The sequence below is a fragment of the Cupressus sempervirens genome, chromosome 1 (genome assembly GCF_028749045.1).
Source record: "Cupressus sempervirens isolate cs-2001-9-10 chromosome 1, ASM2874904v1, whole genome shotgun sequence".
Taxonomy (NCBI): domain Eukaryota; kingdom Viridiplantae; phylum Streptophyta; class Pinopsida; order Cupressales; family Cupressaceae; genus Cupressus; species Cupressus sempervirens.
In genome coordinates this window covers 269,441,024-269,513,112 of record NC_143118.1, presented here as the reverse complement: position 1 = coordinate 269,513,112, position 72,089 = coordinate 269,441,024, and the positions used below count along the sequence as shown (strand labels likewise).

General features: G+C 34.9%; 1 pseudogene; it reads left to right on the top strand.

Annotated features, from left to right (window-relative positions):
- Positions 1 to 23,639: 23,639 nt before the first annotated feature.
- LOC149577155 (alpha pinene synthase, chloroplastic-like) lies at positions 23,640 to 40,842 on the top strand (annotated as a pseudogene).
- The last annotated feature ends 31,247 nt before the right edge of the window (positions 40,843 to 72,089 follow it).

Here is a 72,089-nt window from a genome sequence, read left to right as displayed (position 1 = left end):
ATGCATAAAAGCATCAAATCTCCATGAGCAATATCCATAGAAAATCATGACCACAACAATTCTCTATTGGCAACTGAAGGCATCACTGATAATCATAAGTATCCATTGGTTCTCAACAAGCAACCAAGAATATCTCAAAATCATACTGATCGAAGACTCCAAAATGGTTGAGTCAAACATGTCACAACATGACATCATCAAGAATAAATCCACATTTCAGTCCCATCATGGCGACTAGAAAATAAATCAAGGATAACTGATCGATGACTCAAAAATGATTAGCTCAGGTGTCTCATACACATACATCTCAGCTTCGCACATGAATATTGATGAACAAATACAAACATTTCATAGAGCATACGATGACATAACCATGGTTGGGATTATAAAGATCGAAACCAAATAAGATCAACATGCCATCACATCTCATAACCCCCGAGCCTCTGGTAACAACCTAGGACTGGCCAACACTACTCAACCCAAAACCCAAAACAAGAAACATATAGAATACACGATGCAGACACATGTTTTGGTTTTGCTATTATCTCATAATTGAATAATGTGTAGAGTTTCATTTTTCTATTTTCATGTGTAGAAGTTTTAGTTTCCATTTTCAAGTATACTTCAAATGTCTAAGTTTCATCATTTGACCTACAAGTCAACCCATTTGTTCCCCGATAACATTATCCTTCCATTATTAAGAATTACATTCTATGAATAACTTAAGAATGACTATTTACTCATTAAACTGATCATCATTGACCTTTGATTAACTTGTTCTCTTTATTTGACCAAGATCCATATTATTAATTGAATAACTCTCCTATAATGTTACTACAAATTTTGAGATAATCAGATGATCATTATTCATTTATAAAAGAACCAATTATCAATCTTCGAATAAGAAGATTATAACTCTATTAAAATAATCAATTAAATCAATCAATTCACATAAGTGCACAATCCATGACTTTTTATCATTCTAATAGTTTAAAACTCAATTAAATATCTCTAACACTTAAGTCTCTTAATTATAATCATTTTAATAATTAAATCGTTATTAATAACCGTTAAAATATCTAAGTCGTTATTCAAGTCATTAGAATAAGACTTATCAACTTCAATATGGATAATTTACAATCTCGTCAAAAGATTTATATCAATTAAATCTCCAAAACATAATTTAATTATTAATTAAATCTAATTAACTCTCATTAATTGATTAAATTAATAATTACACAATCATTCCATCAACCTAATGAATATTAGTTAACTAACATTAGTTTGTACAAAAAGGTCATTCTAATATTAATATTTTGATAATAATACTAATAATGACCACTTTCGATTCTCTTCAAAGAATACTCTTTTACAAGTTGCAATATCGATAATCATTTAGATCACTATATTACTATTACAAGTAAACCATATTGCATAATTTCTTTATTGATTAGATTTAATTTAATTTTACAATTAGTTAAATTAACTGATATTTACATGACTATATTCACAATACAATTATTATTTAACCATAGTTTCTTAACCTATATATCAAAAAATATAAGGATAACTATCTCCCAATTCACATTAACATAATAATCAAGACTGATTAATCCTTTTAAGTAAATTTGATATATCAATCCTTGATCATGCTATTAATGGTAATTATCACTTAGTATAATTTTTTCCCCCCCCTAAATCAATCTCACTAAATTCCAATTATAAAGATAACTCAATTAAAACTTGATTAACTATTAATTAGTTTATCAATAATAATGATTCTTTAACCATGATATAATTTACTACCAATTATACCCCTTCATTTAATGACATATAATATAAATATCCACACTATACTTTGAATAATCCAAAGCTTAATCATTACAACCATTATCATAAAACTTATTAATTTATTATCAAATAATAAATTTACTTCAACTTAAATCGTATCACCTCAAATCATAAAATTTAAACTTATAAATATAACCACCCATGATTTACATGGAGCCGTGCACCGATGGCTCATTAAGAGGTCGTGTGGCAGTTGAATAAAGACCACGTAGTACCATAGTACCATGGCTGGTACGTGGCAACATCATAATAAATCTCTGCAAACTTCGCAGACTGGACGCTGTCGAGAATAGGTTAAGAGGGAATACGGGGGGGTGCATTTGAAGTTAAAGGTTGTGCGATGGATAAAGGGTCAGCTGAGGTCTGTGAAATTGGTGTGGCGTGGCTTATTTTAAACTCGCCCCCACACATCGCAGTAGATACAGTCATATGTGAGCTCAATAATCCACCGCTATGGAAAGATGGTGAGTATGGGGTGGGGTAACTCGCCCCCCCCAAATTGTCATAAAATGGGTTTTCGCACAGGTACCCTGCGATGCGCAGGTACCTTGCGCTAAAATAAACTTTGACATATTGCAGTGGGGAGGCGGAGCATTAAAATAAACTTTGACATATTGCAGTGGGGAGGCGTGAGGACATGCTCCGCCCCCATTTAATATATATATATATATATATATTTTTATAACATTCCTTAAATAACGTTTCACAATTCGCATTTTAAATGCGATTTCAGATTTAATAAAAGATCATTCAGACAATTACGTATATATATATGTGTGTGTGTGTGTGTGTGTATATATATATATATCAGTACTACTATTTAATTATATGTATGTAGATTTGAATTTATATGGATTTTTTTAGAGGAAACATATTTATAATAAAAAAAAGATTTCTAATTCTTTTAAATAAGAATTTCTCTTAAAATAATGGTCTCTAAATTACTCATAGTATTCATTCCTCAGATTTACCTATTAATTTGTCTAATAGGTTTGTTCATAGAATTAATCTTACAAACTCTTGTTTAATCCAATCTTTGAATCCAATACAATTCGAACCCAAACCCGATATAAATCTAAATTCTTTAATTGGATCTAGGGTTTTCTAATCTTTTCTACTCAACCAATAACATATCTAGATTTCAATTCCAAATTTCAAATTTATTCATGAAATATAATCTGACACATATAACAACATGATGAAGACAGGAAGAGATATGGTGCAAAGAGAATATGCGATTATCACAAGTGCACCTGGACACTGATGCTAATTTTGCCATGCCTCAGAAGTCCATAGAAAATCCTTTTCCTTCTCCATCATTCGCAATCCTTCCAAGATCCAAGCTAACCGAGAATTCCCCAAGTGACTAAAAATGCTAGAAGAAGCATGGAAGCATATAGAAGCATATGAGCATGAAGAAGAATATGAGCTTGTAGCTTGTAGCTTCCATTAAGCTTCTACTTTAGCTTGTCCAAACACACTAGGAGAGCCTCAATTTAAAGGCCTTTAAGATGCATCTAGAGTGTCTCTAGAGACAAATAGAAGATAAGCATGACAACCAAGCATGAGCCTTCTCCAACCTTCTAGATAAGTCTTAAGGTTGTAGACACCATGTGCCCAAATAAAATGCTAACTTCTAAGTGTAGACAACTTGTGCAAACTTAGAGTGCAAACTCCAGTGTTGTCTACATGACAACTCCCGAGAATTTACAAACTCCTATGTGAGCAATATTAAAAATAATACACATTAATTAAATATAATATTTAACTTACTCTTCCCAATTTAATTAATTAATTTATTAAATCTCATGCACTAACTTTAATAACTCCACTTTGCAATCTTAATATATTTATATTTTAATCATATGAGATTTAGAATCTTTTATTAATTTAAAATATATTTTCCACTTTTAAATTTCATTTTCCAAAACATAATTACTAAAATATTTATTAGCTTTAATAATATTATTATTTAGTCATTTATTTAAAAATGAGCTCCAAATATATTATTATTAAAATAAATATTGTCACATTCCAACTTTAAACTTTAAACTTTTATTTCACATTTAATTATTTTATTTAATTAATTTCCCAATTAATTAAATAAAATAAATATTAAAATATCATATTAATTTTCCATTTAAATTAAACCATTAATTAAATCTTTTAATTAGGCTTAATTAATAGAAAATACATCAAAGACTTTCAAAGTAAAAATATGACAACCCATCATAGCCAAAATACATACAAAATCAAACCAAGGGTTTATATCACGAATTATGTCATCCGACATATTCAGAGGGTACTCAACTCAAATACTTGTCCTAATTTTCCAATTAGAACAAATGGCTTAAAGGGTTGGGATTTGGACTTGAGAATTTATCTCCCCTCTCTTATCATTGAGATAGTGTGATAGGGTACGCTCATCCTAGCAATTCAGGGAAGTCGATATCCGGTACCTGCAACCTGCATAAAAACCATGCATGTACAAGCACAATATACACTAAACTAAATAGGAAATGGCAGGAAGTGGTGCATCTTGTAGATCCCGACTAGCAGGTGACTACGACTCCCTTTCTTAACCACATCAGACATGCCATACAAAAGCAAACACGCACACCATACACATGCAAGTATGGGGTAAGTATCCATAATAAAACACATATGATAATAAACCATCTTACTAATCATCATTAATAACTGGAAGCAATGTAATGATCATCATCAATAATTGTGAACACTAAAAATAATCATCATACATACATGAAATGTAGAGTCTAAGTAATCTCATCACATAATAAACTGAACCCGTAGCACCATATCTGATAATCTCAAAACAATGCTGCTAACCATCAACATGAAACTAGCTCTTAAAAGAGTTCAGCAATGATAACAAAATGCATAAATGATAACATGAAACTAGTGCACAAATTCTTGGAGTGCCTAATCTTATAGGTGATTTTATGGTTTGCATAGATGCTTTGTCAGAAGAGGTGGGTGCGGTGTTGATGTAGGATGGTCGCGTGATTGTGTATGAGTCTAGAAAACTCAAGGACCATGAGCTTAACTACCTCACTCATGATTTGAAATCTATGGCCATGGTGCATGCTCTTGTTCATTGGAGGCATTTCCTTTTGGGACATAGGTTTGAGTTTCATAGAGATCATAGAAGCTTGTAGTATATCTTTACTCAACCAAACCCAAATGCATGACATCATCATTGGATGTAGTTCCTCTATGAATATGACTCTGATGTTCATTACATTAAAGGGAAAGAGAATGTCTTCTCGGATTCCATGAGTAGGAGGTCAAATGAGATATCAGTATTGTCATTGGTAGTGGATTTGCAAGGCCATATCTTGGAGGATTTTCCTAGTGATAATTGGTATTAGGAGGTGAGGGTGGAGATCAAGTCTAGACGTACCCTTGAGGGGAGCTTTTTAGGTTATTTTCTTGAGTCTAATGGACTACTGCAGCACTTGGGGTGTATCTATATACTCGTGTCTGGTGATCTTCATACCTTGGTTTTTTTGGAAGTACATTGTGGACCATATTTAGCACATCCTAGTGTTAAGAAGATGCATGCCAATTTTAAACAATTATACTTTTGGGCAGGGATGAGGTGCAATGTTGCTGATTTTGTTGTTCAATGTCTTGAGTGCTAGAGAGTGAAGGTAGAGCATTTTCATCTAGTGGGTCTTTTTTAGTCGCATTACATTTAGAAGTGGAAATGAAATATGATATCTATAGATTTTATCATAGTTGACATGATTGTATTATGGTGATAGTGGACAATTTGTCTAAGGTAGCACATTTTTCACCCATGAGAACATCTTAAACATCTTCTTTTGTAGTGCATGTTTTCTTGGACAATATTGTTCATTTTCATGGGATTCCTTGTAGAATTATTTTGGATAGAGATCTAGTGTTTACTTTAGCACTGTGGACATCTCTCCAGCATGCGTTGGGTGTGCAGCTCAATTTTAGTTCAGCTTGTCACCCAAAAATTGATGGTCAGATTAAGAGAGTGAACTAAATTCTAGAAGATATGCTTCACATGTATGTTATGGATAACTAGGTGAAGTGGGAGGATTATTTATACCTTTTTGAGTTTTTATACAACAATGGGTATCATAGTTCTCTTGGCATGTCACCTTTTCAAGCCTTGTATGGTAGACCATGTCATACCCTTTAAGTGGGATTACTTAAAGGACCAAGTTCTTCTAGGTTTGAACATGCTTCAAGATATGGAGTAGCAAATTGTTCATATTAGAGAGCATTTGGTTAATGCTCAGGATAGGCAGAAGAAGCATGCAGATGCCCATAGGTTGGATCATCACTTTTTTGTTAGTGATAGGGTATTTTTGAGAGTACATTCGAGGTAGAGCCCCATGCATTACAAGAAAGGCTCTAATTTGGTGCCACATTTTGTCAAACCATTAGAGATCCTTGAGAGGATTAGTTATGTTTCTTATTGACTAGGGTTGCCACCTAGCCTATCATGCATCCATGATGTTTTCCATATTTTTTTTGACACAGTATATTCTTGATGTGACCCATGTTCTTGATTGGGATGCTATGTAGGTGGAGGATGGGAAGCTTTCTTTGGATCCCATTCATATCCTTTAGCATTAGAGATTAACTTTGAGAGGTCAAGACATAAAGTAGGTAAGGGTCTTGTGTCATCTGAGTGATAAGACCTCTGCTACTTGGGAAGATACTACATGATTGAGAGGATTGTACCCCTATCTTTTTGTCAACTTCAAGGAGTAAGCCTATTCCTAGTGGGGGAGGATGTAGTGCCTCTCATGTTTGTAGATTGTATCTTGTTCATTTTGATCTCAGAGATACTTGTACTCATGGTATTAGTTTTGCATTTGAGATGACCTAAGGGTTGAATGTTATACTTTGATTTCAATATCATAGATGTTATACTACTATGTTGTGCAATTCATCATATTTACATGTTGATGCCATTTTGAGATGATAGTATGTTTGATGATGATATCTAGTTATCCGATATTTGGACATATCACTGATTATGTTATACATGTTGGATTTAATGCTATGGTTATTTACTTCATTCTTGATTTGATTATGCTTTATGCAAATGTGAGTGATGCAAATGGATTATTTCCATAGAATTGAATAAATGGTTAAATTAGGTGATTTAGTGTGTTTATTTCTTTGACTATGTCATTATATGAAATTGCACTTGATCATGTGTTTTAGTGTGCTAGATTAATATCCGTGGCAGTGGCACATGGAGTTAGTCATTCAGATGTTCATATTTTACCAATTTTGTCCCTATATGGTCGATGTATCTTATTTAAATGTTAAATTAAACCTTTTGGTGATTTGATAAATCCATACTCATTTGCATTCTTTGATTAGACCAATGAACGTGTTTGTGCATTTAGAGTTTTGCATTGTGGAAAAGTTGTTAAGGGTTTATGTGATTTTAGTTTATGGGTTTTTAGGCTTTATTTAATTGATTTTTAAATATCTAGTAGATTTTCCATAGATTTATTCCAATTACATGGAATAAGCTATTTTTGTTTGGGTAGATTCGAGGTCTAACTAGTTAACTAGTTATTTATTCCAATTGATTATTCACTCAAAAAGTGAATAAGTATTGAAAGAGGAAATTATCCTCACTTCTCACTTTTGGAAATTGAAAAATTGAGAGGTTTTTTTTCCCCAAAATCCTCTTCTATAGGATTGTGTTTCTATTCATTGTGAGAGCTACGAGAATGGGATCTTTGTGAGATCAGTCTCATTAGATCCATCTCAAGGAGACCTTGTTTTGCTATGATTTTTGGTAGCTTTTGCAAGTTATTTATTTTATTGTGCTGTTTCTTATTTCTTCCTTATTGGTTGTCAGGTAGGGTTCTCCCATTTTCATGTTTTAGCTTTATTTCTACTTCTATTTTTGGTAGCTATTTATTAGGAGGTTGAGAACTAATCTTCACCTTCATTTCTATTTCTAGTTCTACTAGGTTGGTTGGGTATGAACATTTTCCTAGTTTTTGGGATGAGAGTCTGGGGTTTCACACCATTATGTTGGTTATTTTTGCATATGAAAAATAACTCCCTACTTATACTAAACAAAATAGCTTACAAAAATTTCTAGATCTGCATTAGAGAAATAAATGATCAAATATAGGTCCATATGCTTCACAATGGTTGAACCTATTATTAAAATAAACCCCTTGGTGAGACTAAGAGAAATCCAACACTGAGCAACAAAATAAGTTAGTGTAGGATGGACATAGAATAGTAGGGGCTGAAACACGGTCGTGTGCATTCACACATGAAGCGACTATGATTCTGAACCTTTAAATTTTATTGGATTCTTTTGGTTTTTGTGCCCTAAGAGCAAATGGGTTTTATTTTCAAAGTTTTTTAGTTTTGGGTTTTTTTACCTCGATTTGTGTTCTACCTAGTTTTCTCTGCTTTTCTTTGTATGATGTTGATCATCGACTTAGATCATCTGTTGGGATGCCAGTTGGATCATTGTTGAACTTTTATGTTGCATCCGTCCTCCCCAACTTATTTTTTATCGAGTGATATTTTTCTTGTATTCTTATCTATTCCTTGTGTTATGATCATCATGATGGTGGTGTGCCACACTTGAGCATGTGAGCATGCATTTTTTGAGTGACCTACGAGGCCCAATCTCCCAGTGGTAATGCAGTTGAGTTATCATCATTTGGAATTGATTTGGGAATGCCCATGCCTACGAGAACTCATCATTGGATGAGCATGGGTAGGGTAGGGTAGCATTCGTGGAGGGGGCTTCCATCTCCACAGCCTAATTTCTATGCCCAATATGTTTGCATGCAAAAATTTTAATCAAGTGATAACTAAATTAAATACTGGGTGGTAATAAAACTTAAGATAATAAAATGTGTGAGCACCCGATTAAGTTTGAGGACATAGTGTGTGAGTCATCCATTGGGAAGTTGAGTCCACATGATCCAAGCTTGGGCTATTTGATGCCAAGTGACTCTCCATGTTTTCAGACCCTACATAGTTACCCATTGAGTGTTTGACCATGACCTATAGCATTTGCATTATCTCATGTTCTTGGTTTTAGTCATCATTATTGTTTGGTGCGAGTGATAGCCATGGACGTTTGTTTTGCATGTGTTCGTGGTTGGATCATTATCTCCATTAGTATGGTGGGAGCGGACCTATAGGTTTCACATTGTTGGAAGGCATAGCTACCTATACCATTATTGGGAACTAGTGTACAAAGATAGTTTGTTATCCTAGTGTGTATGTTTTGTTGGATGTTTTCACTTGGTACTTTAATTTTTGAAATATGCCTTCCTGTGATTTATTTTTTCATTGGAATGCTTAGATATCATGTTTAGATGATGTTATCTTATTTGACACATTCCCTTATTATGCTTGGATATATGATTAGATGATGTGATTTTCTTAGTTGGAATATCTTTTGCTTATTGGAATAGCATGTTAAATTTCCCATTCTTATGATGTTATTACGCTTTAGTATTGATGTCCTCATAAGAAAACTTTGACTATCTAGTTGGAAGTTTGAGATGTTATGTATGGGGGATGGCTAGGACCCTCGAGGTGTCATGATGCTATTACAGTTGGAAACAACTGCTCATGAGATTAGTTATGTTCATTTTTGTACATCATGATGTTATCTTCAATATGTTTTCTTATACTGCCATGGTTTAGATGGTTAGATGTGTTTCCATCTTCTGCTTTTGCATTTGATTATCCAAGCCTTAACTTGTAAATCTAGTACTCTCCGGTGTGAAGGTTCTAGCTCTTTTTGTGCTTTTTTGATTGTTCATTGGAGTGTTTTTGCATTTCCTAGGCGGTAGTGTGCCAGCACTAGGCCATATTTATAAATTATCACATGCACATAGAAGAAGTATTGTGGGATGTTGGAAAGTATCACATGCCTAAAGGAAGATTATCATGCAATACTTGAAAGTATTGTAGGCACTTTGAGAAACTATTGTATGATATTTATAAAGTATCACACAACCTTTGGAGAATTGTCACCCAGACCCTAAAAATATCGCACGGCCTCTTGAGAAAGGTCGTATGATACTAGAAAGTATCGCATAGTGTTCTATGGAAGTGTCACCAAGGTCTTTGGGAAAACCTGTTTAGGCTGAAAAAGGACACTTTTTAGTTTGTCTAGAAGTTTTTGAGAGGTGATTTGACTACCCTCTATGGTATTCTTGAATCCCTTGGAATTGGATTTCGAATTCGAAATGTTTCGGATTCAAAATCATTTGTATTTTTTCATGGGTTGTTTATTTTAGTCAATAGTGGCATTTGGAGATCTATTGGTGTTTGGAATTTTTTTAGTCTTCCATTGTGATCTTTGTGACCCTTCTATGTTGATTGTCATGTGCATCTATGCTTGTTTAAAATTTTTTTATCTTGGCTTATATTTATCCTTGTTCCAAGGATCTCCAGGCGGGCCATTAAAAATTCTCTTAGAGGTGGATGATATTCGTAGAAGGCCAATTTTAACCTTCAAAGACAAGGAAATTTTTTATGTCCATTGGGAGGAAGTGGAAAGAAACATCTACTATCTCCTGAGATGGCTTCATATGGTACAATATGAGGATGCAAGATGTCTGGATGATTACTTTTAGGCTAAAGGATATGTATTAATTCATGGTTCCTTTCTAAATGCAGTACTAGGAAAACTCAAAATTATCATTGTAATCATTATGAAGAAGATTTTGGTTCAAGACAGTCCCAATTCAAAAAAAACAAAGGAAAGGCCAAAGTGCAAACTAAAGAATTTGATAAATAAATATAATTAGATGAGAATGAAATGATTATCAAAATCAAGAAATACTTTGGATTGATCACTTATCTTCCTTTCCTCACCTCATAATGTAGCTCCCTTAGGTGTTACTACTATATAGTTTTTATTTAAAGAAATGTATTTAGTATGACTAGCTTCATAAGGAATTTTTTGGTATATACCCTATATGGCTATTTTTAGAAATTGTAGATTCATAGAAAGAATTGGTGCTTTTAAAAACTATGATTAAATAGATTTATATGGTAGATACAATCTTTGGTATCAATTAATGTGTAATATTCTCATATATATAGATTAAAAAAATTAAGATATCTCATGGTTATATCTCTTATACCTTTTTTATAAATGCATGTTGTCTAGGTGATACTTTTTACAATTCATGTTATATCTTTATTAAAAAATAGCAAAAAATTATGAAGAATATGTAAGGGCCTATTTGGCTGTTGGAATTGAACTCAAATAGGAATCAACAAATTCCCAAATTTTTAAATCCTCAAATTGGGTGCACAAAATCAAAATTGGTAATAGGAATTTGTAATCCCATTTTGGCCCCAAAATGATGTTAGAGTAATTAGATATTTTCTAATTAACTCTATTCTACTTAAGCTAAACTTTAGGCATCTAATAATTAATTATGTTATTAATTATTATGATGCAACCTAGGTTAGACATTTTTTAAGGTTTTGATCTTGACGATCTCTCATTGTAAACATTCATTGAGATTAATTCATTGTTGATAATAACAATCCATCTTTTTTCTCATCAAGAATGTCTCATTTATGGATTTGGCAATTCCTGCGTCCATAGCTTTTTGCTTCTCTCTTCTGTAACAGGTGTTTGCATGTAGGTGATTCTTGGGAGTTGTGGAGTTGATCTTCTATCAATCCAACATGGTATTAGAGCTCTAGATATTCATGCCCTTGTTATGTTCTTGAGAAATGTGGCATCAGTGTTCAAATTTGTTGCTTTCAGAGATTTTTTGAATTGGCTCTTGGGGGACCTCTTTTTCAAAGCACTTTGAGCCTAAATGGACATCATCATTGAAACCTGACACAAATTTTGTTTACATCAAGCTCATTTTGATTTTGGCACACAAATCAAGGTGATCTTTGTTCTTTTTTGTTTTTCTTTTTAAAAATAAAATATTTTTAGAGGCATATGGGAGGAGGCATTTTTTTTCTTTCATTAAAAAAAGCCAAAGAGGACTCTTTGTGGGCAACGTCTATATACCCACAAAAATGTGGGGGTATGGTACCTTGAGTCACTGTCAATAGAGAGCAACTTTTCCTTGGGGCCCAAAAGTTCTTGGGTCTCTCGCAGGTATGGCGCATCGAAACATCTTAGAAGTTGAGCATGCCCCCTTCTTGTCCTTTGTGGTTCATGCCTTAGGCTCTCTTGCATTAGATTTTTTCATTTTGAAGAGCGATATTTCATCGATGGTCCTCCTCCAACTACGCGCCCCATGCGATTTGATCCAACCTTTGGTTTTTGCATGTGTGTAGGTGATGGGTTTTATGAGGCCTTTGCTTCGATGTTTCATGCCTTTTTCTAGGTGGATTTTATCAGTTGCCAAATTTGGAGGCATTATTTGTGGGCTTCATGCATCTTGCAAGCCTTGTACCTCCCACCTCCTCTTCAAGCTACATGGACATTTTTTACCCACCTTTGACCAAATTTGCAAAGGGCTGATCTCTAATTTATGAAGAAGTGCACACTCGTGGTTTAGACTCACTATGTAATTTATTGGAGTCCCATGCCTCGAAATCTTCTTATGGACCCCATTTTTGTTAGAAAACTTAATGCAATGTTGATGTTTGCCCCTTGAGCCAAATGCTCACCTACCACCCTAACATCCAAAATAGACAGAAAAGTTAATACAAGTAGGTGAGGTTTTCAAATTTTGAAAAGAGGGGGAAACTGGAATGTGACAAAAGGAATGTTTATTCATTCATTCAGAGAGTTTTTTGCAGATCAAGAAGATTAGAGAGAAGTTGCAAAGCTGAGCAGAGAAGGAAGAAGGAAAGAAGTCTGTGTTTGTAGTTTCACATGCTTCCCTTGTTCACTCTGTAAGTTTGTCATTGTTAGATTCGTCCTATTGAAGCAGTGATTGCTTCGAGCACCATTGTATGCAGCCATTAGAGCTGCAAGTTTAAGGTTTGAAGTTTGAAGTTTTAACTTTTTAGGGTTTTTCTGGTTGAAGCTGAATGCTCCTAGATTTTGTAATAGTTTAAATCTCAGTTGGATAGAAAAGCAAGCAAGCATACTTGAATCTATTGATCTTCCCTTGTATGTTGCATTTGAGTAATTTGTTTGAAAGCTTAAAGCTTTGGCTCTCTAGTTTCAATGGTGAAAGCATTCACATTGAAATGTTTTAATTTATAATTTCTTAGTTGGAGCCGAGCTCACTTGGCATCTATTATTGCTGAGCATTTCTTTTGGAGCCGAGCATACTCAGCATCTACATCTATTTCCTTTGTGTGCCGAGCTCACTCAGCACCTATTCCCTGTCACTCAGAACCTTCAAGTGTCGAGCAAGTGTCAAGTGTAACTGGCACTTGGTACCATCAAGTGCCGAGTAAAATTGGCACTCGACACCTTATGTGCCGAGCACTTTTGTAAGTGCCGAGCAGATTTTTAGGTTTAAAGTTGTGAGTTTAAGTTTGTTTTTTAATATAATTTCTCACAATTTTTGGTTGGCCTTTGCTTTTTTTTGTTTGGAGTAGCATTTTTTATGGTGCCTTGGCTGACCTTGAGCATGCAATCAGGCATGAATTATTTGATTAGAGGGTGTGATTGTTCTTGGGATCACACACACTCATTTTAGGGCTAAGTTCCTATACTCACACAGAACCTTGGTCTTCGTGCTCTCTCCTTACTAAAGGTTGTGCCCTTTGAATGGGTAAATAATATTACTTTAATGTTTCTTGCATTAAGTGGTGGTTTCATGGTATTTCTAATAGTTTTGGGGGTCATGCAAATTTGTATGGTTCAATGATGGATTTTGGGGGCCTTACATGGAGTTCTCCTAGCCATTTGGGCTTTTGAAGATGTTCATTTTTGGATGCATCCAACCTTTTTGTGAATACAATATGCCTTGGATTGTGTGCTCCACCATGTTTGTTCAATGCATAGGTTCCTTTTTTGGCGGTACCTCGAAGAAGCTTTGAGTTTGTGTTGATTGTTGGATTCATGGAAACTCCTTGTTGTCACTGATGTGATCACCTTGGTATAGTCCTTTGGAGGCCACATGCAAGAGTTTTTGGTGGAGTTTGCATCTTTTTTGGTCCACGCAACTCTTCTTCCCTCTTTTTATATTAGGCTTGGTTCATTCTATCCTTTATGAGTTTGGCTTTGGAGAGGAAATAATCAATCCTATTGTAGGCATTCTACTCCTATGTGTCATTCTTATAGGAGTGGGCCTAGGCTAATGGGGGAATTTTAGGTGTTCAATGGGATCTCCCCATACATGAAGTTCTCGCATTACACGTTGAATTAGGCCATCATAGAGGCATTTGAGGGTGAGCCAAGGGTGCACATTATTGGCTTGGATTAGCATGGCAACTTTGGGATTCAATCCTCTGAAATGAAAATTTTGATTTTTCAAATTGTTTCAACATTTTATGTGGATCATTTTGGGAACCATCAGTGGCTCTCTATTTCTATGAATGTTAGGTGGGTATGATTTTTGGTATTTTCAGGTTGTTTGTATGTTCTCATGCACTTTGATGATTGGAAAGCCTAAACTTTTTATTGTGTGGGATGTTATTGGTAGATTTTACATGCTACAGACCTACACTACCCATAGCCAATGGAGACTATTCATCCATTGTTGACCACTGATATGGGTTTTCCCGTGGCTATACAGCCATGAAAATGCACTTCTTTTATGTTTCTTTTTCTAACTTTAAAAAAAATTAACTAAGTCCTCTCCTTCGTATGGAAGTTCATTTTCGTGGTTGTATAGACGTTGCCTATGGGTTTGGCCTCTCTCAGTGTTTGTGTAGGCCAAGTGTAGCTCACCCTACGCATTGGTGTTTGGCATTTTTTAACATACTGAGGAATATTTATTTCCATCTATTGATGTTCCTTTCCCCAATGAAGGTGGTCCTTTTGCATTGGATTTATTGCCTTCGATGGTGGTTGTTTTAGCATTTTTTTTGCCATAGACATGATTTGCAATTTCTTGATTAAAAGTTTATTTTCTCCCAGCCTATCTACTTCCACCATGTGACAATTGTTGAAATGACCTGGCCACCATACTTTTATTCTGACATTGGCTCTTTTATTTGTGATAGATTTCTCTTTTCTATTTTGTTTTTGAGAATCAGTATTTTTTCCATTAGGGGTCATTTTTAGGAATTTTTTTGCCTCGATGGTTGTTTGACCATCAAATTTGGGCTCGTCACTTGCTGACATCAGCACCATGCCAACACTACATCAGCATCGCTATCACCTCCTCAGGTTCTATTTGGACCTACCTCGGTATTTTTTCTAATATCTTAGGCATATGGACTCCATTTTCTAAAAATGAGATGTCACCGAAAAGTTGGTTCCAAGCCTATCACAATTGTATAGTTAGTTTTCAATTTTGATGCTTGTTTGATGGTTTTTTCTACTATCAAAGTTAGGGGTACAGTTTTGCACTCTGGGAGACATATCTTGAGCATCCAATCTTTGATTTGGGAATTCTTTATATCATTTGGAAGCTCTTTCTAAGCTCTTTCCAGTGAAGCTAGTTGTTTTCTTAGTTTCTGCTCCAAAAACATTCTATTCAGTCTTTTGCATTTTTGCATTCTGGTAGATATCTTGCTTGTTTCATGTTCAGGGATCAATTTTGTTGCTTTAGATGATTCATGATGACTTGTATTATCTATTGTATTAGTCTTATGTCTCTTCTATAATAGACATCTTTGTATGAATTATTGCAAACACACTGAAATAAAGTGCCATGTTGCATCTATATTTTTGTTTTAGTAGTTTTTCCTTATTTTTCCTTTTGATTTGAGTAGTTTCATCTAAGGAAACTCATACAGATTATTGTTTTAATGGGATTTTCCATATCTTGTGTCTTAGTGTACATGCAATACTCATGATTAAAGTGCCATGGGGGGTTGAAGTTTTTCCTTTGTTTTCCATCTTTCTTTGTTTATAGAGTGTCCCTTTTGTGACATTAACCTCATGATGTGTCTAAAATTGACCACCTTAGTACACACATATGTACTCTTTTGTGTATCTTGATCATGGTTCCTTGACATGCAGTTCTTTTGGCCCACTTTTGTAGTTGCCTGTCACCTCACTCTTGTTTGCATTAGGGGGGAGTTCTTCTATTGTTTATCATGCTTCCTTGGTTCAATTGGTCATCTCTTCAAGCTTTGGTTTTTCATGTCATCTATATCTTTGAGTTTAGTTGTTTGCCTTTGTGTGCCTCCTGATTCAATGTGGATTATAGTCTTCTCTACCTGGTTAGTTTCTATTTCAGTGGAGGTTTTTCATATTAGCAATTACTTTTTATAGAGCTTTGTAGCTACTACATGCTTCAGTGATGTTCTTCATGATCATTTGTTCCTATCTTCTAGCATATTCCCTAGTTTGGAGGTTTCTTTAGTCCTTCACTAGTTTCTTTTCAATATTATTTCCATCTCTTTTCAGAGTAGCATTTTTCCCATGTGGTTTTCTCTATTTTTTCTCTTTTCAAAGATTTGGTTGTGCTTAGGTACCTCATCAAGCCTTGTTGTTGGGACCCAAATCTACTTTCAATAGAAGTTTCTAGGTTTTTAACTACTCCCTAAGTTTATCTTAAGGGGGGTGTTAAGAGTACTTAGATATATTCTAATTAACTCTTGTCTACTTAAGCTGAACTTAAGGCATCTAGTAATTAATTCTTTTATCAATTATTATGATGCAACCTAGGTTACACCATTTTAAATATTTGTATCTCCTTTATAAGGAAGATCTCTCATTGTAAACATTCATTGAGATTAATTCGTTGTTGGTAATAAAAATCCATCTTTTTGCTCATCAAGAATGTCTCATCTATAGATCTGGCAATTCCTACCTCCATATCTTTTTGCTTCTATCTTTTGTAATAGTTGTTTGCATGTAGGTGATTCTTTAGAGTTGTGGGGTTGATCTTTCATCAACTCCAACAAATGAGAATTTTCTATTCTACCTAAATATGTGGACTATCAAATTCCCATTCCAACTCATATTTGACTTTTTTTTTTTTTTTTTTTTGATATAAGTTTCAAATCTGCTATCCTAAATACATGATTAACAATAGAGTAACACATTGACTATATTCCTTCCAATATCCACATTTATTATCCTCTCAGCTCTCATAATTCTTGAAGCTGATGGAAAGATAACAATCTAAATCTTACTATTGCCCTTCAAAGGTTTCATTTTGATTTCTCTGATGTGAACCCAAAATAGAAGGGCAAATAAACTAAAACTTAAAAAATAGAAAATTAATTAATTTTTCCAATTGAGAATTTCAAAATGATTATCACCAATTGCCAAAAGTTTTTGATGACAAAAAAACTTAGGTAAATTTCCTATTCTTACAATTTTGAAGATTTTCATGTTGAATTCAAAAAGGAAGCTATAGCAGTCAATGTACTCGAAACTGGAGTAGTTTGTTACAATTGACTACAATGAGCATTTTTGGATTTAATTTCAATTCAAATTCTAGTTTTCATTTTGTAGAATCAAATCAGTCTGGAAAAACAAATCCAAAATAACAAAATTCTAGAATAACAAATCTAGAACAAAAAATTCCAATTCCCAATTCCAATTCCAGTCTCCATTACAGATTATAGTAAAGTCAAAGAATAGTAGGAAAGTTTTAAAGATTGGCATTATAGATAATAGTAAGCCTCTAAACTAATTTTCTACATGGCTATGAATATAAATTATGTCTTCAAATTAAATGGAAGAATTGTGAAACTATGTAGTATTAGAATTAGCTAAAAATAAGATTCATCTGCCTCATACATTTGTCACAACAAAGACAATATTGAACTCTAAGGGATCAAATTTGTAACTAACAAGCTTGATAAATAATTTATTTCTATCAAATTATAAGCATTATAATATAAAAGATATACTAGGAAAATCTTATTCCACTTCCTATTGCAACCTTGGTAATCTCTTATCATAAATCCAACATGTAAATTATGTAGTTGTAAATTATGTATTATTAAGGCCACAATGCCATAGAGAAAATGGGTCTCTATATGCTGATAAATTAATTTTAAATTTGTGCTAGATTTTCTTAATATAAGTCTATTATCCTTCATGAATATCTTTTATTTAAGATTTTCAGAATATGGTGATTCCACTCCAGATGAAGAAATGTTGTGATTTATGATATAAATCAGAGATAAAATCTTTTTAAAATCTCAAGTATCTTCCTAGATAATATTAACAACTAATATTAATCTTAGTTATCAATATTATAAAGTATTAAAATAACTCTTAGCATACTATATGCTCTATTTTATCTTAATTACGATATTTGTCACTTAAAACTTCTTTTTTTGAATTATACATTCTATTTGGAGATTATATTGAAAGTTATATATCATTCTAAAATATAGAGCTAGCTTTAACATAGTTAAGTCAATTTCACTGATCCTTTTAAATTCAAGTTTAATATCATGTTTCCAAAGAACATTATAAATATTTATTCAAAGCTTCTAACAAAGATCTTAGCCAAATGATGAGTTATTATATGACACAAAAAATAAGAGTGGCTGGCAAGCATAAGAAATACTACTCCAAATGAATGGAAAATATTGTAAAGTTATGTATTGTATTTCTCCATATTGTAAAGATGGAATTCTTTCTAAAACCCTCAACATAAGAGGGATATGCAAATTTCACTACTAAATTAAATGTAACCCTTTAAAGAGGATTACAATTGATGTACAAAGAGGGTATACCTTCTCAAGATTCCCCAAACAAGTTGTACTTAATAGGAAGCAATGTCCTAGGCTACACCATGCATTTTCTTCCGTACTCTTTTTCCTCTAGTGCAAGTGCACTTTGATCAAGGTAAGGAATATAAAACTAAAATTCAATATTAATAAAATATAGGAAAAGTACCTTTTATTGAGCAATATATACACATATACATATATATGTATACATACATATATGTATATGTATATATACATATAGATAAATGTATATGTATATTTATAAATACATATACATATATACATAAATATATGTATATGTCTATATATATACATATATATATACATACATACACACACACACACACACATACACACAAATATTTTTGTGTGTGTGTGTTCCCAAGAAGCCCCAAAATAAGTGATATGGAGTGTGATCATCAAATCCTAAAATCTTTATTATGAGTAATAGATAAAATCTTTGAGAGTGCATATATATATAGGAAAAATCTAAGTAGTGAGGTAACCATTTCCATTTTCAAGATCATGGATGAAAGATGTTGAATAGAGTTTTTCTAAGGTGTCGAAGCTATTCATTCCAAAATGTTCGATATGTGGCCAATTTTTAATAACTCCATGTTGGTCTAGTTCTATTGTTTTGTTTATGATTGAGTATAGGAAATTTTATGTAAGGTTTATTTTTAGATTTCTTTCTAAGAATTTCTTAATTTTCTTTAAAAATAGAAGATGATGTGATCATTGTATTTTAAAGCTTAAAACATTCGCCAATTTCATTTTTTCCTCTTTATTTCCAATGTAATTTTCTTGTAATAAGAGGGTGGGGGTATAATGGGAAGATAGTAGGACTATATGATGAGGATACTATGAGTGATGACACACATTCTAAACTAAAATGTTGACCAATAAAATTAAAGGAAAATTAATAGGTTTCATTTTTCCAATCAAGATGGATATTATCTCCTTAGCTCCCAAACATTTATTTATAAAATAGGTTGTCTATTAGATAAGTGAATGTCTTCCATGTAATAATAGTATGTGATAGCAGATAAGTGGTTTCAAAATATGGGTAAAAGGCATGCTCATAAGCTAAAAGTGAACATATGGAGGAGTTGCATTTTTATTTTCACCCACTAAGGAACAAGTGAATTTTTAAATTAAAAAAATTGTACAATTTATCTTTTAAAAATTTACAATCTTATGAAATATCTAAGCTAAAATGTTTTGCTGTATAACAATTTAGATAACTAAATACAATTTAAGAAAATTACTGAGTAGCTTATTATATAAGGTCTTAAATTATTTAAAATAGGATGATAAGTTATATTTTCAATATCATACATTACATTGAATAGGTTCTAATAGGATTAGAGTGACTAGATCTTTTATATCTTTATTAGAATTGGTGAAACCATCTCTCTACTTGTAAAGGAGTTGGAAACTTCTTTCAATATTATAAGCATGGTCCTTGCTAATAGTTGGAACATTGTCGGGCTTCAAATACTCCTGATCTAATTCTTTGAGTCTTTTTTGGATGATATCTCTAATGTAATCCAATACTTCTTCTTCATTAGATCTAGGATGGTCTTTTATGTAACATGATATGCCTAAAACTAATTCTCCATGATTTGCCTTGGCCTTCAAAACCAATCATTAGAATTAGAATTAAATTTATTTAGACATATAATTTATTTATTTTATTTTACATGTACGTTCTTTTTAGAATGCATACACATTTAATATTGTGAATATAAAAACATTACATACATAAAGGTTCGTATGTCTCCTTTTAGTCTAAGGGATAAACATAAAAGTTCATTAAACCTTGATGGGTAATCCATTTTTGGAAGGATGTTATATAGAAGGACATCTAATATTAATGGAGGTTGCAACATGGTTACATGATACCCTAAACTTGGTGCACCAGTTTCTAAATATTCTTCTAAACTTGGTATGTACCCATTAGAAAGCCACTTTGTTTCCATTGTGAGGCCAATCAAATAATGTTCCTAGTGCACAAGAAACAACAAGTTCAATTAAATTCAAGTGATCTTCTCTATGTAAATATTATATGTATGAGTTAAATCATAAAAAATATATTAAAACAATCAAATTAAAATGTAAAATAAATTATGAATTTACAAAAACTCTTTTCATAAAATATTGTATGTCTGTCTATTTATCCATATCTATATATATCATATTCATTTTACAATAAATCTAAAAAACTTAAAAGAAAATTAGAAGCTTCTTTCCAAGTTGTAATACCACTATAATATGAACTCTAATTATAATAAAATTAAATTAAGAAAATAACTTACCATTGGTTCAACCAACCAAATATATCAACATTTATGTTTGTACTACTAAATGTAAGAATCTATGTTCTTGTATATCTAGAGATACCAGGAAGGAGGGGGGTGAGAAAGAGACATGTGGGGACTTATACTATAATTTTAATTCAAACATGTGTTCAATAGAGAGAGGAGGGAGGAGAGGGTATAGAGAAATAAGGATATGATGGTGAGAGAGAGAGAGAGAGAGAGAGAGAGAGAGAGAGAGAGAGAGAGAGAGAGAGAGAGAGAGAGAGAGAGAGAGAGAGAGAGAGAGAGAGGGAGGGATAAAGGAGCATATCTAGAAAGAAAAATATTTATAAATCTAACCATAATTCTAGTTATAACTTTAAACTATAACCTAATTCGTAACACTATCCCTAACCCTAATCTCAACCTTAAACTCTAATTGTAAACTTTATCCTAACCTTCCCTATAACCCTAACTTTATTCATGTACTCTAATATGAACCCAAAAAGATATTTTTTCAAGAGAGAGAGATGTTATAATTGGGGGTAGAGAGAGAGGGATATGATGGTGATACATGAGAGAGGAAAAAGAGTGTGAGAAAGAGAGAATGGTGAGATGAGAGAGGAGAGAGAGTGAGAGAGAGGATGATTAGGGAGAATATTTAGAGAGAGCAAGAAGGGATAAGGATGGGGAGAGAGAATTCTAAGCTTGTCATAATTCTAATCATAACACTATTTGTTTTACTTTAAGAAAAAGAATTAATCTAAGAGTAATTCTAATCCAAACCATAATGCTGACTATAACCATATCCATTTAACCATAACTATAAGACTAACAATGATCTTGACTATAACCCCATCCATAGCCCTAACCATATCTATCTAACCGTAATTGTAAGCCTAACATTGATCCTTACTATAACCCCATCCCTAACCCTAACCATATTCCTATTGCTAAGTCTAACTATAACCTTACTTTTAACCCTAAACCAAAACCTAACCCTAAATATAAATCCAACTACCATCATAATAATTATCTTATCGTATGCATCACTTTATCCCTATTGCTCAACCTAAGTCTATCTATAACCCTAATCATATCTCTGATGCAACTAAAACACAATATAATTTGGTACTAACCTTAAAATATATATAACTAATAATTGTAATTCAAACCCTAAACCTAACAACAACCATATCTATAACAGAGTTTAAAAAAAATTAAATTCAATTATTATCATTTATATTTCTTCAACAATGTTTTCCTTGGTGCATAATGAGTGCTACTAGCTTATATATAATATGCCAAGAGTAATCCTTCTCAAGACACCTATTTTTATCAAATCCCAAGGTTTATTTTTGTGTGTTAGGATTATATGAAAATAGGTGGTTTGAGAGGAATTACTCTTTACATGCACCCCCCACACACACAAACACATGTATATAAACATATGTATATACATGCGCGCGCGCGCGCGCACACACACACACACACACACACACACACAACTTAGAAAAAATATTATTTCAAAACATAGAATTATTATTCTTTTCCAAAATGATAGAAATGACTATGATGTGATGTTCCACCATAACTTAGTATTTTTTTTGAGTTATAAATAAACTAGATTTCTAAAATCTTTTCCAAAGTGACTAAAATAGCAATGAAGTGAAGCTCGACTATAGTGGACTACTACTACAAAGAAATTACTCTAATTAATTTTATTATTATAAAAGATGTAGAAAAAGAGTGGAGTTATAAAAAATGAAGGATATGAATGATAAGAATGCTTGATAAGTTGATAGCCATTAGTAGTTATTGTTAGTGTTACTCACAACATCCTATATCTATGTTTTTCAAATAGATTTGGAGAAATATAACAATTTAGAAAAATTGGAGTAAACATGTGATTAGAAAACCTCTGAAGAAGACCCTATCTGTATTGCTTCATTTCTCACCATAGTTTTTATACGTATAATAAAATCAACCACTTTAGTATAATATAATCATAGATTCCTTTCATGTGCATTTTTTCTATGAAATAATCACAATATGATAATGTGTCTAGACAAGATTCTTCAAATAGCACAAGATTTTGCATAGTTAAGCGTTCAAGCTGGAGTACTACTAGGATGGGTGACCTCCCTAAAAGTTCTTGTGCTTCACCTTGTGAGCATCACCTAGATCCACTGAGTGCTAAGTGTTCCATTTATTCTCATGAGAGATGGATTCATGTTGAATCACTACTCATGAAACATGGTCATTGAGTTTGACTCAAAATCACACTGTTAAATCCTGATAGCAATATCACAGATTTTGCACATGTTTTGTTAATATATCTTTGGGTACTCAATTAATAATTTCTAAATCCAATTCTTTAAATTTTTAGTATATTAAAAAAACATTGTTTTGATTGATACTATAAAATTACATTTATATGTGTCTTGTCAATGGTGGGTGAAGGTAGACTTCATCTCCATATTTCATAATAATAATGGAAGCCAAGGACACGCAAGCAAGATAGGTGATCTACCTTTAGTTAACGTAGGTAATCCTAATGGCATGCAATCTTATATTAAAGAGGTTTCATCTAATCAAAACTAAATGATTGATTGAATTAAATGTACTCGAAGTGTTGAAAGTTTGTCACAGAATTCACAGCTCTTGTTATAAAAGGCCATCAAAGGGTTCTCTAGTGGCATATTTAGAGATCTCACAATGACACTTTTCTATGTTTCCCCCTTTGTTTTGAGCTCATGCTTTAAATCTCCTCCCAACCCTAATGTTAAGCTTTTCAATAAAAGCATTCAAAGCTTAAGTAGGAGGAGGCTAATCAATCCCTTCATTACTAAGGCTAACACAACCACTGTTGAAACTCAAATCAAGCGCTCAGGCAACTTGTTGGAATATTTAATATGGTGGTTGTCTTGCCCCTAGAGTCAAATGCCCACCTACCACCTGACGACTAGCAGAATAGATAGAAAACATGAATACGGTAGTTGAGGTTTTCAAATTCTGAAAAGAGGGGGAAAATAGAATGTGACAAAAGGAATGTTTATTCATTCATTCATTCAGATTATTGAGAGTTTGCAGATCAAGAAGATTAGAGAGAAGTTGTAGAGCTTAGCAGAGAAGGAAGAAAGAAAGAAGTTTGTGCCTGCAGTTGCACATGCTTCCCCTGGTCACTCTATAAGTTTTTCATTGTTAGATTCATCCTATTGAAGCAGTGATTGCTCCAAGCACCCTTGTATGTAGCCATTAGAGCTACAAGTTTAAAGTTTTATCAGTTTAAATTTTTAGAGTTATTTTAGGGTTTTCTAGTTGAAGCCGAATGCTCCTAGACCTGTAACAGTTTGAATCAGAGTTGAATAGAAAGCAAGTAGACATACTTGAATCTATTGATCTTCCCTTATATGTTGCATTTGAGAAATTTTTTTGAAAGCTTAAAGTTTTGGCTCTCTAGTTTTAATGGTGAATGCATTCACATTGGAATTTTCTAAGTTATAAACTTTAGTTGGAGTCGAGCTCACTCGGCATCTATTGTTGCCGAGCATTTCTTTTGGAGCTAAGCATACTTGACATCTATTGCCGCCGACATTTCAAGTGTCGAGCTCCTCTTTGTGCTGAGTTCACTCGGCACCTATTGCCTATCACTTGGCACCATCAAGTGCCGAGCAACCTGCCACTCGACACCATCAAGTGCCAAGTAAAATTGGGACTTGGCACCTTCATGTGCCAAGCACTTTTGCAAGTGCCAAGTAAACATTTTTTGAGTCAGGGTTGTGAGTTTGAGATTTAAATTTTTTAATTTATATTTCTCACATGGTATCAAAGCTTTGAGGCCCCACATCCACAACAAGTTAGGGCAGCTATTTTCTTTGGATATTTGACATGGCAGGAGATGCACGAAAGATATGGCAGCAGCCACCATCATTTAATGGACAGAATTATGATACATTTGCAAAGAAGATGAAAATCATAATGGTTGAAAATGATTTGTGGGAGTTTGTGGTAAATGGATTCAATGATGTGACTGATCCAACTCAGTATGTTGCCCTCACAAATGCATGAAAGACTCATTTGAAAGAGTCAAGGAGGAAAGATGCAAAGACATTAAGTCTTATTGAAGCAGCAATGATAGAGACTATATTCCCTAAGATTGCAGTAGAAAATTATGCAAAGCAAGCATGGGATATCCTTGAGAAAAAATTCAAGGGGACTGATAAAGTCTGCACTGTAAAGCTACAAAATATGAGGGAGTTTAAGAACCTTCAAATGAAGGAGAATGAATCAATTGTAGACTTTAGGTCAAGGACCTCCAATGTAATTAATCAATTGAAGTCAAATGGAGAAGACTATCAAGAGTAGAGGATAGTGGAAAAGATATTGAGGAGTTTACCTCATAAATATGACCATAGAAGAGGCAAAAGATCTCATTGTTTTGACAATGGATGAGTTGATGGGTTCTCTTCAAACCCATGAGCATAGGATCAATAGATCTACATATTCTACTCCCCAAGAGCAAGAATTCAAGGCTCAAACAAATTCAAGAGGAAGGGGGAGAGGAAGAAATGGCTCAGGCAGAAACTCCAGAGGTAGAGGTCAAGGAAATGTAGGACAAAAAAATGCTACAACAAAAAGCTCAGGAAGAGTAGATAGAGCAAGTAGCTCACAAAATACTTCAAGAGGAGGTAAGAAAAAATACAACTCAAATAAGAGTAATGTAGAATGCTACTATTGTCATAAATATGGGCATTATGCCAATGAATGTTGGAAGAAGCAGAATGATTAGTCAGGACAAGCAAATGTGGCTGATGTGAACATGGGAAGTGGATCCAATGCTGTTGCCTTCATCATGTGTAATGTTGCTGAAGAAGGAAGCCTTGAGGTTTGGTACCTCGACAATGGATGTAGCAACCACATGAGTGGCAATGAAACCTTATTTTCATTCATTGACAAGAGTTTCAAATCAGAAATTAAGATGGGTAACAATGGAACCCTACCAGTTGTGGGCAAAGGATCTATTATGGTCCACACCAAGAAAGGTGAGAAAAGGGAAATACAAAATGTGTATTTCGCCCTTGGTATGAAGCACAATTTGATGAGCATTGGTTAGCTCATTCAAAATGGATACAAAGTGCTGATGGAGAATGACACGTGTCATTCATAAAAAAGATGGGAGCAAGAACCCACTTGTAGCAGTTCAAATGACAAAGAATAGAATGTTTCCCTTGAGGATAGAGACATGTTTCTCATCTCGAGTTTGTCCTGCACCTCATACACAATCAACTCTAAGGAGTGTGATTGAAGACCCCTCACAGCTATGGCACCTCAAGTATGGTCATCTAGGCTATGCTAGTTTAAATTTATTGTCAAATAAAAGAATGGTAGAAGGTTTGCCACGTATAGGAAATTCTTGTGACAAGTGTGAATCTTGTATTTTGGGTAACAAACATAGGCTTCCCTTTAATTCTGGAAATTCTAGGAGGGCTAGATATCCATTAGAGTTAGTGCATACTAACCTTGTCGGTCCTATGCAAGTAACTTCCATTAGGGGGAGTACATATTTTATGACATTCATTGATGATTTTAGTCATTGGACATGGGTGTATTTCTTAAAGAACAAATCTGAAGCATTTGATAAATTTGTAGAATTTAAGGCCCAGGCTGAAAGAGAATGTGGACATTATATCAAGGTCCTTAGATTAGATAGAGGAGGGGAGTATACCTCCAATTCTTTTGCAAATTTTTGTAGGAAACATGGCATTAAGAAAGAGTTCACAACCAACTATACACCACAACAAAATGGAGTGGCTGAAGGAAAGAGTAGGACCATTGTTGAAATGACAAGGAGCATGATGAAAGAGAGAGGTCTCCAAACTGAATTTTGGGGAGAGGCTATGGCAACATTAGTTTACTGAAATGTCCCTTTACTAATTTTTCATGGTATTTCCAGCCTCAAATTAGATCTTTAAAATCAAACAACAATATTACAAAGATCTGCCAATTTTTCAATAAAACCCAAATCGGGTATGTCCAAATTAGTGCCAAAAAACTTCACAAATCCACAAATTATTAATAAATCTAAGAATGGAAATTTGTACAGAAATTTCAGCAGCATAACAGCCTACAAAATGAAATTTCCAAATTTTTATAGCTTTAACATAACAGCTCACAAATGTAGGACAAAACTATGCTCAATCGGGCTCCCGAAATTAACACACAATGCCCGGAAACACCACAAAAACACCCATAAACTATCTCAAAAGTTTAATCACGACCTAATACATATATTCAGCTCTATTTTAACATCTTAAAGTCTGAAATACAGAAGCAACCCAAACTGATATGAAACACTCAACTGAAAACACCAAACTCAAACCAAAAATAACCCCGAAAACCCACAAATCGGCACTATTCAGCACAAAGGAAAACTCTATATGAGCATGCACATGGAATGGCTTCAAACTCTTGTCCTTATCCTTCCTAGAAACCTGCAAACTCCCATTCTTGGGTCTCCTTCTCCACAGGTTTGGCAGGCTCTGAAGAGCAACAAGAAAATTAGCAAAAATCAAGTTCTGGAATGAGTCCAAAATGCCTCCAAACCCCTTTTAAAGAGGGCATAACCCTAACTCACATCCAAGAGGGGTTAATAAAATATAATTTAATAATAATTTTTATTTATTAGTCCACTGGTTTCCAAAGATTAGCCCTTTTTTTCCGACTTCACCTTTTTGGAGCCTGCCTGCCTTAGCAAAGTTTATTTTTTTTAATTATTTGAATAGGGGACATGACAAGTCCTCCCCTCCCAAATATTGCTTGTCCTCAAGAAATGAAGGTTGGAAGTCTCAAGAATATGTGCTTCTTCCCAAGTTGCATCCTCTAGTGGTAATCCTTTCCATTTGACCAAATGCTCTATGACGCTCCTATTTCTCAACCTTTTCTCTCTTGTATCCAAAATCTCTTCTGGTATCAAAACTAATTTCCCTTCATCATCAAGAGGTGATAATTTTGTAGATACTATAGTTTGCTGGCCTAGAACCTTCTTTAAGCAAGATACATGAAAAATATTATGTATTTTGCTGTTTGGTGGGAGCTCCAATTCATAAGCTACCTCTCCTACCTTCTTGATGATTTTATAAGGCCCATAGAACCTTGGCTTGAGTTTCTCTTCCCCACTCCTCTTCAAGGTGCTTTGCTTATATGGCTGCAACCTAACAAATACCAAACCTCCCACCTCAAAAGATCTTTCAATCCTTTTCCTGTCAGCATATATCTTTTGTTGGTTCTGTGCATGTTGTAGATTATCCTTGAGGGACCTTATTATGTCTTGGCTTTGCTTGATGAAATCACTTGTTGCGGGTACTCTGCTATCGGAAAGTATTAGATAAACAAAAGAAAGGGAATCATAACCATAGAGAGCATGAAAATGAGGCATACCAATAGACATGTGATGAGATTTATTGTAACAATACTCCCCTAGGTGTAACCATTTCACCCAAGCATGTTGTTGATTGGAAACATAGTTCCTCAAATATCCCTCTATCCATTTATTAACTATCTCTATTTGTCCATCTGTTTGAGGGTGATAGCTAGTACTGGGAGTGAGTTTAGTTCCTGCCAAATGAAAGAGCTCCTTCCAAAAAGAGCTGAGGAATCTACTATCCTGGTCACTAACAATGTTTCTAGGCAAACCATGTAATCTAAAAATTTCCTTGAAGAACAATTCGGCCACTTGTGATGCCTTGAAATTAGATGTGATAGGAAATAAATGTGCATACTTAGTTAGTCTATCTACCACCACATATATGCAATCCTTACCTTGAACCTTGGGCAACCCAATGATGAAATCCATGGAAATACTTTCCCATTTTTGTTCGGGAATAGGAAGTGGCTGCAACAATCCTGCAGGAAAATTTTGCTCACTCTTGCTTTGTTGGCATACCATACATTCCTTAATGTGTTTAAGGACATCCTCCTTCATACCCTTCCATGAAAACCGCTCTCAAATTTTCCTGTATGTCTTGAAGTATCCCTGATGACTAGCCAAAGGTGTGTCATGAAAGGCCCTCAATATCCTCTCCTTAGTTTTTGACCCTGGCACTAAGAAGATCCTGTTCTTGTAATGAATCAATTCATCAACAACCTTGTACCTATTATCATCCACTAACTTATCCAAAATCTTGGTGGCAAATGAATCTTTAGCATACTCTAAAATTATGGAGACTTTCCAATCAGCAGAGATAGATGATAAGGAACACAAAGTGGGCTTTCTTGAGAGAGCATCAGCAACCACATTATTCTTTCCTTTCATGTATTCAATATCAAAATCATAAGCTTGAAATTTGCTTACCCATTTTTGTTGAAGATCATTCAAATCCCTTTGGTTCAAGAAGAACCTAAGGCTATTATGGTCTGTCTTTACAATGAATCTCCCACATACCAAATATTGTCTAAACTTATGAAGTGCATGCATGATTGCCAACATTTCCTTATCATAGATGGAGTAACCTTTCTCTGATTGATTTAATTTTCTACTCTCAAATGCTATTGGATGTCCCCTTTGAGTTAGGACAGCCCCTATACCTTCTCCAGAAGCATCACATTCAACAACAAAAGGTAAAGAGAAATCTGGAATTGCAAGCACAGGGCATGAACTCATTACCTCCTTAAGCTTATCAAATGTTTTTTGTGCCTCTTATGTCCAAACAAAAGCTCCTTTCTTTGTCAAATCAGTCAAGGGGGAAGCAAGCTGAGAAAATCCCTTGGCAAATCTCCTATAGTAGCTACACAACCCGAAGAAACCTCTCAACTGTGTAAGATTAGTGGGTGGAGGCCAATCCAAAATTGCCTGGATTTTTTGTTGATCAACCTGTACTCCTTTAGAGCTTATAATATGTCCCAAATATAGGATCTCTGTCAAACCAAACTCACATTTAGATAGCTTAGCATAGAAGGATTGCTGCTCCAAGATTCCCAAAACAGTGTCTATGTGCTTTAGATGCTCTTCCCATGTTTTATTGTATATCTAGATATCATCAAAAAATACCAAAACAAATTTTCGAAGATGCTGACTGAATACCTTATTCATACAAGATTGGAATGTTGCAGGTGCATTAGTGAGTCCGAATGGCATAACAAGAAATTCAAAGTGCCCATAGTGACATCTGAAAGTAGTCTTTTCCACATCTTCACTCCTCATTCTGATTTGATGGTAGCCTGATCTTAAGTCAATTTTTGAGAAGTATACAGCACCATGTAACTCATCAATGATTTAATCTATGCGTGGTATGGGATACCTATTTTTTATGGTCTTCTTGTTTAGAGCCCTGTAGTCTATACACATTCTCATTGTACCATCCTTTTTCTTGACAAGTACCATAGATGATACAAATGGACTAGAGCTAGGCCTTATGAATCCCATGTCCAGGAGTTCTTTAATAGTTTTTTCAATTTCTTCCTTATAACCTCTTGGATGGCGGTATGGGGTTGTTATAACTGGTTTGGCACCCTATTCTAACTCTATAACATGCTCAAAACCTCTATCTGGTGGTAATCCTGGAGGCAAATCATTGAAAACTATACTATGCTTATCAAGAATATTTTGAATTTCAAAATGGAAATTACCTTGATTCTTTGGAGAGCTTGTTGGTTGGATTATGACTCCTGCTACCCATGTTACTTGTCCTCTTCGAAAAGTCCTCTCCATCCTCTTTGCAGAGACCGCCTTAGGTGCTCCATTCGATAACCCTCTCAATATTACTTCTTTCCCATTGGAATGAAATTTAAACTCCATAGTTTGATGGTTCATGTAATAGCCTCCGATAGAGTGCAACCATTGAACACCCAATACAAGATCTGTCTCCCCAATACCAACCACATAGAAGTCATCACATAACTCATAATCTCCTAAGGTCATCTTGAGTTGTTTCACCACCCGTGTGCAAGGCATAGTGAATCCATCAGCTACAGTAACATTGAATCCCTCAAAATCTTCTGCTTTAAGCCCTCTTTTCATGACAAATCCCTCATCAATAAAATTGTGAGTTGCTCCACTATCCAGAAGAACGGTCAACCTTTGCCCTGCTAGTACCCCTCAAATTCGGAAGGGATGGTATCTTGGGACTCCTGATAATGCTGCTAAAGTGCCATCCTTGCTGATTTCTTTTCCTTTCTCTTCTTCTACCTCCTCCTTAGTATCATGAAATTCCTCATGCTCATCTGAATCAAATTCTGCAGCAACTTCAATATAGTGCACTTGACCTTTCCCCAAACATCTGTGTCCTAGAACCCATGGTTCTCTACAAGTAAAACAAAGCTTTTTCCTTCGTAATTCACTCCTAGTCTCTTCATCTACCTTCTTTTTTGCCACATTTGTCACATCTTTTGGTGGTAGTGTTGGGAAAGTCTTTTTCTGAAAATTTCCCTTATGTTGCCAAAGATTTGGGAGTTTTTGATTAGTGATTGATTTCATAGGCATGCAAGTTTCAAGTTGCAAGCTTCTTTTGATAGCTTCCTGTAAGGTTGAGGGTGAGAAAGCCTTAACCAAACCCTTAATAGAATCTTCTAAACCATCAAGAAAAAGATAAATGATCCTCTTTTCACTCATATTAGGTACCATAACAGCCACTTTTTGAAATTCTTCTATATACTCATTAACTGATTTGGTTTGCTTCAACTTTGACAATTCTTTAAAGTATTCTTCATCATCCTTGAGGTCAAATCTATGTATCACTCTTTGACTAAAATCTTCAAATGTAGTTACCTGATCATGACCTTGAGTAGTCATTCCATGATACCACCAATCATAGGCTGCATCTTCCAAGTGTAGACTTGCAAATTGAACAACATCACTCTCTTTCATGGGGTTAAGTGTGAAGAAAGTTTGTAATTTTTGTAGCCATGCTCTAGCTGAAATTTTATTTGTTCCATCAAAAGTAGGTGCTGTAAACTTGCTTATTTTATTTTTGAGCTCTCTTCCACTTGTGTCATGCTCCCTCCTGTTCTCTTTCTTGGGCATCAAAGTGTTCATTATATCCACATATTCTCTAAAAGGAATTGAACTACGAAAGTCATCATCTAAACCATTATAAGTAGATCTTAATGTAACCAAGTTACCTGTAACCTCCTCCACTGGATTAATGGTTGGATTTGGTATTGGTGGCTCATCTACAGGCAAGAAGATTGTTTTGGTTGATTTAGATGGTGTGGATCTCCCATTTCTTGGCTCCTCTGAAGTACTCACTTTTTCATTAATAGATGCAATTCCTTGTAATTTTTCTGTCAATATTCGCAAAGCCTCTCTAGTTTCCGCCAAACCATCCACTGTTTGCTTCTGAGTATTTTGGATGTCTTGGAAGAATTTCTTTGTCATCTCATCTGGATCAGCCATACTTTTTTCTTCCTTGGATTTTGTACTTTTGCTTTCAACTGGGGGTTTGATCAAAATTTCTTTATTCTTTTCTATCTGCAAATATTTTTTTTCTCTTTCACTTAGTTGCATGTGATCATAAATTTTGACCTGAAACTAATTAGAAGCAACATGCAACCATAAAATATGACATGCAAGATCTGGGTAGTTGTCAAAACCGACATGCAAGATCTGGGTAGTTGTTAAAACTGACATGCAACTTCTACAAACCCTCAGGCTGGCAAGATCACGGCTCTGATACCACTGAAATGTCCCTTTACTGATTTTTCATGGTATTTCCAGCCTCAAATTAGATCTTTAAAATCAAACAACAATATTACAAAGATCTGCCAATTTTTCAATAAAACCCAAATCGGGTATGTCCAAATTAGTGCCAAAAAAGTTCACAACTCCACAAATTATTAATAAATATGAGAATGGACATTTGTAAAGATATTTTAGCAGCATAACAGCCTACAAAATGACATTTCCATATTTTTATAGCTTTAACATAACAGCTCACAAATGTAGGACAAAACTATGCTCAATCGGGCTCCCGAAATTAACACACAATGCCCGAAAACACCACAAAAACACCCATAAACTATCTCAGAAGTTTAATCATGACCCAATACATATATTTAGCTCTATTTTAACATCTTAAAGTCTAAAATACAGCAGCAACCCAAACTGATATGAAACACTCAACTGAAAACACCAAACTCAAACCAAAAATAACCCCGAAAACCCACAAATCGGCACTATTCAGCACAAAGGCAAACTCTGTATGAGCATGCACATGGAATGGCTTCAAACTCCTGTCGTTAGCCTTCTTGGAAACCTGCAAACTCCCGTTCTTGGGTCTCCTTCTCCACAGGTTTGGCAGGCTCTGAAGAACAACAAGAAAATTAGCAAAAATCAAGTTCTGGAATGAGTCCAAAATGCCTCCAAACCCCTTTTAAAGAGGGCATAACCCTAACTCATGTCCAAGAGGGGTTAATAAAATATAATTTAATAATAATTTTTATTTATTAGTCCATTGGTTTCCAAAGATTAGCCCCTTTTTTCTGACTTCACCTTTTTGGAGCCTGCCTGCCTTAGCAAAGTTTTTTTTTTTTTAATTATTTGAATAGGGGACATGACATTTACCTAATTAATAGGTGTCCTACAAAGGTAGTCCATGACAGAATTCCAATGGAAGCTTAGTCATGAATAAGATGGACATTTGAACACCTAAGGGTGTTTGGATGTGTTGCATATGCACATGTGCCTAAAGAGCAAAGGCAAAAATTTGATAACAAAGGTGTGAAATGCATTTTCATAGGGTACAGCCCAGAATGAAAGGCATACAGATTGTATGACCCATTGAACAACAAGATGATGCTTTGAAGAGATGTGGAATTTCTTGAAAATTAGTCTTGGTATGGACAAATTGATGAGTCACCAAGCACTTCAAGTAAAGTGCCAATTATGAGTGAAGAAGATGTTGATGAACAACAAGAAAAAAGAGAAAATAGAAGAAAAGGCAAGCAAGTTCAGACATTGTCGAGCTCTTCTAAGCATGACTGAGTGTTACTGTCGAGTACTAGTGAAGACCGAGCTACTCGGCAAAGCAACAACAATGAAGATTCTAATCCCACACTTTCCTCCCTGTTACCAAGAAAGACCAAGAGTCTTAGGGAGATATACCAAGATGAAAGGTATGAAGATTATGATGAGAGTGTTAATTTTGCATTATTTTCTCATAGTGATCCAATATATTTTGAGGAAGCTATTAAGAAGAAGAAATGGTGTAGTGCCATGGATGAGGAGATAGATTCCATAGAAAGGAATGAGACATGGGAGCTAACTGAATTGCCTCCAAAGAAGCATGTCATTGGAGTAAAATGGGTCTATAAGACCAAATGCAATGTTGAAGGCAAGATTGATAGGCATAAGGCAAGGCTGGTAGTCAAGGGCTACAAATAGTAGAATGGTAGAGATTATGATGAGACCTATGCCCCCATTGCAAGAATGGAAACCATGCATGTTGTCATAGCAATTGAAGCCCAACACAAGTGGAAGGTATTTAAAATGGATGTGAAGTTTGCCTTCCTAAATGGTGTATTGAAGGAAGAAGTATATGTGGAGCCGCTACCTGGTTATGAAGTTGCAGGTGAAGAAAAAAAAGTATATAGATTGAAGAGAGCTCTTTATGGGCTCAAGCAAGCTCCATGGGCATGGTACAATAGGATTGACTCATATTTGATGAGAAATGGCTTTAGCAAAAGCAATGGTGAGCCCACTCTTTACATCAAGGTAGTAGATGGTAATGTATTTATTGTTGTCTTGTATGTAGATGATTTAATTTTTACTGGTAATGATAAGGCTCTAATTGGTGAGTTCAAAGAGGTCATGAAAAGTGAATTTGAAATAATAGACCTAGGTCTCTTGAAATACTTTCTAGGAATAGAAGTAAAACAAGTGCATGATGGCATCTTCATCTCTCAAGAAAAGTATGCAAGGAAGATCTTGGAGAGATTAAAAATGCAGAATAGTAAGGCAGCCCCCACACCAACAGCAATAGGTATAAAGTTGAGCAAGAAAGACTCTAGCAAGAGAGTGGATCCAACACTATACAAGAGTATGGTTGGAAGTCTAATGTATTTGACTGCAACTTAGCTAGACCTAATGCATGCAGTAAGTTTGATTTCCAAATTTATGGAAACACCAAGGGATTCCCATTGGTAAGTGGGAAAGAGGATCTTTAGTTATGTAAAAGGTACCAAGGGAATTGGAATTTTGTATACTTCAAATGATGATTTCAAGTTGGTTGGCTACACAGATAGTGATTGGGCTGGAAGTATAGATGACAGGAAGAGCACTTCCAGATACATGTTTCATATGGGATCAAGTGCAATTTTATGGGCATCCAAGAAGCAACCTATTGTTGCTCAATCTATAGTAGAGGCTAAATACATTGCAGTAAATGTAGTAGCATGTCAAGCAATTTGGCTAAGGAGGATATTGACAGAATTGAATGAAAGGCAAGAGGATGGAACCACAATTTATTGTGACAACATCTCATCAATTGCATTGTCCAAGAATCTAGTCTTCCATGGGAGAAGCAAGCATATTGAGATATGATATCACTTCATCAGAGAGTTGGTGGAGAATGGGGATATACAAATGAATTTTTGCAAGTCTGAGCAGCAGCTAGCAGATATTTTCACAAAGCCATTAGGCATTGAATCTTTTGTATACCTAAGAGAGTGTCTTGGTGTAGTTAATTTGGATCAGCTGTGATACTTCAGTGTTTGTCTTGGGACAAAGGGGGAGTGTTGGAATATTTAATATGGTGGTTTTCTTGCCCTTGGAGCCAAACACCCACCTACCACCTGACGACCAGCAGAACAGATAGAAAACATGAATACGATAGGTGAGGTTTTCAAATTTTGAAAAGAGGGGGAAAATGGAATGTGACAAAAGGAATGTTTATTCATTCATTCATTCAGATTATTGAGAGTTTGCAGATTAAGCAAATTAGAGAGAAGTTGCAGAGCTGAGCAGAGAAGGAAGAAGGAAAGAAGTTTGTGCCTACAGTTGCATGTGCTTCCTCTAGTCACTCTGTAAGTTTGCCATTGTTAGATTTGTCCTGTTGAAGCAGTGATTTCTCCAAGCACCCTTTCATGTAGCCACTAGAGCTGCAAGTTTGAAGTTTTATCAGTTTAAAGTTTTAGAGTTATTTTAGGGTTTTCTAGTAGAAGCCAAATGCTCCCAGATTTGTAATAGTTTGAATCAAAGTTGAATAGAAAGAAAGCAGGCATATTTGAATCTATTGATCTTCCCTTGTATGTTGCATTTGAGAAATTTGTTTGAAAGCTTAAAGCTTTGGCTCTCTAGTTTTAATGGTGAATGCATTCACATTGAAATTTTCTAAGTTATAAACTTTAGTTGGAGCTGAGCTCACTCGGTATCTATTGTTGTAGAGCATTTCTTTTGGAGCCGAGCATACTCAGCATCTATTACCATTGACCTTTCAAGTGTCGAGCTCCTCTTTGTGCCAAGTTCACTCAGTAGCTTTTGCCTATCACTCGGCACCATCAAGTGCCAAGAAACTTGCCACTCGACACCATCAAGTGTTGAGTAAAACTGGCACTTGGCACCTTCATGTGCCAAGCACTTTTGCAAGTGCCGAGTAAACATTTTTTGAGTCAGGGTTGTGAGTTTGAGATTTAAACTTTTCAATTTATATTTCTCACACAACCACCATTCCAACTTGTGGGATGATGAAGATCTTATTAAAACCATCCAAGACAAAACATATGATGTACATAAGCTTCTTTCATTTCAAGTCAATTTTTTATATTCTTTTATTCCTTTTTGTAGTTTTCAAGATGATCATGTATAAAAATCCTATAGACTTCTCATTACATGGAGCATGCTGAGAGGCTTACTGGAGAGATCAAGGACATGTTTAATCAAATGCTCATAGCAAAAAGTGGTAAATCTTGTGAAGAGAATGCTTTTGAGAGCCTTGTAATGGTTGATAAAGTTCAGCGTCTTGCAATAGATAGGAATTTCCAAAATGAAATAAAACAAGCACTTGATTATGTTTACAGGTTGGTTTACAAGGTTTAATTTTATTTTTTAATATTGTGTTCATAACTATCATTCAAAATAGTAGTTGGACTGTATATTTATTAATCATGTTTTTCAATAATTAAAATTTATCTTATATAAATAAAATCATTTATTAGAAGATATTGGAGCGGTTCTAGAAATCTAAATATCATAGCCTTGGGACTTCAAGTCCTTCGCTTGAACAGATATCATGTTTCTTCAGGTAATAAAAATTCGTATCTAAAAGTGTCAAATAGTTAAAATTGGCTTGTTTTTTGTAAGCTTTCTTTTTCCCTTAATGTGTGATATGTAAGGATGGCCTTTATACTCTTCTGATCTATATGTTTTTATAGTATTTTAGAATTATTTTTGGATTGAGATGGCAAGGAGATGGCCCTGAACAAGATACAACAATCACATTACAGCTCAAAAAAAGACAAGAGTTTAGGCCATTACAGGGGGAAGCCATCAAAACCATCAATAAATAAAATTAATCAAAAACAATACTGCAATATTATCAACTATATTTAACATGAGTATCACTATTATCTAACTTCTTCTTTCAGTCACCATTAAATATCATACACTAAGAAAAAGATTAATGTTAGAAAATTATCTCAATTTTGATTATTTAACACTTTTATTTTAGGAATCAAAATTTAGTATGCAATATTTAAACGATCCACTTCAACCTTATTATAGAAATCTCATACTCCTAGTTGATTTTAATAAATTTTAGCTCCTAACATATTTGATCTAATGAAAGACATGTCAAGACACTTCAAAGGAAATGATGGCCAGTTCTTGACTCCATCAACTCAATCAAAGGAAGAGAAGATAAGAAGTATTATAAATCTTTACAGAGCTTCCTTAATTGCTTTCCCAGAGGAGAATATTATGGACGAAGCTAAGTCCTTTGCAACAACATATTTGAATGAAGCTTTATAGAAAGTTAATATTAGTTCACATCTTTCATGAGAGGTAATGTTGTTCAGAAGCTCTGGTTTTAACTCTCCTCATATTTTAAATTACATCTTTTATATTTGATTTCTAACCCCATATTTTAACATGTAGATAAAGTATAACCTTGAGTACAGTTGGCACACAAATCTACCTAGAGTCAAAGCAATGAATTACATGGACATATATGGTGTTAATAGACCTTGGACTGAGTAAATACATTGCTTATTTATTCTTTTACCTCTTATGATTATCTAGGGATTATTCTTTTACCTCTTATGATTATCTAGGGCTTATTTTATAGAAAGTTTGACCATGACCACCTAATTTGGATTTACAGGATGGCTGGTAATAAACAAGTTCTAAATCTGGCTAAACTGGATTTCAATATCATGCAGTCAGTCCATTGAAGAGAGCTTGAATCAATCTTAAAGTAAGTAAGGTTGATTATAATTAAGAGTGGATATGAGATAATGAGGAGATAATGGGCACTATCTACAGTACAACTTATATGCATCTTTTTGAGTATATTTCACTTGTATATAAAAGACTTAAGACTATTTAACACTTTAGGTACATATAAGGAATTATTAGTTCTTTGTGAAAGATAGCAAGACTATAGTAATCATTTAACCAAAAGTAATTTGTGAGCCTGTTGATCCATTACCTATAAAAAATAAAATAATATTAGAATTTTAATGAAATAAATATTTACTGTTGTGATCATAAATTGAAAAAGAAGTATGTTCTATTTTTTTTAAAATCTTTTATAAATTTATTTAATTATTAATTTTTTTACTTTAAACAAAATTTGACCTTTAATATTTGTATATTTATTTATACTATACAATATATGAGTATTTTAAAAATTATTTTATTTATTTTTGTAAGGCTAACTCTACCAAATTCAACCAATTGGTTACTTTTTCTTTTTCTTTTTTCTTTCTTTCATCACTCTCCTTAATGAGCAAGCATATGTTTCTGTTGGGGAGGGATGAAACGATGTAGAATTTCCATAACTCATCTCTCCCTTTGAGCGATCAAATGTGTGCCCCCTTTCTCTTGTACTATGTTAAAAAATTGTATACACTTTACTTATATATTGTTTCATTTTCTTTTCAAACTTTTATAATTTTACACCTCTTCAAACAATATAAGCTTTATGGAGGAACTTTGGTGCATTGTGTCTCTTGTTTACTATTTTTTTTTGTGTTCAAAGCAACTTTTCTTTTTGTTCTCTCTTTTCTTCCAATTATTTTCATACAAACTATTGATAAGGAATTTAAATGCTTATAAATACTATTTTTATTTTTAAAAATAAAATTATGGGTTGTTTTTATGAGAAACTATATATATATATATATATGTGTGTGTGTGTGTGTGTGTGTGTGTGTGTGTGTGTGTGTGTGTGTGTGTGTGTGTGTGTGTGTGTGTGTGTGTTTGTTTATATTGTGTTTAGATGGTGGAAGGATTTGGATTTGGATAAAGTGGACTTTTCTCATCATCGTCATGTAGAATACTTTTCTTTAGCATGTGCATATTGTATAGATGCTAAGTATTAAGCTTATAGACATGATTTTGCAAAACTTTGTGCTCTTGCAACCATTGTGGATGATATCTATGATACTTATCAAACTATTGAGGAGATAAAACTCTTCAACGAAGCTGTTAAGAAGTAAGTATTATATAAGAGAGGCTTACTGGTTACACATTTTATTATTATTTTGAATGATAAAATTATTAATTGATTAAATTTATATTAGTCAATATTCTATATAATTGTGGTTTTTCATGTAATCGATAAATATTAAATTAATATCCCCTATTAAAGTTCTTACTTTATATTATATAATATATATGTGTAATAGAGTGCATGCCACTATAAGCACTAATTTATTGTATTTGCATGTTTGTCTCTAAGGTGGGATTCTTCACTTCCAAATAGTCTTCCTAAAAATATTAAAATAACATATAAGACATTTCACTTGGCAGTAAATGAAAGTGCACAAGAAGCAAAGAAGACTCAAGGACGAGACATGCTCCCTTATGCAAGAAAAGTTGTATGAATTTAATTCTTCTTATTTCAAGACATATATCACTAACTTCATTCCTATATTGTCTATAATCTATAGAACTTAGTTTTTCCCCCTTACCAAGTACTTATAAGATTTAAATGTCCTACTCTAGTCCCTACAATCAAATAGTATCTCGATATTGATTGATTTGCAAGTTATATTTAATTTAGCACAAACATATATGTTGGTTGATTTTATTGTTCAAATAAAGATTATTTTTTCCAACCCCCTTTTAATTTATGTTAAATTTAACTTACGTTATTGTGATAGCTTAACTTAGAATGTAGTTTTCATTTTTGTTTATAAGGTATTGTGTAACAATGTTACAACCTACATTAACATTAGATGCCCTTCTTTCAAATGACATCCTTCCTAGAATTGACTATCCATCAAGGTTTAATGAACTTTTATGTTTATACCTTAGACTAAAAGGAGACACTAGAACCTTTAAGGTGTAATGTTATTATATTAACAATATTAAATGTACATGTATATTAAAAAGTGTACATGTAAAAGTAATTAAATTAATTATATGTCTAAATGAATTTAATTCTAACTCTATTGATTGGTTTTGAAGGCCGAGGTAAATCGTGGAGAATTAGTTTCAGCCATAACATGTTACATGAAAGACAATCCTGGATCTAACGAAGAAGAAGCATTGGATTACCTTAAAGATCTCCTCAAGAAAAGACTCAAAGAATTAGAGTGGGAGTATTTGAAACCTGAAAATGTTCCAACTATAAGCAAGGACAATGCTTATAATATTGAAAGAAGTTACCTACTCATTTATAAGGAGAGAGATGGCTTCACCATTTCTAATAAAGATATTAAAGATCTAGTCACTCAAATCCTATTCGAACCTATTGCAATGTAATATCTAATATTTAATATATAACTTTTCATCCTATTTTAAATATTTTAAGACTTTATATAATAAGTTGCTAGATATTTTTCTTAAATTATATTTAGTTATCTATATTGTTATAAAACAAAAAGTTTTAGCTTAGATATTTCATAAGATTGTAAATTTTCAAAATTTAAATTGTACAAATTTTACTATTCAAAAATTTACTCATCCCTTAGTGGGTGAAAACTAATATGTAGCTCCTCAATATATTCACTTTTACCTTATGAGCATGTCTTTTACCCATATTTTGAAACCACTTGTGTAACATCACATATTGTTATTACAAGGAAGACATTCACTTATCTAAAATAGACAACCCATTTTCTAAATCAGTGGTTGGGATATAAGGATATAACATCCATGTTGATTGGAAAAATACAACCTACTAATTTTCCATTAATTTTATTGTTCAACATTTTAGATTAAAATGTGTGTCACCACTCATACACTAGTACATTTGAGGTCAATTTTTGACCTTTAATTTTGACCAAGACCCTTTTATAGCTTGTTCAATTCTTTTCTTTTATGAGCCTGATTGGGTCAAAAGTTTGACCAAAATGCTCGATTTGGTCAAAATTTTGACCAAATCAGGCTCATAAACCAAATAGGGTTGTAGATCTACGGATTTGACCTATAACTTGTAGAGGGTTATGATCTTGCAGGAACCTGATTGTAAAGATGGTTCAAGGTAGAGGAAATGTGTATAATGTCATGTTGGATACATTAAGAAAAATTGTAGCCAAATTAAATGTTATAGAGAAAACCTAGAGAAGAGGAGTGTATCTTGATGATGTGAGGGATGATAAAGCAACAACACCAAACCCTAATCCAAAGCCTAAAAAAGATCAAGATGAGTCAAGATTCTTGAGATTGTTGTCTAGGGAAAATTCAAAGCCTATTGTTGAAGTTGTTCCTTATGATGGAAAACTGGATACCAATATTGTGTTGGATTGGATCTCTAAAATAGAGAAGCTCTTTGAGTATGAAACCACTCCTTATAATAAGATGGTGAATATTACAGTTACAAGGTTCAAAGTGTTGCAAGATTGTTGGAAGCATGAATGTTGATGAATATTCCTATGGGGGATTATTGTAGATATAATACTATGATGGTATGTTACATTCATGACTAAATTTTTTATTGATGTCAACATAGCAGTTTTCTATAGTATCTAATAGAAGAACAATGGAAAGATCAAATTGTTATGGATGGCTAGTTGAGTATTCTAACAATCTAAGATTATGGGAGATACTTCTGAGTGTCTAGTATATGCAGTTAAGGTTGGAAGAATAAATGGTAAGTTTGAAAGAAGTTATGTAGGTTTTGTTGATGTCTATTCTAAGATAGAGTTTACATGGGCATATTTTGGTAAACTTGTTATATCTCTTAGCAGAGTTGTTGTTCTAATAATCAAGGTTGAGGATATGAAGAAGACATATTAGGGATGACAATAGTGATGACATGGCTAAGTGTGATCATCATAATATAATGTGTATGGAAATATATTCAAGTTGAAAGGTGAAAGATTAATGTTATTGTTATGTGTAACATGTTCTTAATGTGGTCCTATAATGATTAATTAAGAAGGTCTAACAAATGACTTAGGGAATTGTATTATGGACTTGGTACAAAGAAAGTATATTTTTCTTTATCATATGGTATGGTTTTGATTGATGATAAGCAGTAGCAAGAGCAAAATGCGAAGTTGAACAAAGTAGTGTAGAAGTAAAGGAAACTTCATTGCCAAGGTTTTGCTAAGTGATATAAGGTTTCATATTTGGATTTGAGGTTCATGAGTTGGTCTACAAAGTATGAAAATGATTTTCTTGGTTGATAGAAAAAAAAAAGAAGAAGAACATAATAGTAAATTAGTTGTTTGAGCAATGAGCTCTTCTTGTAGTTGAAATTACATGTTTGGGTAGTGGGCTCATCTTGTATACATTGTACTACAAATCCTACCAAGGTTGGAATCTCCTAACAAAGATTCAAGGTCTCCTCACAGGGACTCTATGTACTAAATTTTGTAATAGACTCCTAATAGGGCCCATCCTCTAACAAGGAATATTTATATTAGTACATCATTCCCACTAAGATTTTCCCTCTGATCAAGGGTTTCCCTAGTCAACATATCTAGTTTAATTATCTATGTGCATCTTATTATGGTTGATGTTTAATTTGGTTGAATGGTTAAGTATTTTTAAAGAAGATAAATGGTTTAATTGTTGGATAACTAATTTAACAATGCCCCCCCCCTTGCCCAAGTTATGTTGGTGGAATATTGTTTCTAACAATTGGTATCAGAGCATCAAGTCCTTGAAGATAAAGTTTAACAACTTTGGAATATCCATGGTGAGCATGTTTAGGAAAGATAGTCCTACATATGACAAAAGAAATTTTGACACCCAAATGATGGAATATTTATGTAAAGAGTAGAGTACTGAGTTTTCATATCAATAATCCTTCTATTGTATACAAAAGAATAGTAGCACAAGAAAAGATAGATCCAAATTTAAAGAAGACATAAAGATAGAGGAAGGAATTGATCTCCTTACAAAGAGAGAACTAGAAGGTATGAGAATTTTTTTTTGTTGGACATGTAAAGAATTTGGTAATTTTTCATCTAGATGTCCTAAGAGATTAAGGAAAACTAGAAAGAGTTTACTTTCTAATCAAGTTGAAAAATTTAGATCAAGTATGGAAAGATACTTGAAAGATTATGATAATGAGGATAGATTGATTAATAAGAAGAAAGTAATAGAAGAGAGAGCTTTAGTGACTATTATGGAAAGTTTGAATATAAGAATTCATGAGAAATTTAGGATACAAGAGAGAATAGTTGATTACAATTTGGATGATGATGTTGTTACTAAGCCAAGAAATGATGGGGTATTTCTTGAGACTAACAACAATTTGCAGAAGGAAGGAGAGCCAAGGTAGGAAAAAAGATTGAAGTTCCTTTAGTAGAACCAAGAGTTGAGGTAGAAACTCCTATTTCAAGAAAGAACATGATAAAGAATCACCCATCCAAGCATATCACTAGAAGCAAGGATAAAGGTGTGATGAAAAGAAGCAGAGTCAATGAAGAACTATGTTTGATATCTCAAGTTGAACCTACGAGTGTAGATGAAGCATGTAAAGATAATTATTGGAAACAAGCTATGAAAGAGGAATTGGATTAGATAGTAAAGAATGAGACATGGGAATTGGTCCCTAGACCAGAAGACTAGAATGCAATAGGAACTAAATGGGTATTCAGGAACAAGATGAATGGACAAGGTGAAGTTGCAAGGAACAAAGAAAGATTGGTATGTAAAGGTTACTCACAATAAGAAGGAATAGATTATGAGGAGACCTATGCTCTAGTGGCTAGAATAGAAGCATGAAGATTATTCTTAGCCTATGTAACATAGAAGAAATTCAAAGAGTATCAGATATATGTTAAGTTAGCATTTTTGAATGGAGAACTTGAAGAAGAGGTATACATTGAACAACCTAAAGGATGTCCTTTGACAAATGACAAGGACATAGTATATAGATTGAGGAAAGCATTGTATGGCTTAAAGAAAGCACCCAAAACCTAGTATGCAAGGTTGCAAATAAGTTGATGATGGTTTGATGATTTTGGTAATATTTGTTGATGATATTATATTTGGAGGAAATGATGAAGAAAGTGAGAAGTTTGTAGAAGAGATGAAGAAAGAATTTGAAATGAGTATGAGAGGAGACATGAAATTTTTTTTAGGATTATAGATTATATAGAATAAAGAAGGAATATTTATTTATTAGAATAAGTACTTAAAGGATTTACTAAAAAGGTTTGGTTTGGAAACATGCAAACCTATTGGAACACCTATGGTAACTAGACATAAGTTATCAACAAAAGATAAGATAGCTATTATTGGGAAAAATAATTATAGATCTATGATTAAAGGATTGTAATATCTAACTCACACAAGGCCAGATATAGCAAATACAGTTGGAATTATTGTAAGATTCCAAGCTGATCCTAGAGAAGAAAATTATGAACTAGTCAAAAGGATATTTAGATATTTGAAAAAAACATTTAAATTCATATTGTGGCATGACAGATCTAATTATTTTACTCAAAGTGCTTATACTGATGTTGATTGGGTAGGTAGTATGGATGACCAAAAGAGCACCAGAAGTGGAGCCTTCTTTCTTGGAGGAAGATTGGTTTCTTGGCTAAATAAGAAGTAGGATTATACATCACAAGGTATAGAAGAATAAGAATATGTTGTAGTAGTAAACAATTGCAATCAAATTATTTGGATGAAGTAGATTTTGAAGGATATAAGGATAGAAATCAATGAACTTGTTTTCATACATTGTGACAACATAAGTATGGTAAACATTTCTAAGAATCTAGTGTTGTATTCAAGTACTAAGCACATTTCTATTAAGTATCACATCTTGAGAGAGAAAGTTGTAGAAAAGGAAATCAGATTGGAGTATGTGAACACTAAAGAGTGGATTGTAGATATATTCACTAAGCCTCTTCCCAAAGAGAAATTTTGAGTATATGTGAGGTATGCTTGGGGTTATGCCCCTTCCTACATCAGAATAGAAGATGCAAAAGCACATCAATTCAGTGTCACAAAAAACCATTATTGTCTGGACTGCATGCTAATGCTTCCTATATGGGGGAGTATCTGAGATGGATAGATTCATCTAGGAATATTGTTGGATAGTCTTTTGAACAATGTCTTTTGACACTTTAGATAAGCAAGAATTAGTTGTTGTAGAGTTTGATGTAGAAAATTTGGATGCTAAAACCTTTGACATTGATATTAATGGGGGAGAAGTTTGGCATGAAAAATAACATGACAATTGGAGAAGTTTGGCATGAGTGCAATAATTTTGGAAGAAGCACAACATGGAATGATAATTTGATAGAAAACAAATTGAGGTATATCAATGGGGGAGAATGATTGATGAAGAGGATTTGAAAAGTAAGATGAATAGTCTTTTCAAAGGTATTCTTGGAACTGGATGTTTTTCATCTATGTTTCCATCAATGCCAAAGGGGAAGATTGTTGCAAGATTGTTGGAGCATGAATGTTGATGATATTCTTATGGGGGAGTATTGTGGATATGATACTGTGATGGTATGTTACATTCATGACTAGGTTTGGCATTGATGTCAATATAGCACTTTTCTATGGTATCTAATAGAAGAACATTGGAAAGATCAAGTTGGTAATGTTGGCTAATTAAGTATTCTAACTATCCATGGTTATGGGAGATAATTTTGAGTATCTAGTATATGCAATTAATGTAAGAAGAAGAAATGATAAGTCTATAAGAAGCTATGTAAGTTTTGGTGATGTCTATTCTGAGATAGAGTTTATAGAGGCATGTTCTTGTAAACTTTTTATCTCTTAGAAGAGTTTTTATTCTAAGAATTGAGGTTGAGGATATGAAGAAGAGATATTAGTGATGATTTGACCAAGTTTTCTCATCATAATATTATGTGTACAGAAAGATATTCAAGTTGCAAGGTAGAAGATTAATGTTATCACTAAGTGCAATGTGTTCTTAATGCAGTCTTATAATGATTAATTGACAAGGTCTAAAAACTAACTCAAGGAATTGTATTATAGACTCAATATAAAAGAAGAACATTTTCCTTTATCATATGGTATGGTTTTGATTGATGATAAGCAATAGTAAGAGTAGAATGTGAAGTTGAGCAGAGCAATGTAGAAGTGAAGGAAACTTCATTATTAAGGTTTTGTTGAGTAATCTAATTTTTGATATTTGGATTTGAGGTTTGTTTCCTTGTCTACAAGGTTTGACAATGACTAGCTTGATTGAAAAAATAAAGGAAAGAAGAACATAACAATAAATTACTTGTTTCAGAATTGAGCTCTTCTTTTAGTTGAAATTGTATGTTTGGGCAGTGGGCTCATCTTGCATACATCGTACTACAACTTCTAACAGGGTTGGCACAACTCCTATTAGGGTTAGAATCTCCTAATAGGGATTCAAAGTCTCCTAACAGGGACTTTATGTACTAAATGTTGTAATAGACTCCTAACAAAGTCCATCCTCTAACAAGGAATATTTATATTAGTACAACATCTTTTGGGCATCATTTCCATAGGGGTTTTCCCTCTGATAAAGAGTTTCTCTAGTCAACATATCTAGTGTAATTATTTATGTGTATCTTATTATGGTTTTTGTTTACTTTGATTGAATGGTTAAGTTTGTTTAAAGAAGATATATGGTTTAATTGTTGGATAACAAATTCAACCCCCCCATTATCTTGTTGGATTGTTGTTTCTAATAGAAAGGACATGCCTCACCATGGTGGGAGCATTTGTAAACTGATAGCAAAAAGGGAGGAAAGGAGAAGACTAGGACTTGGCTAACGATGGTGAACAAGGTAAAGAACAAGTTCCTTCCTGTTGTTAGATCTAGACACATGGATGATGATGTTGAGAAAATTTCAAGGTAAATAAATGGATTGAGATTTGGAACTCAAGATGAGATAACTTTTTTCAAAATGGGAAAGTTTGGAGGAAGAATATAATATTCTTTGAAAGCTAAGGAGATCTTGACAAATAAGCATGAACAAAGACCAAGAGGTAGAGGTGGTAGATTCTAGAGAGGTAGAGGTAGATCTTATGGAGAAAGTGGCAAATTTGATAGTTCTATGCAAGATAAGGGATGGATGCATGCAAGATAAGAGATGCCTCTCCCATTTGACTTTTGTAAGTCGTCCTGATGGATGCAACCTTGATTATCTTTTGTTGTGATGGGATCATGATTGTGACCCTCAGTGGTCTACACCGTTGAGGTGTTTGGATTTATGCTTCTTTATCAGTTACGTTGATTATGCTTTTGACTGATCTTTGAGATCATGATGTGATTTTTGGTTCACTGGGGTTTGTGCCAGTGGTTACCAGGATTGATGTGGTATCATGAGGTTGTTCTGTGATTACCTTGACATGTGTGTAGAGATTGCACTATGTTCTTTTAGCATGCTACACTAGCCTAGGTTCATGTAGCAGTGGTTAGTCATGTTTTTGACTGTGTTCGCTTATGTGTTTTAAGTGCCTTATTAAATTCTTAAGTAATTAGAATGGATTTTTCTTGTTGGATTATTTGGTTATGTGCTGCGGACATTTACCTTGTTTTATTTTGATCTGAGAGATATCTGTTCGTATGTGATGTTTTACATTTGAGATGACCTGAGGGTCAAATGTTACTCTTTGATTCTAGTATCATAGATATTAGACTACTATGTTGTTCAGTTAATCATATTGCATGATGATGCCATTTTGAGATGATAGTGTGTTTTATGATGTTATCTTGTTATCTGGTATTTGGACATACCTCTAATTTTGTTATGCAATGGGTTTAATGCTATGGTTATCTACTTCATTCCTGTGTTGCTATGCCTTTTGCGAATGTGAGTGATGTAAATAAATTATTTTAGTATAATTAATTAAATGGTTAAATTAGGTGATTTAATGCATTATTGCTTCGGCTATGTTACTATATGCAATTGCACTTGATCGTGTTGTTTAGTGTGTAGGATTTATATCTTTGGCAGTGGCACATGGAGTTAGTGATTCAACCTTTCATATTTTACCAATGTCGTCCTTGTATGGTCAACGTATCCTTTATTAAAATGTTTAACTTAAACCTTTTGGTTATTATTAAATCCAAACTCATTTTCATTATGTGATTAGACCAGTAAGCGTGTCTGTGCATTTAGAGGTTCGCATTGTCGTGAAAAGTTATTAAGGAGGTTTCTGCATTTTTGGGTTTTCGGGCTTTTTAATTGATTTATTTTAATTTCTGGCAGCTTTGGGATAGATGAATTCCTATTTATAGGAATATCCTATTTTCATTTGGGTCGATTCGGGGTTTAACTGGATTGGTTGGTTAAATGCCCTAATTGATTATTCACTTAAAAAGTGAATAAATATCCAAAAAGGAATTTAATTCTGGACTTATCACTTTCAAATTGGAAAGTTGGAGAGTAAAACCCAAAAATCCTCTTCATGAGGATTTATTGTTTTTTTCGTTGTGGGAGCTATGGGTGTGGGATCGTCGCGAGGTTGGGCTTGTTGGATCCAGCTTGGAGAAACGTTGGATTGCCACGATTTCTAGCTACTTCTGCAAGATATTTATTTTATGGTTTAGATTCCCATTTTTCCCTTTTGGCTATGAGGTAGGGCTTTCCTATTTTATTGTTTTTGCTTCATTTCTGCTTCTATTTTTGGTAGCCGTTTGTTTGGAGGCTGAGAACTAGTGTTCCCCTCCGTTTCTGTATGCTAGTTCTACCCGGTTGGGCGGGTATGAACATTTCCCTATTTTTTGGGATAAGGGTTTGGGATTTTATGCCATTATGCTGGCCGTTTTTGCATACGGTGTCCAATTCCATTTATTTTTGAATTTTTGGGGTTTTTAAACCCAAAGGCCAAATGGGTTTTAATTTTGTAGTTTTCCAAATTTTTGGAGTTCTTACCTCGTTTTGCTTGCTGCCCTATTTTCTTGAGTTTTCTTGGCACAATGTGGGTAGTGGACCTTGATGATGCGTTTGGATATTAGTTAGACCACTTTTGCACTTTTATGTTGCATTGGGATGCATGTTGCATCCGTACTCCCGACGTTGTGTTAGGTTGAGTGATTTTATATTTGTTATGTTTTTGTTGGACCTTTGCTTTTGTTTCGTGAACACCAGGATTCGTGTAGAATCCATACTCTTAGATTGAGGCCAGTTGAGTGAGTTCACAATGTTTGGTCTTGTTACATCATTGGGATTCGTGTAGAATCCATACTCTCAGATTGAGGCCGGTTGAGTGATTTCATGATGTATGATTTTATTGGCTTTGGGATTCGTGTAGAATCTGTCCTTCCCATGTTGCTTTCAGTTGGGTGTTTTCTTTCCATTGTGTTCTCATTCCTATCCTTGTGTTATGATCTTCGTGATGGTGGTGCACCACACACGAGTACATGCACATACATTTGTTGGGTGACTTGCGAGGCTCGATCTTCCATGAATTTGTCAGAAGTTATGATCATTAGGTTGGGATGGGAGTATGCATGCCCACGAGCACTTGTTGTAGGATGAAAATGGGTAGGGTAGGGTAGCATCTGGAGGGGGCTTCTATCTCGCAGCCCGACGATCATGGCATCATGGGTTGGCAGAGGAAGCTTTATATAAGTGATAATTAAATAAAATGTGTGATTGTTAATAAAACTTAAGATAAGTAAAATGTGTGAGCACCTGATTAAGTTCGAGGACACAATGTGTGAGCACCCATTCAAGTTTGAGGACACATGATCTGAGCTTGGGATTTTTGATGCCAAGCGACTCTCTAGGATGTCAGCCCCTACATAGTAGCCTATTGAGTGTCTGACTAGGACCTTTACTCCTTGTATTGTCTTAGGTTCTTGGTTCAGCCATCATACTGTCTGGCGTGAGTGTTAACCTTGGATGTTGTGCTTTTGTGTGTTTGTGGTTGGATCATTATCTCCATCAGCACGACAGGTGTGGACCTACGGGTGCCACATGGTTGGGAGGCATAGCTACCTTCACCACTGCTAGGGAATGGTGTATAGAGGCGGTCTATTATCCTAGTGCGACTGTTGCTGGATGTTTTCACTTGGTACTTTGGGTTTCGGAGTATGCTTTCTTGTTATTTATGCTTTCATTGGGATGCTTGTATATCATGTTTAGATGTTGTTAGTTTACTTGATGCATTCCCTTATCATGATCTTTAGCATATGATTAGATGATGTTATTTGATTTAGTAGTATATATGTTGCTTACTGTCGTTTAGCATGTGATAGGTGATGTTATCTACTGTAGGATTATCTTATGCTTTACTACTAGCACGTTAGATTTCCTTATGCTTATATTGTTGCATGTTGTAGTAGTGACATCCCTATTACGACGGTACTGACGATCTGGTCTGTGGCTTGGGATGTTACGCACGGGGGATGGCTAGGACCCATGATGGTCTTATGATGCTATTGATGGTTGGGAGGAACCATGTACTTATTTTGGTTGTTTTTTTCCTGAGATGTATTTATGTACATTGTGATGTTGCTTTTGTTCTCTATGATGTTTATATTCAGTGTGTTCTATGCTGTTGTAGTTTAGATGGTTTGATGTTCTTCATTCCATGTTGTTCTTGCACTCGAGTGTTCATTCCTCGAGCCTTTATAGATTCGGTACTCCCCGGTGTGGAGGCTCTTTTGTTTTTTTTCCCCATTTTTGAGTTTTGAAAGTGTTTTTATTTTCTATGGGCAACATTTGTTCAGCATTGTGCGACACTGATAAAGTATCGGATGTCCATCGAAAGAATGTCGTACGATACTATAAAGTGTCACACGCATTACTGGAGAAGTGTTGTATGACACTAGAAGAGTGTCACACAGCTTTATGAGAAATGTCATGTGATACTTTTCCAGTATCGTACACCTTCTTGAGAAGTGTCGCACGCAGTAAGGGAGAAGTGTCGCTCTCCCTTAGTAAAAAGTGTCACACAGTTTTTGTGAAAAACTTGCGCGTGCCATCAGCGGGCACTTTTCTTCATCATCTAATCTTTTTGAGAGTTGATCTGGATACCCTTTTGGGCATTCTTCAAGCCTATGTTGTTGCATTTTGAATTTAGGAGGTTTCTTTTAAAATTCAATTTTTGAGTTTCTGTTGTAGTCCTTCGGGGTTTAAAATATATTGTTCAAGTATAAGTCGATGTATATTTAATTCCTTATACATAAGATATATTTTAATTCCTTATAATTAAGATATATTTTAATATATGAAAAAAATCATTTGAGATAGGTTTCAGACCTCTCAGAGATAAGTTATGGATTCTAGGAAATTTCAGAGCTTTAGAAATCCAGACTTAGCCAATTTTCAAGGCTTCAGGATTTCAGGCTTAGCCAAATTTTGAGATTTTGCATATTAGCCCAGCTTGGTGTTTTGTTGATGAGTGGTCATTTCTTGTGCCCTCATCTTGTTGTGGTGGTTGTTGGCTTTTGTTTGGGTGTGTCAGTTGGGTAGTGGCATTCAGAGATTCGTTGGTTGTCGGGATTGTGTTGAAGTCTTCCATTGCGATCATCGTGATCCCTGTATGATGTTGTCATGTGCATTCATACTTTAAAAATATATATATCTTGGCTTGATTTGAATCCTTGTTTCCAAGGATCTCCAGGCGGGGCATTACATCTAGTATCAGAGCCCATGTTCAAACATTGGGATCTATGTGTTATGTTGCCCTTGTAGTTGTTGCTGCGTTGGTTGAGTGTGAGTGTCTTGGTGAGAACTCATGATCTTTGTTGCTTTGGTATCTACTCATGATGGACTTACTTTTCCAGTAGATGCAACTAGAGTAGTTTCAGGAGAAGGAAGTGAGTCTTCCTGATTTTGTGAGCGAAATCATTGTGCCTTGTTGGTTGGTTGCTTGTGTGACTCCTTTTGGATGGAACCACTAATTGGTGTCCATGTGTTGGCTTGTGTGCCTCTTTTTGTTTCTCCTTGTGGAGTGGATGCATTGTTTCCCTATTTTCTCCTAATTGTAAGTTGATGAATGAATCTTATTGTGATTCTTTATTTTGTTGATATAATGATGAAATGGTTCCTTTCATTGAAAATGAGTGTTTATTGTGAATCATTGCAAAGTAATAGGTTTCCATTATATCCTTGGGTAAATGACTTAAGTCCCCAATCTGATTGCTTCTTAAGCTTATGTAAAACTGTATTAAATTGATGAATATTTAAATGTTGCATTGCATGGAAATTAGTGTTTCTGCATATGCATGAGATTAATGATGGTATACTGTTCGATGTGTGTGAGTGTGCTCTCTAACGATGCTAGGATTATGTATTCCTTAGCATTGTGTGGTGATTTATCCCTCTTGTGTGACTGTACTCAATCATCACCTGTAATGTGATTTGTTTGATTCCTTAATTTATTTGGCTAGAGGTACTTTCCTCATGTTGTTGGGCTAGCATTGGGTTTTACTATTTTTCCTTTCTTGGAGTAGTCATCAATTTTATCTATTGCTCTCTTTGTGACAGTTGTCACATTTGACTTATTGTTGAAATGAGCTCTTTTTGGTACTTACTATTGGAATTGACAATTCCCCCACTTGGGCTTTTTTATTATGTTTCATGATGACTATTCTAGATGTGTTTTACTGCTGTCCAGTTGTGTGTTGTGACTCTATCATGTTTATCTCGAACCTCTGGTAGTACATTCAAGGGATAATATCATGGAGAACATGCTAGTGTGTCTTTGTTAGATCTAAAGTTGTTATTGTAACTGAATGGTTTAAATGGTGATTAAACTTAATGTTATTTTTGAAAGAAATTGAAAGGTATGTACTTGTTCTATAGTGACTCTTGGACCCATGCTTGAAAATCTTTCAGTTCATTATGCATTAGTGCTTATATTATGCTTAATTAATGAAATTATGAAAGAGGAGTGATGATGGTTTCAATTTGTGATTTACCTTTCATTCCATGCCTTATGTTGTTTTGGGCATGTGTGCTCTTGTGTGGATTCAAACATTTCGTCTATTTCTTGTCTTGGTGACCAAGGCTATTGGTTTTGTCTTTGTTGTTTTGATTTGAGTGGTGGCTCAGATCATAGGTCTTGGTCTCTCTTAGCTTCTTCATGTTGTAGTCCTTGTTGATATCTTTTCAATGCTTTTCAAATGGATTTAATCTGAGTTCGGTTGTGAGGCTATGGCTTTTGGAGTTGTTGATCGATGTTCTGAGTACCTTTTCGAGTAGAGGCCAATTCAATCATGAAATATCATATTTATGGCTATTGGAGAAGTTTAACTCCTCATGTTATTCATAACAGAAGAGTTATCTTGTCTTCATAATCTACTAGGTACTTGTTGGAGTTCGTGCTTGGGTTTTTGTGTTTTCTATTGCACTGAACCACCCTTGTGTGGTGTAGTGTGGTTTGTGAACGTTCCTTGTTATGGATGATGTTGCCTTATTGTTTGGGAGTGACTCAGTTCTTTGATGAGTCTACATTATCCTTTCTGGATGTTGACCTTGGCGCATCTCTATATTCTTTCTCTCTTGAGAGAGTAGGCTAGTGTGGTTATGCCACTAGCTCAATTAGTGTTCTCTTGTGAGTATGTTGATGGTTGGGGGAAATTGTGACTTCCCTAATGCATCTTGGGCTGATTTTGTGCAGAGGTTGAGAGTGACTCCCTCTCAGTCCTATACTCTATAGTATCCTTCTCCCTAAGCTTCTATCTTCATGTGGATTGTCTCAATCAAGTTTTCTCTTTAACCGTTGACTTGAGGCTAGAGATTGAGTTTAGCAGTAGTTTGGGTGTAGTTTTCCTAGCATGTGCTAGAGGGACATGGTATCGTTGGACACATGTTACCATCGCGTGAGTTGGTATGTAGACATTTGATGATTGTGTCCATTGATGAAAGTCTTTGAACCTTATGAGAAGGTGATATATTGTCTGGTTGGGTTGTGTTACCCTAGTTTCTAGTGGTAGTTGAGCTTTTGTGCCATGGTGAGGCATTGTGCTCCTATGCTTGGTGGTGAGTAGTCTTTTGGAGTGTGTCCTTTTGTTGGTAAACTTTCATCCTCTTTGTTCTAAGGGTGAGTTTACGTAGATTATAGAATGATCATGTGTGACATGATAGTATTCTTGGGCGTTTGGGATGGTTATTCCCCATTATTCCAACTTTTGTTGGAAGTGCTTAGTGCTTTGACCTGGTTTTGCGGTCTCTTGGTAGGTGCATGTTTTGTTGGGCACTTGTTGACAAGGTAGAGTGGCTTGTTCCTTACCTTGTATTGTTGACTCTATGGCTAGATGGGTTCTTCCTAGTACATAGAAGGTTCCTTGTTAGAGGACCTTGTGTCTGTGTGACACCCATTCTCTCGTAGTTAACCTATTTGGGGGTTAACGTGATGGATTAAGGATGTGGGAGTGATTTGGTTTGACTTGTGGAGAGTTGTTGATTCATTCATTTTGCTCACTTTTGATTTTTGGTTCTTGTGTGTTTTGGTTTCTTTTCTTGGATTGTAGGCTTCCAGGAGTAAGCCTACTCTTTGGGGGGGATGATGTAGTGCCTCTCCCATTTGACTTTTGTAAGTTGTCCTGATGGATGCAACCTTGATGATCTTTTATTGTGATGGGATCATGATTGTGACCCTGAATGGTCTACACCATTGAGGTGTTTGGATTTATGCTTCTTTATCAGTTATGTTGATTATGCTTTTGACTGATCTTTGAGATCATGATGTGATTTTTGGTTCACTGGGGTTTGTGCCAGTGGTTACCAGGATCGATGTGGTATCATGAGGTTGTTCTGTGATTACCTTGAGATGTGTGTAGAGATTGCACTATGTTCTTTTACCATGCTACACTGGACTAGGTTCCTGTAGCAATGGTTAGTCATGTTTTTGACTGTGTTCGCTTATGTGTTTTAAGTTCCTTATTAAATGCTTAAGTAATTAGAATGGATTGTTCTTGTTGGATTATTTGGTTATGTTCTGCGGACATTTACCTTGTTTTATTTTGATCTGAGAGATATCTGTTCTTATATGATCTTTTACATTTGAGATGACCTGAGGGTCAAATGTTACTCTTTGATTCTAGTATCATAGATATTAGATGACTATGTTGTTCAGTTAATCATATTGCATGATGATGCCATTTTGAGATGATAGTGTGTTTTATGATGTTATCTAGTTATCTAGTATTTGGACGTACCTCTGATTTTATTATGCGATGGGTTTAATGCTATGGTTATCTACTTCATTCCTGCGTTGCTATGCCTTTTGCGAATGTGAGTGATGTAAATAGATTATTTTAGTATAATTAATTAAATGGTTAAATTAGGTGTTTTAATGCATTATTGCTTCAGCTATGTTATTATATGCAATTGCACTTGATCGTGTTGTTTTGTGTGCAGGATTTATATCTCTGGCAGTGGCACATGGAGTTAGTGATTCAGCCTTTCATATTTTACCAATGTCGTCCTTGTATGGTCGACGTATCCTTTATTAAAATGTTTAAATTAAACCTTTTGGTGATTATTAAATCCGAACTCATTTGCATTATGTGATTAGACCAGTAAGCGTGTTTGTGCATTTAGAGGTTCGCATTGTCGCGAAAAGTTATTAAGGAGGTTTATGCATTTTTGGGTTTTCAGGCTTTTTAATTGATTTATTTTAATTTCTGGCAGCTTTTCCATAGATGAATTCCTATTTATAGGAATAGCCTATTTTCGTTTGGGTCGATTCGAGGTTTAACTGGATTGGCTGGTTAAATGCCCTAATCGATTATTCACTTGAAAAGTGAATAAATATCCAAAAAGGAATTTAATTCTGGACTTATCACTTTTAAATTGGAAAGTTGGAGAGTAAAACCCAAAAATCCTCTTCATGAGGATTTACTGTTTTGTTCATTGTGGGAGCTACGGGCGTGGGATCGTCGCGAGGTTGGGCTCGTTGGATCTAGCTCAGGGAAACCTTGGATTGCCGCAATTTCTAGCTACTTCTGCAGGATATTTATTTTATGGTTCAAATTCTCATTTTGCCCTTTTGGCTGTGAGGTAGGGCTTTCCTGTTTTATTGTTTCTGCTCCGTTTCTGCTTCTGTTTTTGGTAGCCGTTTGTTTGGAGGCTGAGAACTAGTGTTCCCCTCTATTTCTGTATGCTAGTTCTACCCGATTGGGTGGGTATGAACATTTCCCTATTTTTTGGGATGAGGGTTTGGGATTTTACGCCTTTATGCTGGCCGTTTTTGCATACGGTGTCCAATTCCATTTATTTTTTAATTTTTGGGGTTTTCGAACCCAAAGGCCAAATGGGTTTTCATTTTGTAGTTTTCCAAATTTTTGGGGTTTTTACCTCATTTTGCGTGCCGCCCTATTTTCTCGGGTTTTCTTGGCACAATGTGGGTCATGGACCTTGATGATCTGTTTAGATATCAGTCAGACCACTTTTGCACTTTTATGTTGCATTGGGATGCATGTTTCATCCGTACTCCCTACGTTGTGTTCAGTTGAGTGATTTTATATTTGTTATGTTTTTGTTTGACCTTTGCTTTTGTTTCGTGAACGCCAGGATTTGTGTAGAATCCATACTCTCGAATTGAGGCCGGTTGAGTGATTTCATGATGTATGATTTTATTGTCTTTGGGATTCGTGTAGAATATGTCCTTCCCATTTTGCTTTTAGTTGGGTGTTTTCTTTGCATTGTGTTCTCATTCCTGTCCTTATTTTATGATCTTTGTGATGGTGGTGCACCACACACGAGTACATGCGCATGCATTTGTTGGGTGACTTACGAAGCTCGATCTTTCATGAATTTGTCAGAAGTTATGATCATTGGGTTGGTATGGGAGTATGCATGCCCACGGGCACTTGTTGTAGGATGAGCATAGGTAGGGTAGGGTAGCATTTGGATGGGGCTTCTATCTCGCAGCTCGATGATGATGGCGTCATGGGTTGGTAAAGGAAGCTTTATATAAGTGATAATTAAATAAAATGTGTGATTGTTAATAAAACTTAAGATAAGTAAAATGTGTGAGCACCCGATTAAGTTCGAGGACACAATGTGTGAGCACTCGTTTAAGTTTGAGGACACACGATCTGAGCTTGGGCTTTTTGATGCCAAGCGACCCTCCAGGATGTCAGCCCCTACATAGTAGCCTATTGAGTGTCTGACCAGGACCTTTACTCCTTGCATTGTCTTAGGTTCTTAGTTCAGCCATCATACTGTCTAGCATGAGTGTTAGCCTTGGATGTTGTGCTTTTGTGTGTTTTTGGTTGGATCATTATCTCCATCAGCATGGCAGGTGTGGACCTACGGGTGCCATGTGGTTGGGAGGCATAGCTACCTTCACCACTGCTAGGGACTGGTGTATAGAGGCGGTCTCTTATCCTAGTGCGACTATTGCTAGATGTTTTCACTTCGTACTTCGAGTTTCGGGGTATACTTTCTTGTTATTTATGCTTTCATTGGGATGCTTATATATCATGTTTAGATGTTGTTAGTTTACTTGATGCATTCCCTTATCATGATCTTTAGCATATGATTAGATGATGTTATTTGATTTAGTAGTATATATGTTGCTTACTGTCGTTTAGCATGTGATAGGTGATGTTATCTACTGTAGGATTATCTTATGCTTTACTACTAGCATGTTAGATTTCCTTATGGTTATATTGTTGCATGTTGTAGTAGTGACATCCCTATTATGACAGTACTAACGATCTGGTCGGTGGCTTGGGATGTTATGCACAGGGGATGGCTAGGACCCACGATGGTCTTATGATGCTATTGACGGTTGGGAGGAACGGCGTACTTAGTTTGGTTGTTTTGTTCCTGAGATGTATTTATGTACATTGCGATGTTGCTTTTGTTCTCTGCGATGTTTATATTCAATGTTTTCTATGCTGTTTTAGTTTAGATGGTTTGATTGTCTTCATTCTGTGTTGTTCTTGCACTCGAGTGTTCATTCCTCGAGCATTTTTGGATCTGGTACTCCCCAGTGTGGAGGTTCTTTTTTTGAGTTTTCCGCATTTTTGAGTTTTGAAAGTGTTTTTATTTTCTATGGGTGACATTTGTTCAGCATTGTGCGACACTGATAAAGTATCGCACACCCATAGAAAGAATGTTGTAAAATACTATAAAGTGTCGCATGCATTACTGGAGAAGTGTCGTACGACACTGGAAGATTTTCGTACGGCTTTATGAGAAATGTCGTGCGATACTTTTCCAGTACCGCATGCCTTCTTTAGAAGTGTTGCACGCTGTAAGGGAGAAGTGTCTCCCTCCCTTAGTAAAAAGTGTCACATGGTTTTTGTGAAAAACCTACGTGTGCCATCAGCGGGCACTTTTCTTCATGATCTGATCTTTTTGAGAGTTGATTTGGATACCCTTTTGGGCATTCTTCAAGCCTATGTTGTTCCATTTTGAATTTAGGAGGTTTCTTTTGAAATTCAGTTTTTGAGTTTTTGTTGGAGTCCTTCGGGGTTTAAAATATATCGTTTAAGTATAAGTTGAGATAGGTTTCAATATATGTGACAAATTGTTTGAGATAGGTTTCAGACCTCTCAGAGATAAGTTATGGATTCTAGGAAATTTTAGGGCTTCAAAAATCCAGACTTAGCAAATTTTCAAGGCTTCAGGATTTCAGGCTTAGCCAAATTTCAAGATTCTGCATATTAGCCCAGCTTGGTGTTTTGTTGATGAGTGGTCATTTCTTGTGCCCTCATTTTTTGTGGTGGTTGTTGGCTTTTGTTTGGGTGTGTCAGTTGGGTAGTGGCATTCAGAGATTCGTTGGTTGTCGGGATTGTGTTGAAGTCTTCCATTGCGATCATTGTGATCCCTGTATGATGTTGTCATGTGCATTCATACTTGTAAAAAAAAAAAAATCTTGGTTTGACTTAAATCCTTGTTTCCAAGGATCTCTAGGCGGGGCATTACAGCATCATAAACCTTATCATGTTTCATGGATCAAAGATGAGCATAAGATATTGGTAAGTGATAAATGTATTGTGAAATTCAAGATTGGACATTACTTTGATGAAGTTTTATGTGATATTATGCCTATATTTTAATATATGCGACAAATCATTTGAGATAGGTTTCAGACCTCTTAGAGATAAGTTATGGATTCTAGGAAAATTTAGGGCTTCAGAAATCCAGACTTAGCCAATTTTTAGGACTTCAAGATTTCAATCTTAGCGAAATTTTGAGATTCTGCATATTAGCCCAGCTTGGTGTTTTGTTGATGAGTGGTCATTTCTTGTGCCCTCATCTTGTTGTGGTGGTTGTTGGCTTTTTTTTGGGTGTGTCAGTTGGGTAGTTGCGTTTGGAGATTCGTTGGTTGTCGGGATTGTGTTGAAGTCTTCCATTGTGATCGTTGTGATCCCTGTATGATGTTGTCATGTGCATTCATACTTGTAAAAAAAAATATATCTTGGCTTGATTTTAATCCTTGTTTCCAAGGATCTCTGGGCGGGGCATTACAACATCATAAACCTTATCATGTTTCATGGATCAAAGATGAGCATAAGATATTGGTAAGTGATAAATGTATTGTGAAGTTCAAGATTGGACATTACTTTGATGAAGTTTTACATGATATTATGCCTATATTTTAATATATGCGACAAATCATTTGAGATAGGTTTCAGACCTCTCAGAGATAAGTTATGGATTTTAGGAAATTTTAGGGCTTTAGAAATCCAGACTTAGCCAATTTTTAGGGCTTCAGGATTTCAGGCTTAGCCAAATTTTGAGATTTTGCATATTAGCCCAGCTTGGTGTTTTGTTGATGAGTGGTCATTTCTTGTGTCCTCATCTTGTTGTGGTGGTTGTTGGCTTTTTTTTGGGTGTGTCAGTTGGGTAGTGGCATTTGGAGATTCGCTGGTTTTCAGGATTGTGTTGAATTCTTCCATTGCGATCGTTGTGATCCCTGTATGATGTTGTCATGTGCATTCATACTTGTAAAAAAAAAATATCTTGGGTCGATTTGAATTCTTGTTTCCAAGGATCTCTGGGCGGGGCATTATAGCATCATAAACCTTATCATGTTTCATGGATCAAAGATGAGCATAAGATATTGGTAAGTGATAAATGTATTGTGAAGTTCAAGATTGGACATTACTTTGATGAAGTTTTATGTGATATTATGCCTATAGATTGTTGTTATATTTTTTTGGTTAAACCTTTGTAATATGATAGACATGTTTTACATGATGGAAGATTGAATCAATATATTTCTTGGGTGAATGGGAAAAGGAAAATATTGTTGCCTTTGATTGAAAGCCTAGATGAGGTCAAGTGTACTACTATGAGAATTTGCATGGTTGATGGAAAGAAAATGAAGAAGAATCAAATTTTTTTCACTATAATCCCTAGGAGACTGAGTTGTGCTAGTAGAAAATGAGTATCAAAAAATAGTGCTAACCAAGTGCAAGTTAGTAGTGACCAAGTGACAGTAGAAACTAGTAGTATTGACCAACTGCTAGTAGATGAAAAGGAAATGAAGAAGAATCAAATTTGTTTCACTATAATCCCTAGGAGATTGAGTTGTGCTAGTATAAAATGAGTATCAAAAATAGTGCTAATCAAGATCAAGTTAGTAGTGACCAAGTGACAATAGAAACTAGTAGTATTGACCAACTGCTAGTAGAAATTACAAAATCATTGAATGATTGTTAAGTTATTGTTATAGAGGATATGCCTAATGGTTTACCACCAATCAAAAGTATAAGTCATTGTATCGATCTAATTTCTAGAGCTAGTTTTCTGAAAAAAGCACCATATAGATTGACACCTACTGAGAATGAAGAACTTAATAGACTAGTGCATGAGATATTGTAGAAGGTTTTGATCAAAGAAATTTTGAGTCCATGTGTTGTACCTATTGTATTAGCACCTAAGACGAATGGAGAATGTATATTGATTCTAGAGCTATTAACAAGACCATATGAAATATAGGTTTCCTATACCAAGGCTGGATGACATAATGGATTGTTTGATTGGAGCAAAGTATTTTACCAAGATTGATGTGAAGAGTGGCTATCATTAGATTAGAATTAGAGAATGGAATTTCATGGCAAAATATGGTTTGTATGAATGGTTGGTAATGCCTTTTAATTTGACTAATGCACCTAGAACTTTCATGAGGTTGATGAATGAAGTTCTAAAGGGATCCATAGTAAGGTTGCAATTATTTATTTGGATGATATTCGAATATTCAATAAGACCAAGGATGAACATCTTGAGTATGTTAGACAAGTATTGCAAAGATTGCAAGAGGAAAAATTGATGATTAATTTGAAGAAGTATTCTTTTATGAAAGAGGAGATTGTGTATTTGAGATTTGTAATTTCATCTAATGGTATGAAGCTAGATCCTTAGAAGGTTAAAGAAAATTTGGAATGGCCTACACCTAAGAATGTGGGTGAGGTGAGATCATTTCATGGTTTGGCTAATTTTTATATGAAGTTTATCAAGAATTTTAGTTCTACTTGTAATGCTATGATTGAGACAATGAGAGGATATAAAAAGGAATTCAAATGGATACATAGAGCTCATAACAATTTTGAGACTTTGAAACAAAAGGTTGTTAAGTTAAATATATTGGCTTTGCTTAATTTCAATAAGGTATTTCAGGTTGGATGTGATGCAAGTGGTAGTACAATAGGAGTTATATTCAGTCAAGAAGGTAAACTTGTTGATTTCTTCAATGAGAAGTTGAATGATGTTAAAAGGAAATATTATGTGTATGATCAAGAGTTTTATGCTATTGTCCAAGCACTAAAGAAATGGAGAAATTATTTGAGTCCTAAGGAGTTTGTGTTGTATACAAATCATAAAGCTTTAAAGTACTTGGGAAGTCAACATAAGCTAAATCAGAGACATATGATGTATTTAAAGAGTTTTATATTTGTGATTAAGCATAAGAGTGGAGTCACTAACTGAGTTATTGATGCATTGAGTAGAAGACATTCTTGGTTTTGATGAGATGAAGGAGTTGTATGAGATTGGTCTTAATTTTTCTGAGATGTGGAGAGAGTATAGAGCACCTAGTTTGACAAAACAACCAAGTAATTTTGATGAGTATTTTATTCAAGAAGGTATTTTATTTAAGGTTATTCATTTGTGTATTCCTAAGAGTTCTATGAGATTAAATTTGATTAAGGAAAAGCATAGTGGTTGATTGGCTGGACATTTTGGAATTGATAAGACACTAAGTTTGTTGAAAGAGAAGTATTATTGGCCTCAAATGTATAAGGATGTTCAAAAATTTGTAAAGAGTTATGGAGTTTTTCAAGTTCCAAAAGGAGTAAGTTAGAATATTAGTGTGTGTGCACCTATTTCTATTCTTGAGAAACCTTAGAGTGACATCAATATGGATTTTTTTCTTGGATTGCGTAAAATAGTAAAGGGATATGATTCTATATTTGTTGCTATGGATAGATTTTCTAAAATGGCTCATTTTATACCTTGCAAGAAGATATTAGATATTGAGCATGTTGTTGAACTTTTCTTTAAAGAGATTTTGAGATTGTGTGGGTTACCATAAAGTATCATTTCTGACAGAGGCAGTAAGTTTTTTGGTTATTTTTGGAAGACTTTGTGGAAGAAGATGGCTATAGAGTTAAAGTATAGTTCTACTTTCCATCAACAAATAGATGGAAAAGTAGAGGTTGTGAATAGAAGCTTCAATAATTTGTTGAGATGCTTAATTGGGAATGAATCACATAATTGGGAAGTGGTATTAGCACAAGATGAGTTTGTATATAATAATTCTATGAATAGGAGTATAGGGAAGACATCTTTTGAGATTGTTACTAGAATGCACCCTAGAGGAGTATCTAATTTAAGGGATATTGTTGGTGAAGAAAAGAGAAGTGATGGAAGAGAAGAGTTTCTAATTTCATGGAGTCATTGCATAAGGAAATAAAGCTAAAGTTGGAACAAAGTAATCAAAAGTACAAGAAGAATGTTGATAAGTCTAGAAGGCATCATGTTTTTGAAGTTGGTGATGAGGTGATGGTTCATTTAAAGAAAGGAATATTTCTTATTGGAACATATAATAAGTTAAAGATGAAGAAGTTTGGACCTTGTAAGATCTTTAAGAAGTTTGATAGTGGAAATGCTTATGAAGTTGAGTTACCTAATGACATAGATATATCTCCTATATTCAATGTTTCTAATTTGTATAAGTATCATGAATTAGATGATGAATTTTTTATATCAGATAAGTATCCTAAGAAGTATATTGAAGAGCTTCAACATATACTAGATCATAGGGTTGGTAAGAGCACACAAGAAAAATATTACTATGAGTATTTGGTAAAATGGAAGAACAAACCAATCGAAGATGCTTCATGGATTTCCTAATATGAGTTGGATTCATCTCAAGTTGTGACATCTCAATGGTTCAAGAGAATCATTTCTTTCAACCTTAGTTGTCTAATGCATGAGCATTCTGAGTTGTATGGATATCTTGCATATTTAACAAGTTACATAGTTATTGTTGAGTTGCAATGACTTCCATTATAGAGTGTTCTATGATTGTTGAGTTCACAGTTGCTATTGATTTACCCTATGGTTACTGAGTTCTTTTGGTTGTTGAGCATTTCTGAGTTCCATTTTTTGTTGAGCACTTCCAACTTCATTTGGTTGCCAAGCATTGTCGAGTTCATTTGGTTGTCGAGTGCTACTGAGTGTCCTTTGGTTGCTAAGTATTGTGGATTTTTCTAAGTTGCAACATTTGTTGGATTCTTCATTCACCAAGTTGTCAATGTGTGGTTCCCTTTTGAAGCCAACCTTTTCATTTAATTTAGTGATAGGTATTTGTTGAGAGCCAACTTATAGCTTATTCTAGCATTTAGTATGAGAGTTTATTTTGGTTGTAATTGCAACCAGCCAAATTGTGGTCATGCATGTATTTAAAGAGGTCATTGGTAGAGTCCTAGGGATTGAATTTAGATGGTAGAAGCATAGTAGGAGTAGAAACAAGATGAGATGCAAGTTTGATCATTGAATATTGAAATTGAATTGTAATATTGGTTGTAACTAGAAGGCCTTACATTTGGGCATGTATTTGATATCTTTGATGAATATATGAAAGCATTTATTCCTTTATCTCCCAAGTTTTCTATTATTTGGTGTTTGTTTCTACTATGTTTACTCTCAAAAGTGGTTGAATTCCTAGGTGTTCCTTTGGCCCTTGTTATCTCAATCTGTCCCTACGTCACTATCCCTTTGTCTCTATGTGAGTAAGTGTAGGAGGGAGGGAGGGAGGGAGGGGTGGGGGTGGAGGGGGAAGAGGGAGTGTGAGGTGGGGGGGGGGGAGGGGGAGAGAGAGAGAGAGAGAGAGAGAGAGAGAGAGAGAGAGAGAGAGAGAGAGAGAGATCATGTTAGTAGTCTTATTTACCTATTCATTATATGTTTGGAAAAGAATGACTACCTATTTTGGACCATGTTTGATTCAAATGGATGGAAAATAAAATCTCAATGTCCTAGCATTTATTTAGTTCTAGCATATTGTAGTTCTGATCAAAATATTTCCAATGCATTTTGGAAGGAGCCAACTAGACTCTAGATGTGAAAGTTATAGGTCTTGGAGTAGAGCCTATATTTTAATTTTTCATAACTCAATCATGTTTTATAGAACATTAAAACTAGATTGGTTTTAATTTTTAATTTTTTTTGCTAGGCTTGGTAACCAAGCTAACCAATTTTTTGAAATTTCACATAACTTGATCAGGTTATTGAATTTTTTTTTATCTTTTTAGGTAGTGTCAAATTTAAAACTAGATTGGTTTTAATTTTTAATTTTTTTTGCTAGGCTTGGTAACCAAGCCTAGCCAATTTTTTGAAATTTCACATAACCTAATCAGGTTATTGAATTATTTTTATCTTTTTAGGTAGTGTCAAATTTTGTATCCACCATCTTGGTGCACACACCCAATATGTACACACACACACACACACACACACACATCTCTCTCTCTCTCTCTCTCTCTCTCTCTCTCTCTCTCTCTCTCGTATTCCTCCACCCATCATAGTCTAGATATGTATTTTGAGCCCTAATTATCCTCCTTGAGATCCATCTCAATTCTCCCACATCCCTCATCTCTCTCATTACCTCATATCTCTCACCTCTTCTCCTTCTTGTACTCTCTCTAACTGATGTCTCTCACCCTCTCCTCCTTTTCATAATCTCTCCCTATCCCATTCTCTCTCTTTCCCCTTTTCTCACTCCCTTCCCCCTCTTGTTCTATGTATTTGTATGTACACACACGCACACACACAAACCTCCCTTTCTCCTGCCCTCTCTCTTTATCCCTTTGTCTCCCTCCCCCTTTCCTCCCTCTCTCCCCCATCTCTCCCCCCTTATGAACTATTCTTTCACTCTCCCCTTCCCTCTCTAACACCCTTTCACCCTTTCCCCCTTCCTCTCTCTCACCCCCCGGACCTCTCTCTCTCACATTCTCCCTATCTCTTATCATCTCTCCCTATCTATCTCCCTCTCTCCCTTCCCCTGTCTCCCTACTTCTTCTTGTTTCCTTTTTCCACATAACTTGTGTAGGTTATGTAGTAATAATGAAATTAGTTTTTGGCATTAAAAATGATCTTTCTATATTTTTTAAAGAAGACTTATAGTTCTTCATAAATTTAAAATATCTCACACAAATTTTGTAAAATTTTAAAGTTTTTTTTTCACACAATCATTTTTCTAACTAACAAATTGGTGCTTACCCTACTACTAACTAAAATAAACTACTTGCAAATTGTTTTAGATGTCATAAACTATTAAATGATTTGTAGAAACCTATCCAAATTAATGAATAGGAACTCTCAAATAATACATGTCATGCCCAATGCTCTCTAGATTTCATTACATACAAAACCTCAATTTGTAGTGTATTTAGGTGGGATGGAGAATGGCTAAAAATGCTTTGATGCAATGGAGAGTTAAAATAGTTAGAAGTAAAGAAAATAATATATTTTTTATTCTCGATAATATATAAGCATGATAAAAAACTAAAAGGCATCTATAAGAATACAAAGGCTACCAAATATTTATATAAAATGTTAGAATGGTGATGTGTGAATAAGGTTGTGATGATTTTAGGGTTGAACTTGTGGTTTAAGAATAAGTGTTGCACAAAGACTAGTTATGCAAGAGTCAAAATAATTGGTTGTTATAAAATGTTTTTAAGTATCATTAGTAAGTCAAGAAGTCATGGAATGTGGCTCAAAAATGGGGATGTCCATATGTGTTAGAGGTCCTTTAGAGTTGTTTAGGGCATATGGGTAATATTTTAGAGCCTATGAATTAAATCCCATATATAAATAAGCTCAAATTTTTATGAAAAATCCATGTAAAAAGAAATCATCTTGTTTTGATGCTCTACTAGGTGAATAGATAAAGGCTATAGCATGGACATAAAAGAAATCATCAATGGGTTTTCTCAAAGAAGATGAAACAAAGGACAAGCTTAAGAGACAAACAAGATTATCCAACAATGTCAACATGATCTCCACAACCAAGTTTCTTCTTCTTACAAAAATTTAGGGATTTTAAATAATGTTATACTTGAGGAATAACATTAAAAATAAATAAAGTGAAAATAGAGAGTATCTCAAATTGAATTATTGAAATGCACAAGCTCTAAAATTGCTCTAGAAAGTGTGAAAAAATACAAAATTAAATCTTTATAGAATGTAAATATTGAACAAAAACTATTCAACAGGCACAAAAAAATTCAAAATAAAAAATACCCTTACCAAACATGTGTCTTGCACCAAATGTTAATAACCCTTACCAAATATGTGTCCTACACCAAATGTGAGGTATTTGTCCTCTAGTAGTGGAAGTGGGGTTTTGAAGAAGAGATATAAAGGGATTCCTCTATTGGGTAATACTAAAATAATTGTTCTCAATTGGATAATTGTCAACATAATTCTTGGAAAAAGTCAATGGGATCAATAGGATAAAAAATAACCAAAATGTATTATCTCCATTGAAAATGCTTGTATTGCATGACCTCCAAAATGTTGCAAAAAAACAAGATCTAGCATCATCGAAAAGGGAAAAGAGCAAAGATTACAAAACGAACATTGAAGATAAAAATCTAAATTTTTAAAATCTTTCCATAATATTAAAAAATTGAAAGTATGAATAATACACTTATAATGTACAAAATGATATGAACCAATGATATTGTAATTTTTTTTGTAAAATTTGATAATATGTATTTTAACTTTATATATATATATGGAAAGTGATAAAAATTATATTTTAATGTTTGATGGGAATCATTTGATTAATCAAACACAAGTGAATACTAATAATAAAATATAATTTCCATACAATATTATATTAAAAGAATATCGTTTCAAATTATTAAAATTGTTGCACAATATTAAAATATTCGGCAAAAAGAGGGGTAAAAATTTATTAAGACAGAAAGGAATACAACAAGGAGAGCTCAACAAGGAGCTCGATCCTGAGCAACAAGATCATCAAATTCTTGCACCATCTCAAAGGACAGTTGCCCCCTATCCCTAATATTCCAACCCGGATCATGACTAGAAGCCCATTTGGCTAAACAGTCAGCAGGTCTATTCCATTCTCGTGGAATATACTTGAACCTAATGAACTAAAAAGAGGAAGAGAAGAAAAGAATCTTCTTAACAATAGTGGCCAGTTGCCAACTAACATCCTCAAGCTCTTGCAAAGAAAGCATGTTCACCACCACCTGGGAATCAGACTCACAAATAATCTTACTCCATCCCCACAAGCAACACTATTCCACAGCATATAAAATAGCCTGAGCTTCCATGAGATTGTTAGTATAATCCCCCTTATGAATTGAGAAGAAAAATTTAACATTCCCAGAACTACAACGAGCCACTCCGCCAATACCAGCCGAACCAGGATTCCCACGAGAAGAACCATCAGTGTTAATTTTTAGAACTCCACAGGGAGGAGGAGTCCAGTGCCCATCCCAGTTAACCCGACCCTTCCTCTGATGGTGAAGCTGCCTGGACATAGAAGGAAACCTATGAGCCGTAACCCCATCCTACAGATGAAAATTGAGGCGATTACAGATAGCAAGATCAACCGGATCCATACCCCCATCAACCTCACACTTCACAAGAATAGTTTCCTGGAGAGAATGTGATATTTTCCACCAAAGATGCAAAACACCAAGCTGAATATCTTGGAATATGTGATGATTCCTCTCCAACCAGATATGCCAAAGCATGAAAGATGGGCCAGCAATCCAAACAGCATGGAGAGAAGAAGACTTGGAGGGAGCACTACCCAAGCGAGCCCAGAACTCAGGCAAAGAGGAAGCATGCCAACAAGAGCAACCCCAAGCGCTCCACCAAAGGTGCCATATCTGAGTAGAATAGGAGCAATGGAAGAACAGATGGGAGACAAACTCCTCTCCATTACCACACAAAACACAATAAGAGGGGCCCTGAAATCCACGTTTACAAAGATTATCCCAGGTAAGACAACGGTTGTGAGCCACTAGCCACATGAAAAAATTGCACTTGGACCAAGAAACTTTATTCCAGACTTGCTTCCACCAAGGGACCTCAGCATCCCCAAATAATTGTCTAGTTATCTCCTGATACCCAGCAGAGACATGATATTTACCAGACAAGGTACCGCCCCAAGCCAATACATCTGGACCAAGCAAAGAGGAACACTCTCTAGAGGCCAGAATTTGAGAAAGCTCCTGACGATCCATGTCTGTACCTCCAGGAGGCCAATCAGAGGAATGCTTCCATCTATAACCAACAACAGGTCCCAATTGATAAGGAGTCTTGTAATGAGCCACTTTATCCCATCCAGCAGCCAGAAAATAGTCACAAAGAGGCTGAAGATGAGGGTATATGGATAAAATGGAAGGGAATCCATCCCAAGCATCAAACCAAAACAAAGCCTGAGAACCTCCTTTACATATCCAGAACAGACCCCTCTTCACCAACATCGCACCTATCTTCAAAGTATGCCAAACCATTGAGCCACGACCTTCAAGAGGAAGTGTAGAAACAGAGCAAGGATCAGCACCATGAAAATATTTATGAGTGATAATACGAGCCCAAAGTTGATGATGTCCAGAGCACCATCACCAATAAATTTTAGCAGCCAAAGCTTGTCTACTCAATAGAGCAAAATGAAGACCAAGACCACCCTCCTTTTTAGGCCTACAAACAGTTGCCCAATTAACCAAGCTCCATTTAGTACTACGCAAATTACCACTCCAAAGGAATTGTCAAGAAAGAGCATCAAAATCCTTGAGAAAGTAAATAGGCGCAGCATGAACCATGATTCTATAAGTAGGAAGAGCTTCGATAATAGCTTGAAGAAGAGTAACCCGGGCAGTAGTAGAAAGCCATCTATGAGTCCAATGATTTACCTTATCCTGAAGCTTGGTAATCAAATTTTGCCAGAAGAGACGTGGCTACCTAGAAATAGCAATAGGAATGCAAAGATAAGTCAAAGGAAGTGAACCTATCTAAAACCGTAGGATACCAACAATCCTGTGCTGAATAGAATCAGGAGTGTTAAAAAAGTAAATGAAAGATTTGTGCTCATTAACTTTCTGGCCTGAAGCTGCCAAATAAACGTCCAAAGCATGTCAAAAGGCTTCAGCTTCCTTGATCCTAGCAAGATTGGCAAGATCAAAATCATCAACAAATTGAAGATGGGAAAGAGAAGGTAAGCCATTACCCCACCGCTAGCCTTGAATAGAATTCTGGGACACCTGATGCTTAATGAATCTGCCCAAGCCTTCAGCCATGATGATGAATAGATATGGGGAGAGAGGGTCACCCTGGCGGAGGCCTCTAGAAGCACCAAATAGTTGTGAAGGTTGACCATTAATAAGAATAGAAAAAGAGGCAGAAGTAACGCAACTCATAATCCAACTCACCCAGTCAGAGCTAAATCCAAAAGAAAGAAGAATACTCCTTAGGAAGCTCCATTTAACTCTATTGTAGGCCTTAGCCATATCCAGCTTAACAAACATGGCTCTCTCCCTTGAAGTAGCCATAGAGTGAATAGCCTCAGTAGCAATAACCACCTCATCCAAAATTTGTCTTCCAGCAACAAAACCACCTTGTTCTTCTGAGATAATAATGGGAAGCCACCTTTTCAGTCTCTCAGCAATCAGCTTAGTAATAACTTTTTAGACCACATTACATAAGGCAATTGGTCTAAAAAACTTCAATTGATTAGCACCCTCTCTCTTAGGAATAAGAGTCAAGAATGTAGAGTTCAAAGCTTTAAGCATCTACTTGCTAGCATAGGATTCTTTAACCACCTCCAACAAATCATGATTAATGATGTCCCAAAATTCCTGAAAGAATTCAACTGGAAAACCATCAGGACCAGGAGCCTTCCCCTTAGGCATGCCAAAGACCACTGCCTCCAGCTCTTCCAAAGAGATAGGACGCATGAGATAATCATTCATTTCCTGAGTGATAAGGGTAGGAATACAGGAAAAAATAATATTTTCTTCATTATCAGCAGGAGGAGAGTCCTCAGAGAAGAGGGTAGAGAAGTACGAAATAGCCTCTTGGAACAAAGCTGGCAAGGAATTCAGTTGGATACCTTGAGAATTAACCAAAGAAGAGATAGTGCTCTGATTCCGGCGAGATTGCACTGTTTTATGGAAAAAGGTAGTGTTTCGATCACCTTCCTGGAGCCAATCAACTCGAGCCTTTTGCTTCCAAAAAATTTCCTCTTGAAATTCCCATTCTTCTAAAGCTCTAGAAGCAAGGGATTCAGCCTGGCCAAGATCCTCCGAGAAACCTCGATCTCTAATCTCCCTTGTGATGACATCAAGATTTTCTTGAGCAAGCCTCTTCATAAAGTGAAGATTCCCAAAGCATTCTCTATTCCATATCTTGAACTGCCTTTTAACATATTGAAGCCTTTTAGAAAATGAGAACATTGCAGTACCATATGCAGGGGCACCATCTTTCCACCAACAAAAAACAAAATCATGAAGAGAGGAGTCACGAAGCCACATCAACTGGAACTTAAAAGGAGGATGCTTCAGAACATAAGCTCCTATAGCAAAAAATTTGATTGGCCAATGATCTGAACCCCTCTAATCAAGGATTTCTGAAGAGATAGTAAAGGTGCCACTAAGCCAGAAGCAAGAAACAAGGAATCTATCCAGGCATTCTGAGATAGCAGCAACACTAGTCCTGTGATTATTCCAGGTATAGAGGCCATTAGAAGGCTTAACATCAGAGAGATGCAAAAGAGATATGTGTTGCCGAAGAAGAGCAGAAGAAGGCCCCAATCTAGCCAAACCACCATGCTTCTCTTCCATACTTAAAAATGAATTGAAGTCCCCTGCTAACACCCAAGGATGATAAGGATGACAATTTCTAACATATTGAATATGTTCCCAAAGTTCCTCCTTTCCCACAAGATCAAAAGGCACATACACATTAGTAACCATGATTACCTCTCCTGAGTCTAGAGCAGAAGCTACCATAGAGAGAGCTGAGTGAGAAGACATCCAGCCAAGAGGAGAAATTTTTTGAGGATCCCAAAATATAGCTAAACCACCAGCACTGCCTATTGCCCCAACACACTGGCATTGGCCACGAGACCAAATACTAGAGGCATGTTGGACCATAGACTCCATAGAGAGCTTAGTCTCTTGG